Raw genomic sequence first — 72,089 nt, 5'->3', positions numbered from 1 at the left:
CTTAATTCATTTCACCTAAAAACTAGAGTTTTAAAAATATCGGATTTTCGGATCGGATCCAATCTAGAGTATGAAAATTCGGATTGGATTGGATTGGATTCAAACCCTAATTGGTTTGGATTCGGATTGAAAAATTGAAATCCAAATTTTATTTAGATCGGATTGGATTAGGCCCTAATCCAAACCGCACACCGAACTTTCACCCCTAGATGTGAGAACAACTTTCCTACATGTGGAGCTAGAAGAGGAAATTTATATAACTCAACCAGATGGGTTCCAAGTTCCTAGAAATAAAGATTGTTTGCATATTGAAGAAGACCTTGTATGGGCTAAAGTAGTCTCCTAGGCAGTGGTACAAAAGGATTGGTAGCTATATGGTTGAGTTAGGCTACAACAGGAGTATGTGTGATTGTTGTGTGTATCACAACAAGTTGGATTATGGATCAATGATTTATTTGTTCCTATATGTAGATGATATGCTCATAGCTGCAAAGTCTAAGTCTGATATTCAGAAATTGAAGGGTCTTCTCAGTTTTGAGTTTAAGATGAACTATTTGGGCGCTGCACAAAAGATTCCGGGGATGGAGATTTATAGGGAAAGACATCAGAGAAAGCTTTTCTTGTCACAAGAAGGTTACATTCAGAAGATATGTCAAGGTTTGTCATTTCATCAGCTAAACCTATAGATACTCCTAGTGCTATAAATATACATATATCTTATGCTTTTGAACCCCAGTCAGATGCTTAAAAGGATTATATGTCTCGAGTCCCATATGCTAGTGCAGCTGGAAGTGATGTATGTTATGGTCTGCACTATACCAGATCTTGCACATGCTGTTATTGTTGTTAGTAGGTTCATGGGGAAACCTAGGAAGGAACATAGCAAGTTGTGAAGAGGATTTTTTGTTACCTTAGAGGTACATCTGATGTTGCTCTCATTTATGGGAATGATACTCGGTTTTTAGTTATTGGTTATTCAGTTTCTAATTATGTTGGAGATGTTAATAGTAGGAGGTCTATGATTGGTTATGTATTTATTCTTGGTGGTTATGTTGTTAGTTGGAAGGCAACTTTGCAGGCTACAATTACTTTGTCTACTACTGAAGCAGAGTACATGGGCGTTGACAGAAGCTACTACAAAGAGAATATGGTTTAAAGGGCTAGTTAGTGATCTTGGTCTACATCACGACCAGGTATTGTGTATTGTGATAGTCTAAGTGCAATATGTCTAGGATCAAGTCCATCATGAGAAGACTAAGCACATTGATGTGAGTTATCATTTTCTTAGAAGTGAGAAGAGGATTATGGCGGTGAAAGTAGATACCAATGATAATCCTGCTAACATGTTTACCAAATCGGTTCCTCGTGATAAGTTCCAACATTGCTTGGACTTGCTAAATGTTGTAAGTTGTTAATATGACCCCTTAGGGGTATTCTGAGGCAGGGAGAGTTTGGGTACAACTGGCTACTTTTATGGCATCTGGTACAATCTGTATCTGTCATCTGTTTATTAGTTCTATAGGAGAGAATTCAAGTCAAGGTGGAGATTTGTTGAACTATGCCTTGAATTATTTATCTAGCACTAGGATTAATTTTCGATATATGTTGTTTATAATATCGAGTCTGTTTTAGTTTCGGATTTAGGCCCATCTGTTTAGGTTAATTAGTAGGGTACTATATAAACCCTATTATTGACTCATGCCTCTGTATTTTGTAATATGTACTCTCATCTAAACCTGATAAAATAGTTTATCCTCTGCCTATGGACGTAGCTAACACATTGTTAGTGAACCACATTAATTCTTGTGTCGATTGTTCATTATTATTTGTTTTATTAATTGCATCTGTCACATCATGTAAGATTGTAAAAGTAGAAAAATGAAGCCCAATGTTAGCCTTTGTGTAGCTTGGAGATTCCTATATAATTGTCTAGTTGAACATTCCTTATGAAATAAAAATCTCAATCCATCATATGTTAGAAAAAAATATATAAGGCCGAAAAGCATAACTTTTCACAAGATTGGAATGAAAGCCTTTACATGAGAGCAACACATATGAAAACTGATGAACAAATGAACGTAAGTTTAATATTGCATGGGTTCGTGTACATCCTAACGTTCCAACTATGTGGAGTATGTTCAAGGTACGCAATTCTTACATTAAAGTGACTCGAGCTACTTCCATTGTGCCTAACTATCCATCAAGGGTAGAAGCTCTTGTAGAGCCGCTCCTAATGAGGTAGCGGATGCAGGTTTTATTTTTTTTAAATAATATAAAATGTTATCTTATTCTTGACCTATCTCACTAAGGAAGATTATTGGTGCTGGGGCTAGAAAATCATGTAAGTACTTGTGTAGGAACCTATTTTATGCAGGGACATTCAAAATCAAATCCTTGCTTTACCCAATTTCTAACCTTAATTATGAGTTTGAGTATAGACAGCAGAGACATTCACTCGAAATCAGATCCCTAACCTCATAATAAAGACATTGTACTCCCACTAACTAAGTTCTTACTAAATTCTCATCCACTTTGTTGTTTGTCCAAATGAATAGTCATAAAATTTTATGCACGATGTCTATTATGATCTGGTTCTTTTATAAACATATAATAAGAGGTAGATTGACTTAAAATATTACTCATACAAGGGAATATGTGTGGCTAGTATAAAAGAATGTTGTGGGAGAAGTTAAAAGTGGAGAAAAAATTAATTAGATTTTTTTATTACAAATCTTATTCTAATCCTTATATATATGCTAAAATCATTAGTCGCTTAATTTCTTCAATGATAAAACAAAACACAAAAAACTAAATGGACTAAGTTTGAAGTCCTTTAAAAAACAAGGAAAAAGTAAAGCTGAACAAAACATCAAAGTACAGGTCTTTATAAGTTATTGACTCAATCTATTATCACTTGTTATACCATCAATTACTTAAGCTAACAATCTCAGTTCGTTAATTTATTTGAGTAATCTATCCTTATCTCCACCTAAATATATGTTTATCAAAAAAATATAAGAGAGATTTACCTTGATCAGTTGATGTGTTGAAGAAGAAAATGCAAGTCCTTAATATACAAAAGGCAGATGTATAGGGTCCGTTCGACATTCCTACTGGTGAACTGATCTCCGTAGAATTGTGTATATAAAATCAATAGCATAGGCCCATTCTGTATTATTGTAAATTTTCAGTTTTGAACAAATATATATACACAATTTATGTACATTATATGTACAATATATACACAATACATACACAGTTTATGTACAATATATGTACAATATATATACAACATATACGCAATTTATGTACATTATATGTACAATATATATACAATAATATATTGTATATAAAATAGGGATTGGATTGACTCAAGTGGTAAGTTTAATTTTACCTTGACATCTTGGCTTACTACTGAGCATTACTGATCCTTAGGAAAGATATCTCCAAAATCCAGCATTGGGGCTAAATATGCCAACGCTCCTATTGCTATGTGTGGGTACCGAATACGAAACTAAAACCGCCAACACTAGAAGATGCAAACCACACAAAAAATAAAAAAAAATAGCCATCAATTAAATTTCCCGTAACGAAACAAACAAAACCATACTTTTTTCTTTCTTTTTCTAGTGAAGTGATTCAATTGATATCTTCTGCTACTTATTACATACAATGAAATTATGGAAACATGTATTTTCATGAGTAATTAAAAATCATGATTGAAACTCTTCTATTTGGAAATTTTGATTGCATGGATTTTTTTTCAATTTCTTTCGACTTGTGAGATTTTAGGGGTTAATACTTGACGATGGATATGGGATAAAACCATTTATAGAGTTAATTCATTATATACTGGAGTGTATCATGTGCATGATACACCTAAAACTAATTTATACTCATTTGCTCATTTGGAACTCTCCTTTTCAATATATTTTGCTCATTTGAAATCTGAGCAAAAATACTAGTTCTGGGTGTACCATGAGAATGGTACACCTGGGTGTATGATAAAATTTGTACCAATTATACCATCTAAATTGGTAATCTATAAGTATTTGTACATAAAATAAAAGGCAAAATATCATAAGCTAATGTTCTAGGTCCAATCAGGTTAACCAAGGCTGATCAGGTTTGATCATGTGCCAAAACAACTAAAAATCAGGGTTGATCAGGTTTAATCAGTCCAATTCATATAAGTTCAGGTAAAGAGAAGACATCATAATTTGACTATTAATTTTTCAAAAAGTTGATAGAATTGTCTCCCAAAAAAGGAGTTGCTCTAACCTAATATTCACCAAAAATTAAGAAAGCAATACACGATCATCATGTTCATAAAAGTAAAAAATTCACATAATTATTATTACTCTATCAATTAATTTAACGTTCTCCATATGAGCCAACCATTACGATAATCGAAGAGTCATGCGATGAGATATTTTCTTTGACACTCAAGACGATCTCTGCAGAATTAGCTAAACTTTGTTCAATAGTGAAACACCCTCTAACTTCTTTGTCAGCCATGATCAAGTCAATAGACCCAAAGGCACCGACTTACCATAGCTAGCCACGATGCTATAAACAAAAAACAAATTATTATTGCTCCATATATTAGAAAATGGCCAAATAAATTTATCACAACGTAATCTAGATTACTGTACAACGTAATCTAAATTCCTCAGGTACCCCTGAGGTTTGGCGTAATTCCCAAATTACCCCCCACATTTGAGGAATTCCTCAGATGCCCCTGAGGTTTGTGTTTGGGCTCAAAATACCCTTACTATGGACGGAACCCTAACGCCGTTAGGTTTTCCATCTCTCTCTCCCCAATTTTCTCTCTCCTCCCATTTGCCCACCCATTGCCAACCCCTCTCCCCCAACCGGCGTCCTACAGCCGGCGACCACCACCCACTTCGGCGCCGGCGACCCTACCCTCTTCCCTTCGCCTGCCAGAACAACAACACCCCCCAAACCCACCCTCTTCCCTTCACCGGCCAGAACAGCAGCACCCGCCGGCGACCCCACCATCTCCCTTTCCCCCACCCTCGACACTCCACCCTAGCCCTCCCATTCGCCCTATTCCCTTCGCCTGACCACAGTTTCGGGCACCTAATTTAGGTGCCTAGACACTTTTTTTTAAGTCAATATAGTCCGATTTTTGTGTATTAAAAGAATTATAAAATTTCATTAATATTAATAATGCAATAATGTGGCCGGAAAATTAGTCGAAAAAGTTGTCGGAGTTATTGTCGCCGGATTTACTATTGCCGGAAAAATTGCCGGAGTTTTTGATGGGAGATCCTTGTTGATGAAAGAGATGTAGTGAGGGAGTGATGGAGGGTGAAAGAGAGTGGGATATTGAGTGTTAAAGTATAAATACATGTATTTATACAGGGCGTTAGCAGGAAAATTTAGGGCGGCATTTAGCAAATGAGTTGTGTAACGTATGATTCTTCCCCAAAGCAGACCAAAATTAGGCCTTTAGCTTTTTCGTCAGACTAGTTAGTGGTGTCCACACCCATAATATCTTTGAGAAATTTGCATTTAATGCAATGACCCAAAATTAAAGGGGTGCACCACTTGGGAGTACACATATGCACGAGCTGGACCAAGATCGAAAGCAGCAATATAATTACTCGGTAAGTATTATATCATGCAGCTTATAATTGTGACACTAGTTATTAGGCCTGGGCTATGCCCCGGGTAAGAAAAATTTCATTTATTAATATTGTACTTTGATATGATAGCACTAAATACAACTTGGTCTAGTGGTTAAAACTTTAGTACATGAACTTGAGGTCACGGGATCAAAACCTATACTATGCAATTTCTAATTTTTTTATTGTACATGGATTACATGAACTAAATTAAAACTCCTTAGGGAGAGCGTCACGTGGCACCATTCCTGATTTACGCACGCCTTTTAATATATTAGTATAGATTATAATAATTTTACATTTATAGTAACTTAAAATATTATTCTAAACCTAACCCTCGTAAAAGAAGATTGGTGTAATTAAAACTTCTTTATATAATTAATGAATAATTAATGATTATAAATGAAAGAGCAACACTCTTCTCTTCATATAAAAATCCCTTATTAACTATTCGTGTAAATTCAGTGGCGGAATCGGACCTACTTGAACCATGGCCCGCCCCATGATTTAAGAAAGGTATCAGTAATTTATGTGACAAGAAAGTCATACAAATCTGGCGTAGGTAAGTTGGTATTTCATGCCTTAGCTCAAAACCTCCATTGAGCTATGCTCGATTCTCTGCATTACCAAGTTATTTTTGCTTTCTGTATTTCTTACTTTTGATGTTTTTTTTCTTAAAAAAGTTTGCTTATTCTTCCTTTTTTGAAGGATTCTTCGCCCATACAATTATGAAAGATGAAGAATTGTGTTAAAAATATTACCATTTATTTTCATTATATGTTGTAATTCTATTTTAAATGCATATGATATTTGAAGAGATATGTAATGTGATTAGTTTTGTCCAACCTCATATATAAATCTTGGTTTCACCAATGCGTAAAGTGAAGTTGTAATGTTTCCAAGTTCATTTACATAATTGTAACCTTATTTCCTTTAATTTCTTTTGAGATAAAATCTTATTTTCATGCAAAGGATAGAAAGCAAGGACTTTCACTTAACAATTAAAACTGTTGGAAATTTTACCTAACATACCTTGATCCCGTGAAGCAGAGTAGAAGTGGAGTGTGCGGAAGAGCAAAAGCAGCACACGTGCCATTATAGCAAATCTGGTGTCCATATTGAAGTTTTACCTAGTTCAGAACTATGGAGTATACCCAAAGAACAAAGACCTTGATCAGTTGATGTATTGAAGAAGAAAACACAAGTCATTAGTATATAAAAAGTAGATGTGAACAAAGAAGTCATATTGAAAGTCAATAGTGTAGGGTCTGTTCGGCATTGTTACTGGCGAACTGATCTCGACTGAATTGTGTATATATAAAATAAATAGAGTAGGACCTATTCGACATTACTGCCAGTTTTCAGTTTTGGGCAAATATATATTTGTATGTATGTACATTATACGTACAATATTTATACAATACATATACAATACATTATACATATAATATATTGTACATATAATATATTGTACAATATATATACAATACATTGTACATATAATATATTGTACATTATATGTACAATATATATACAATATGTTGTATACACGTTTTTTTCACCAAATATCCCTGACAAATTTTTTTATTCATCAAACACCGCAACTTTTTTCAAAATTCACCATATACCCCTAACTTTCGAGAAAATACATCAAAATGCCCTTAATGACTAATAACGGTTAACTTCGTTAGTCATTAATCCTGATTTTTTTTATTTCAGATCCTAATTAACTCAAACTCTAACCCTAACCCTTAACCCTAACCCTAACCCTAACTCTAACTCCCACTAGTCAACCACCACCATCTCCCCACCTACCCCACCCCAGCCCACCACCTCCCTAACCCCTCCCCCCTCCTTAGCAACTCCCCCACCATACTCAACCACCCTTAGCCCGCACCCCCCACCTCAGCCCGCACCCCCTAACACCCTCATCCCGCAGCCCCTACACCCCCATCCAGCAACCCCCTCCTCCCCCACCCCTTCGAATCCCGTGCCCCCCACCCCTTCCCCACCCCTTCGAATTTCATGGTGGCGTGATACGATGAGTTCAAGCTAAGAGAGTGAGGGGGACTCCCCACCTCTCCCTCATCCTTTCGAATTTCGTAGGTCATGTTCGAATTCCCGACGTTATACGATGAGTGCAAGAGAGTGAGGGGGACTGCAGCACCGATGACATTAAGAAAGACGTGCGGTGCTTCAGCTAGATTGAGAGGGAGAAGTGTGCAGGCGAGAGAGAGGGAGGGAGATGCACGGTTGCGTGGGAGGGGGCCCTGGATAGGGGTTGTAAGGGAGATCGAGGGGGGGTAGCGTGGGAGGGGGATGCGTGGGGCTGGGGTTTGGGGGGCTGGGGGTGGGTTAGGGGGGAAGAGGGGTAGGTTTACTTAGGATATTTAGGGTTAATTGGGTTTACTTAGGGTATACTTAAGGATAATTAGGTTTACTTAGGGTTTTTAGGGTTAATGACTAACGAAATTAACCCTCATTAGTCATGAAGGTACTTGGATGTATTTTTTAGAAAATCAGTGGTATATGGTGAATTAGGAAAAAACTTGGGGTATCTGATGAATAAAAAATTTGTCAGGGGTATTTGGTGAAGAAATCGTTGTACATACAGTATATTGTACATGTAATAGGAATTGCGGTTGGATCAACGGGTAAATTTAATTTTACCTTGAAATCTTGGCTTACTACTAAGCAATACTGATCCTTAGGAGAGATGTCTCCAGAATCTAGTATTATTGTTGAAGATGCCAACGCTCTTATTGCTATGTGAGTACCGAATACGAAACCAAACCGCCAACACTAGAAGATGCAAACCCGCAGACAAAAAACAAAAAATAGCCATCACTTAAATTTCTACTAACGAACAAGCAAAACCTTCTAATACTTTTTTCTTTCTTTTATGATGAAATGGTCAAATTGATTTTTTTTCCATTTTTTCTGCTTTGAGATTTCAAGGTTTAATACATGATATATAGGATAAAAACAATTATAGAGTTAATATTATACATCGGAATGTACCATATGCATGGTATATCAAAACTAATTTATGCTCATTTAGAGCTCCCTTTTTTAATGGGGTGTTTGACAACCAGAGTTTTGGAGCAAAAAGAGAGTTTTGGACCACTTTTAATATTTTGACTAGTCAAAAACTCTAAAATGGGTATTTGGTAAAATAGAGCTTTAGATAGAGTTTTGGAATGAAAACTCTCAAAATGAATAAGCTCCTTATAGGAGCTTTTTCTTTAGAGGAGTATACAAATATGTACAATGACTTTTTTTTACCTCTAATAATACTATTACACATTGTATTAAAATGTCTATAAATGTCATTTTACTTAAAAAAAAATAGCAATAAAATTTTAGCAATCAGTTAATCGTTACCAAATACATTTATAAAAAAAGTTGTCAAATCGGTAGTCAATTCTGCTAAACAAAAAATTAAAACTCTAATAGTAAACTGTAAACTCTAACAACTAAACTCTATTTTGCCAAATAGGGGCCAATATATATGTTTTACTCATTTGGATGATTCCAAATGACAATGAGCAAAAAATTAACTTTGGGTGTTCCATTAAGAATGGTACACACAAGAGTATGATAAAATTTGTATTTAATTATACCATCTAAAGTGGTATTCAGTTATTATTTGTACATAAAATAAAAGGCAAAATATCATAAACTTTGCACATTGCATGAGCTAAAGTTCTAGGTCCATTTAAGTTTAATTAAGATTTATCAGGTCCAATTAGGTACAAAAACAACTAAAAATCAGGATTAATCAGGTTTAATCAGTTCAATTTACTCACTAGAACAAATTCCTTAGTTTCTCGACATTGTTGGCTCGACACTTTTAAGGTTCGCCGAGGCTGATTTATGTGCTCGGCCCACTAGGCCACTAGTACCGCCTCTAGACGTTATTTGTTATCGAGCATGGAAAAAAAACACAAGGTGAGTTTCCCCAATTTCACAGGCCACTAAAGAAAAACCTAACTCCTCATTCACATTCAACTCTTGATCAACACACGTTGCCCTTTCCGGCAGCCCCCTCCCTTCGCCTCGCTCGCTCGCGCCTTCCCTCCCCCTCCCTCACTCTCGTCGCGCCTCCCCTCCCCCCCTCCGTCACTCTCGTCGGCCCCGCCGTCTGCTGCTGTTGTTTCTAGTTCATTGGAGGAGAGAGAAAGGTCGGAAATTCGCGCGATTTCAGAGTTTGCTGCAATCAGTGGCGGTGCGACGGTGGTCCGTTGACGGGGAAGGGGAGGCGCGATGGAAGGAGGGGGAGGGGAGGCGCAAGCGAGCGAGGCGAAGGGAGGGGAGGGGGGCGGCGCGACTAGCGGGGAAGGGGAGGGGTGCTGGGTGGTGGGGCTGGGGTTGTTGGGGGGTGGTGGGTTAGGGGAGAGAGAGAGGGGGTTAGGTTTTTTAGGTTTTTTAGGGTTTTTTTAGGTTAATTAGAGTTTTTTAGGGTTAATTAACACTAATGACTAACAGACTTAACCGCCGTTAGTCATTAAGGACATTATTTGTCATTTTTTTAAAGATTGGGGTATCTGGTGAATTTTTTTAAAAGTTTGGGGTATCTGGTGAATTTTGAAAAAAGATGGGGTATTTGGTGAATAAATTTTTTTGTCAGAGGTATTTGGTGAAAAAATCCTAGATTATATTAGATTGGTATGAATTACTATACTAGACACTGACTACGTGATTATCATATGCATCCAAAAGGATACGTGCTACCTTATAAGAGAAGGGTTTGGGATTTTCTTTCATGTGTGATTATGAAGTTGTATTGATCATGTTTGCTAATTTGTGGATAATTGATAGTGTTAACTTATTGTATTAATTGAGAGCTAATAGATAATTGTATCAGTTGGTTGTATAAAGGGGTTTGGTAAGTAGTTGATAATTGATTGCTACTTTTTTATATTAATAAGGTAAGTTGAAGTCTTTTACAAGTAAGGGGCGGAATTTAGGAATCCCTATTACAAGGGATCATACTCGATCTCAAGATTTTTGGAATTAGAGATGATGCCAACATGGCAACATCATTAGGCTATCACTTGTTGCTCTAGTTGATTACCACTTGATAGCATAAAATGACCAATAAATACATGAGTATAATCCATTATTTACTCTATTTTTAATACAAAACTCGATTCGACTCATGACCATTATCGACCAAACTGAAAAATAGGTAAAGGGTAAAGAAAAAACATTAACCAAACATCAAGTAAGGAAGATACAAGTTTGAAATTCTTTCCCTTTCTTAACACCCCTCAACCAAAGACCTCCTTAAATAAAGCTAATAAAAATGCCCGGCTAAGGCCGACCCGAATTTAGGGGCAAATTTTTTTGGCCCACGATTGGCCCCGACTCGATTTTTTGGCTTTGGGAAAGCTAAAAATGACTTTTCTATTTTTTTTTTGCCATGCCCAATTTTGATTCGAAGTAGCGGGTTTTGGACACAAAAATTTGGCCCGACCTAACCAAATCAATGAAAATTTTCTAAATACTTAACCCGACCGAATCCGGCCCGATCCATGATCACCTCAACCCTTAAATTATCACCTTAGCTCAAAATAGACTAGTTTTGAAAACAAAAACTCGAACTCAGAATTATGATCACCTATAGTGATTAGATAGCTTGCACAGAGACGGACAAGGAAATGGGTACAGATTCGGGTACGAGGACGGAAAACGACAAGATTTTGAAATTTTAGAAATGGGTACGTGTAGGATATGTATCGTATCGGCACGGATATGGGTACGAGTACGTGACCTAAAAGAAGTACCGTGCTACATCAATTAGTAGATCCTAGACCAAGGTGTAGGATGAGCATCCTACACCAGCTCCAAAACGCAAGGCAAGAAGAATGAAACACACCATTCAACATGCAAAAAAGTAATTGATTTGACAGCTAATGTACATTCCCATTACATCCAGTGTACATGCCAAAAATACAAAAAGTAACTGATTTGACAGTTACTGTTCACCATTTAATAACTGATTTGATGTCAACCGCCATCATTTCCCCCCATATACTGTTCACCACTTCTCTATTTTCCACACTCAACCTCCTTGTACATTCTTGGCTTCATCTTTGTACACTGGGTGTGTTGATATTTGTTCACTAATGAAATTCAATATACAGTCTCATACCGAAATTCACCACTTCTCTCTTTTCCACACTCAACCTCCTTGTACATTCTTGGCTTCGTGGTTGTTCATTATTAAAATCAAAATGTACAATGACAACCCCCAGCTGAAAGTAACTCAATTCATGAAGCTGATGTCAATTGAGTAATTTGCAATCTTTGTACACTGGGTGTGTTGATGTTTGTTCACTAATGAAATTCAATATGTACAATTACAGTCGTCTCATACCGAAATTCACCACTTCTCTTTTTTCCACACTCAACCTCCTTGTACATTCTTCGCTTCGTGGTTGTTCATTAATAAAATCAAAATGTACAATGACAACCCCCAGCTGAAAATAACCCAATTCATGAAGCTGATGTTAAGTGAGTAATTTGCAATCTTTGTACACTGGGTGTGTTGATGTTTGTTCACCAATGAAATTCAATATGTACAATTACAGTCCCATGCTGAAATATGTCAAGTGAGTAATTTCCAATCTTTGTACACTGGTGTGTTTGATGTTTGTTCACTAATGGAATTCAATAAAATCACAATGTACACTGATGGTCATTGCTTTGATCACTGAAAATCCCCAAATGTACACTCGTATATTATTGTACACCAAACCATATGCATTTGTACATTAAAAAAATTATTTCACATGATAAAAGAGAAAGAGCACTGCTAAAAGTCAACCACATGGACAAGGTGTAGGATGCTCATCCTACGCCTAGGTGTAGGATCTAATTTGCGGTGCTACATAGGTGATTAGTGAAACATACCTCGAGAGTGGATACTACTATAGACTCTAGAGCCTACAGACTAACCAACTAGAGAGAGATGGAAGAAAATAGAGTGAAAGCAGGTTCAGGTTCAGGTTCAGGTTCCCCAGGAGTCTCGCCTGTCGAACTCAGCGACTGCCTCGAACACCTTCTCCACTTCGTCCTTCAGTCTTCCATCAATGGCACCCTTGACTTCAACCTTGGCTTATCCGCTGACTTCTGTTCCACACTTCTTAAACAAGATGATTTTGATCATCAAAATCTCCCTACTTCCACCAGTAAGTTTAATTGCATCTTTCTGGGTTACTAACTGTTTATATTATCACAACTGTTCTAACTTTTTTTCTTGCAGTTGGGTGTAAGAATTTAGAAGTAGGAATCATAGAAGCATGAACTTAGAATATCTAATTTTTCAAAGGGTCTTTTTTTTTTTTTGGGGTTGATTCATAGAAAGTATTTTACTCAATCTAATTTAAATCTATAGGTTGTTGTTTAATTGCAATGAAATTGGGTGATGCAGATTTTTCTGAAGGAGTGCCACCATATCCTTTATACAAACATTTGGCTTCTGCTTTGCACCAATGGATAATTTCTGGGTCAATCTCTTCATCAAGTGAGAATGTGCCATTATTATGTGAGGATGAGACTTTGAAAGAAATGAAAATTAAATGGAATGAGTTAGTTTCACAGAAAGGGTCTGAATTAGTAAATGTAAGTTGTTTCTTGTTTAACAGCTGATTTTGGCTTGATTATGGAAGTGGCCTGAATAAGGGTTTATAGTAAATGAAATTTGCTTGTTTTCTAGATGTTCAAGAAGATCAATTTTGAACTTCATGTCCAGGAGCCGTATTTTTGGCTGTTGAAAGGTATGGTGTGATTTTCTTATAGTATGCTATAGGCATAGCTTCCTTATATATGTGTATACATGGACACGGCGCAGCCTTTTTTAATAACTGTAGCTATTATGACTTTGATCTTAATATAGATGGGAAGAAAACAATTGAAGGGAGGTGTGCAGTTGGTAACTATAATCGGTATATATCCACGCCTTTGTTTTCTATAGTTGTGTGATTTCCTCCGAAAGTATTTCCTTTTCTAATGTTTCAAAACTGTTGGAAATAACATGATTTCTGTCAATACAAGCAGAAAACATTTCAAATGTAGCAAGCTGGAAACCGTGTAGATACTCCCCCGTCTTCAATTACTTTACCCGTTTGGAACTGAGTATATTGAAACAATGCAAAATGGAAATTGGCTGAAGTAATTGAAGACAAGGGAATAAGGAACTTCATTATTCATTTCTATACTGAAAATTTTATGCTCATGTATAAGGGTTGAATTCCATTAAGTAGTAAAATTTTGTTAGAGTTCCCGCTTCTTCTACTCTTTAATCAGGCGTGATCGAACTATGTCAACTAAGAAACCTGGGGAACATTAGTTTGCTATGAACTTTGTACAGAAACTAGCCATGCTATTATCTAATTTCACTTCAAATGGTCTTCAACTGAGCAAGACTTTCAGTCATGCATTTTTGATGTTTGATATGTTGTTTCGTTTTGCTTCTTCTCTATTTAGAATTCAATCAGGAGATCTGATTCTTTTCAACAAGTGCTTGATGGTTGAAGTTCAGGTATTGATGTTCTTCTATGTTGTGAGATCTTGAGTGAGTGGCCAAACTGTAAATCCAGTACTGACAGGTGATACTTCCAGGATGTCCACCATTATCATTCATTCATGGAGATGTTGGAAGCTGAACAGTTGGAGGATGTACTTCCAGGTGTACAGACTGTTGATGAAGGTAATACATTTTTGTATTGAGTTGAATATTACTCATCAACTGCTATTAGTATAAGGTAATGCCACGTATATAGGCTACTAGGCATGGCAAGACAAGGAATGCAAACCAATTCAAGAGTGAACCAATCCAAGGAAGAAACAAGCAGTAGTAGTGACAACTAAGAACTATAAGGATTGCTATGAAACATTCCATATTTTTAAGTGAAAACAAGCAATACAAATATCCAGCTGATTTTGTACTATGTTTTGGCAGCTAGAAAATGTTTCTGATTTTTTGCTTTTTATCTGATTAACAACTAAATCAAGGGGGGGGGGGGGGGGAGTGGTTAGTTACTAATTAGAATCTGTGTAAGAACAGACTTGCCTGGCTATTGCTGTCTATAGTTGCAAAGAATATCTGGGTTTCGGCGCAGACAGAGGAGAGTAAGCTGATTTACTATAATGCTTCTATTGCAGTGTTATGTGTATTTGATTAACAAAGAACGCAAGGTTCTTCTTTTATTGAACTGAGACTTCGATTATTATCCTAGGGAACCTTAGTTGTCGACAACCCTAAATGCCTTTAAGAGGTCCCGGGGGGGGGGATTACTAATTGGAATCTGCAAAGAATATCTGCGTTTCAGCGCAGAGAGAGGAGAGTAAGCTGATTTACTACAATGCTTCTATTGCAGTGTTATTGCGTCTTTGATTAAAAAACTACACAAGGTTCTTCTCTTATTGAAATGAGACTTTTAATAATTTTCTTTAAGGAATTCAAGTTGTCGATATTCGATAAACCTAATTGCCTCTAAGAGGTCTGATGTAATGTGATATTGGCGCATGGCAATTCTTGTAATGGAGATGCTTATGATCTTAGCGCATACAGTGCTTTGTTGTAGGAAAGATTTCTCGAATGATACTGCCTTTAACAGATAATTCTATATTATGCACACAGAACTGCAGAGGGAATATATATTTTGATTCGGAGGAGTGCTAAAGCTGTAGAGTTAAATCAGTCCTAAGCTAGTTTTAGAGCTATTTCTGGCAGGCTTGAGATTGTTGTGAGACTTTTTACAATGAAAATAAAACAGGTCCCCGTTTTGTAAGGATAGGTAGATATTGGTGAGATTAAGACTAATCTTTTAAAAGACATTCTAAACATGCCAAGGATATATATTAATTTCCAGCCATTCTCTTTCCAGGTGAACAAATCTATAGGAAGTTCTACACTGAGGAAAAGGAGCAGTTAAATGGCGTCCTTGCAATATATGTTGGCAGACTAGCTTCTCAGCCTTACATTGTCTTATCTGATACTATTTCAGTAAGATCTTTTCCTTACATGTTTCTGTGTTAGCCTCTTTTTCTTTTCTATTTTTATATTAGTTTCCTATTATCTCTTTGTACCTAAAGAAAATCTCTTCAAGGAGTGAAAACTGAAAAGTTCCCTTCTCCCAAGTAAAAAATTCCAATGGTACAAGGAACGAGATTCGATTCGAAACGTGGTAGGGAAACAGGTATGAGAAACGCTACCTTGGATGAATTGGGAACGTTGGGCCAATTTTTTTACTGATTTTTCAATAGTTTTAAAAGCTTAAATTAAAATCCAATAAGAAAAAAAAAATCCGAAATCTTGATTTCCAATTTATGATATTCTGATTATATCCTAAAAATTTCAGAATTAAGATACAAGATCAAAAGTTAAACTAAAGACTAAAAATAAAAGCATACATTAGTAACTCATGATAGGAACTAAAGAACTAAAAAAAAACTTAATCTGCATATTATTGCCTCTTAAGTGCAGTTGGCATTGTTGCGTTTTCTTCAACCTCTTCCTACTTAGGGTTGGCTATGGGTCGGAGATGAGTCGGGTGGATACATTAGAAACGGGTATGAGAAATATTACCTTGGATGAATTGGGAACGTTGGGCCAATTTTTTAATGATTTTTTCAATAATTTGAAAAGCTTAAATTAAAATGCAATAAGAAAAAAAGATCCGAAATCTTGATTTCCAATTTATGATGTTCTGATTATATCCTAAAAATTTCAGAATTAAGATACAAGATCAAAAGTTAAACTAAAGACTAAAAATAAAGGCATACATTAGTAACTCATGATAGGAACTAAAGAATTTTTTTTAAAAAAAAACTCAATCTGCATATTATTGCCTCTTAGGTGCAGTTGGCACTGTTGCGTTTTCTTCAACCTCTTCCCACCTAGGTTGGCAATGGGTCGGAGATGAGTCGGGTAGATATCAACCCACCCCGTCAACCGCTAACGAAATCCCATCCACACCATCCATCACCCCCAAAAATTCCATCCATATCCGCGGGTGGGGTTGGTGGGAAAATAATACTAGAAAAAGTTGTTTGTATACTTAACAACTGTAAAAAATTAATAAATGAAAATTTAGCAATCGATTAACAGCCAAACGACTAAATATCAATTGTCTATTCTTAATCCATGGCAAAATTAAATACTAATCATAATATATGTAGTAGTATATTTTATAAATTATTATATATATATATATATATATATATATATATATATATATATATATATATATAAGTGAGTTCATATGAGAATGCATACTTATATGAGAAATGAGAATAAATTTTATGCGCTATAACTCTTATGAACAAGTGATGTAACTCGAATGAAAAAGTGAGGTAACTAAAAAAAAAAATTCAAAAAATAAATTTTTTTTTGGGCTCAAAATTTATTATGAGGGCCGAGGGATATGACTCTAATGAAGAAGTGTTGTAATTCTATATATATATATGGGTAAGACCACATGAGAAATAAAAATGAATCTCAACCACACGATTAGATTAGAGTTACAATACTTATTCAATAGAGTTATACTTATACCCCCTAAAAATTTTTGATTTTCTAATATTTCTTTTTTGGAGTTACATCACTTTTTTCATTAGAGTTACATCACTTATTCATAAAAGTTATATCGCGTAACATTCATTTTCATTTCTCATGTAAGTATGCGTTCTCATATGAACTCACTTCTATATATATATATGACATGGGGGTGGATGGATAGAGTGGGTGATGTATCAAAAAAATATCACCCATCTCCGACCGGACGTGCCACCCACTCCATGCACCCCTCGTCCGTCACCCGCCTCATTGCGGGTTTTCACCTTTTATCTAGCGTGGGTGGGTGGATAATCCACTCACCCATGGATAATTGCCACCTATATCCCCTCATCATGTCCTCTAGTCTAACTAGTGAATCATCTACATATGAACTCTCTGGTTCAATGTCCCATTTTCTCCTTTGCTGACTGCTTTCCAGTTTGTTTTGTTGTTTGTCACGACTTGAAGGACATTTGAAGGACCAACTTCACGTGTTGAAGTTAGTATGAAATTTGCAATAGCAAACTGAGAAATCTTCGGGATATAAAAACATGGATCCACATATGTTAGATGCAACAACATTGATGAGTGGCTCATGTTTTACATTTGTCCATCTATCTGAAACTATGGACATCCCTTGTGTTGCCCAAGTATCTTTAATTGGAATCAATTTTTTCTCCACATCTCGCTTAATTTCATCTAGTAAGGATGTTCTTGCTCTATCAGCCGATGGTGGTTTGTAATCATTCGGAGCATGTTTCAAGTGAACTCCTTCCACATCAATATACTCTTGATTTCAAGGTTGATTTTGCTTGTGAAAATTGATTTCTATCTCTTTGCCTCCCTCCTTTTTTGCCAAACGTCACTTTTGTTCTCTTAATTTTTTAATACACTTAATTGGTAAAGATGGGTTTTATTTTCTGGAAAAAGCATTGGATTTATATAGGGAGTATGAGTTTAGTTGAATTTGGATTTTTGGAATTTGGGTGACCATTGAACTCCTTTGGATCACTTAACTACCTCTTCAACTCCCCTATTTGGACATTTTATTATGACATTATTATCTTATCTTTCTTATATATATTTAGGTGATCTAATTATATGGAGTAATTGGATGAACCAATCAATAACTATAATTGATTGGGATGATCTTATTATAATTAATTGGTTCATCCAAATTACTCTATATAATAAGATCACCTAAATAGCTAAAGAAAGATAAGATAATAATTTAATAATAAAAAGATCGAAAAAGGGGAGTCGGAAGAGGTATTTAGGTGATCTTGATTACTTTATTACAGCCTGCCACCCACTTCTCCCACTTCTCCCTGCCGCCCACTTCTCCCTAAATCTCCTCTGCAATTTCAATTCCAATTTCCTACTTCAAAGCATATACATTAGAGAGTTCAAAGGTCACCTGAATTCCAAAAATCCAAATTCTACTAAACTCATACTCGCTATATAAATCCAATGCCTTTTTTAAGAAAACAAAACCCATCTCCATCTTTACCAATTAATTGTATTAAAAAACTTAAGCGAACAAAAATGGCATTTGACAAAAAGGAGGGAGACAATTACATAGAATTTAATCTTCATAAGCAAAATCAACCTTAAACTGAAGAATATATAGATGTGGAAGAGAGTTCACCAAAGGGTAACTCCTTGAAACATGCTCCGAAAGATTACAAACCACCATCGGCTGATAGAGCATGAACATCTTTACTAGATCAAGTTAAGCGAGTTGTGGAGAAAGAATTGACTCCAATTAAAGATACTTCGGCAACACAAGGGATGTCCATAGTTTCAGATGGATGGACAAATGTAAAACATGAGCCACTCATCAATGTCGTTGCATCTAATAGTCGTGGATCCATTATATGCCGAACTAGAAAGGCTATTGCAGATTTCATTATAACTTCAATAGATGAAGTTGGTCCTTCAAATGTCCTTGAAGTCTTGATAGACAACGCAACAAAATATAAAGCAACCGGCAAAGAGAAAATGGGACATTGAACCAGAGAATTAACATTTAGATGATTTAGTAGTTAGACTAAAGGACATGAGACAAGAAGAGGAGGAAGGAAACACAACAATGCCAACTGCACCTAAGAGGCAACTATATGCAGATTGAGTGTTTTTTTTTTTTCTTAATTCTTTATTTCCTATCATGAGTTACTAATGTATGCTTTTATTATTAGTCTATAATTTAACTTTTGATCTCGTATTTAAATTCTGAAACTTTTAGGTGTAATAAGATTATCATAACTTGGAAATCAAGATTTTGGAATTTTTTTATTGCATTTTAATTTCAGTTTTTGAATTTATTGAAAAAAATCAGTAAAAGATGACCCAACGTTCCTGATTCACCCAAGGTATTGTTCCCAGTACCCGTTTCGAATCGAATCTCGTTCCTTGTATCATTGGCCTTGAAAGATGATCTCTGCCACTGTAGAACTCTTTGAATGTCATGTTGTGCTGACTTCAAGTTTGAAGGCGGTTGTTAACATGAAAATATCACAGCCTTTGGTTTCTATTTCTTGTGTCAGTATTTGTTACGTGGTGTGATTGTTGTCAGAAACTTATCAGCTGTTCTAATGCATATAGGCACAATGTCCTTCATATATGCAGCATAGAGATTCAGTGGAAATATGACCATGTTGGAGCTTAATTAAAGACTTTGAGCTATTTTCGTTCTCTCCTTTTAGTTTGCTTTTTTTTTTGATCAGGGCCTTGGCTATAGGGGCATCCAAAAGCTTCTAGGGCTTAAGCAAACAGTTGGAACAATTGCAGAGGCACTTCCACCTCCAAGATCAGCTCTCCTCTCATCATTTGCCCAGCCGCATAAATCAAATGTATGGAAAGAAAATAATGTGTTTCGTCTTGTTTTCACCCGTTTCTGTGTATTGTCTTATTTAGGTTTCACTTTGTGGTAACTTCCACACTATATTGCCAGTGACTTGTCTAGGTAGTAGATAGAGATTTGATTGTCAAATCAGGAGCTGAAGGTCCTTGGATTAGTATATACTTCTTATAGAGGTTCTTGTAAATATAATAAAAGGTTCACCTCTTTGAGTCTCCGAAAAATTATTTTCTTCCCTTCCTTCCTCAAGATAGTTGCGAGACTATTGCTCCCACCACTCGCAAAATTTTATTAAATTTTATAAAAATGTGGTCATCACTCCATCGTGAGGGGAGTGAGCATTGGTCTAGGACCATGCAATAATTACTCCCCTGCCCCCTCCCTCCCCAATCTGTCCAAAATAAAAGCAGCAGAGAGATTTATTCTTTACTTTCTTAGATCAAAAAATCCACAGTAAAACTAGCTTGATAATTCAACTTTTATTTTTACTTTAAGAATAATAATTAAAAGAAAAGAAAAGGAAACAATTAGCTCGATAAGCAAAATTCATGGACGTGCTAACAAGGAATAGCTTCCTGAATATTTGATTACACTTCTATAATAACTTTATGAATGTGGTTGTGCTTTAAAGTTTCAATAATTAAAATCTAAACTCTGCCTGCAAATTTTGATCATTATTATATATTTATTTACTTATTTCTTTTTGGCTTGAGATTAAAGGTTGTACCTTGACTGAAGGTGCCAGGGCATTGACTAAGCACGTCAGCAGATGCAGCAGCAACTATTGGGGTAAAGTTGGAGGAAACGGTCAGTACGTTTTGCATGTGCCTGTGTCTTCCTTTTGATACTGTTAAGGTTATGCTTATGAGATCTTTCACTTGATGTCACAAATTAGTACACATAGCATGCCAACATACAGGAAACTTTGCCTGGAAATATCTAAATCCCAATAATGGAGCTTTGTTGATTAAAAATGCCACTGATTATTAAGTGGTTTTCTGGTTATATTTGCTAACATAAAGACGATGAAGTTTGTTACTGTCAAGGTTTACAATGGTCTCTGAGTCTGCAATGAGAAAAAACTTTGTATTGGTGGAGGGTGATACTCCTGAAGACATTGACCAAGTGGATTAATGGAGTATACCAGTGCACTTTAGATAACCATGTTGAAGAAACTGTACAAAATGGTCCTATAACTTCAAAAGTAGGGGTGCTCTCCTAACTATAGGCGTAGAAATTGTATATTAGAATCACAAGACTTGATTTCAACATTAAATAATCAACATTTATTTCATTGGGTACACGAGCAGCTTGGAGAATCTATTTGTAAATTGTTGAATGCATTTGCTTTGTTCTCTTGAAGGAAAATTCTATGACCTGTCTGTGTCATATTCTATTTGCTGACCTTCTGGGTATGGGTACCTGCTCTTTGATTTCTGTTTGTGGTGGCTATGTCTGTGTCTGTCTCATTCAAAGTCTACAATGAAGAAACTGTTCAAAGAGAATTATAAGATGCAATTTTGAGTACAGATCCGTGGTGGTGCCACGTTTATACCATGTCTATCATACAGAATTTGCAAATAGAATTTAAATGTACTTCATGTTACTGTACCAGCTATGGTGCAAATAGATGTTCACATGGATAAATACTAAAGATAAAACGACAGCTGAATGGTTCATAATTTCTTCTGAAGAAGCCTGATTTAGGATTATGTTTTGGATGTGCAAACTTCCAGCTGGTTCTATGTAATTCTCTGATTCTTGGCATACTCGAGTCTTATTAGGACTTGCCAACATACTGAAATTTGAAGTACCAGGTTATATAATGCATCCTAGAGACTAGTTTACCTAGAAGTTCTCTTCCCAACAAGGCAACAAGTATCATATACTTTGTAAATTTTAGTTGCACCATTTGGGTTCACACGTATGCCAACACGCTTCTTTGAACTAATTGTATATAAGTAGAAAGTATAAAAAGTTGATATTTGAAATCCTCGTATTGAAATGAACTTAACAACTTAACAAGGCTCCACTTGACTATGTTTTTTCTTATGTAATGGTGAAAGAATATAGTCAAAGTCGGTTGATGAATAGTGACCAAAAGTGAAATGGTGCAACTAAAATAGTATGGAAGAAATATTATCCTGCTAAACTCTTGTCCCAAACAAACAGTCTATGATAGTGGTTTCTTCTCTTGTCAGATTTTAATAAAAACCATCTTGCCATGGAGGTCATAATCCGCATCATTGGTCATTGTCGATGGTTGAATGTGCATTTTGTCCAACCACATGGTCCTGTTTTTGAAATACGAATTTCTGAAGGATATGGTGCTCGGTGGTCCGAAGATGGTACCAAGGTAATTCTTTTAGTGTTTCATGCATTTGTTTCCATTAGGTGAACCAACTTGTAATTACTTAGTCCTGTACATGTACTTGAGAGCGTTAGAAACACATATGTGCTTATTATACTGTTAAACCTGACATTTTGGTTTAATTTCTGGCCAAAACTCAGTTTCTTGTCCCTGTTGAATTTACTTGTATTATAGTGTTAAAAGCTTTGCACATTGCACGGAATGCATTTGGCTGGACCATTGACATAGTATAGTGTTTGCTCTTGTTTGCTGTGATTGCTGCTCGAGTTCATTCAAGTACGTGAGAGCCATGTTCGAGATCTAGAACCAGACTTGTCATTTCTGTGTCAATAGACGGTCAAGCATTTTTTCATCCGTGGTTTGACTCTTAAGTAGTTTGTTTATGTACAGTTTATAGGGTTTCTGGAACCATACATGGAAGATGGTCATTTAAAGCAATGGAGGCACTAAATTCTCTTGTGAGAAACGCACCATATCTGCTTTTGTTTTTTGTTGGTTACACAGTGGGTGCTTATTCTGCGGGCCTGCAGCTGTTTCATGTGCCTACTGATGTACTTATGTTTCTTCTTGGTACGCCTAAAATACAGACGTGAAAATTATCCTTCTTGTTTGTAGAGTTTTCTCTTATGAACTTTGTTAATTTCAAACAAAATCTTGAGCTATGATGTTCATCTTACGTTTTGCGGAGATGGGGATATTGAGCGAAATGGAAAGAAGAGTACCATCGGTGGTTTATGAACAAACTGGAATTTTTTTGCACCCTATGGGTGCGAGTTATTTTAACGTTTTTTCTCAATTAGTTATTCATGACTATCACAACCTTTTTTTATTCTAACAGACATTTATGGTTATTTTAATTTTTTTAATATGTTTTTCTTAAATCACTGTTTCGTTAATTTTTTTTAGTTATTTGTTAATCATTATTCAAATATAGTATTGAGATAAGGAAATATAAAGCAAAAGAAAGCTTACGCTCAAATAAAGTAAAAAAAAAATTGTGTATCAGCTCAAGGAGAAGAAATCTCTATTATATAAATCAAAACATTAATAAAATGAAAGAGTTTGATTTATATAATATAGATTACTGAATGATAGACAACATTTAGGTTTTTAAATATCATCAATATAATATTAATATGAAATTTAGGTTTTTATTTTTTCTTCTGATTGTGTCCATCAAGTTATATTGTCAATTAATTTTTTTATTAGAGTTTGGCACATATATGTAAGAAGAGAAAAACATTCTCCTTAATTTAATATTTAGTTTAAATTCAATTTCATTGTTAACTTGTCTAATATATATGGCAAGTACGAAGAAGATTTTTCTTTAATATATATGGCAATTTGAATTCATTAAGGGTATATCAGACTTTTGTAAGGAACCATCTTCCTCACCCCTTTACTTATATAATAGAGATTTAGGTTGTCTGGGTGAGTGGCCCTGTGCGTGGGCAGCCCAGAGGTTATTTATCTTACCACGGGTTCCCCAAAAGGGGACCCAAAAAAAAAAAAAAAAATAAACACGTAATTTTCCACCAAAAGTAATCCCTCCAATTGGATTACATTTTTTTATCATGTCAAGCAACAAATCATTAAATCTCAAAGGGAATACAGGACTAGTATGGTAGCTAGGCAACATGAATCCCATCAAATCTAACAAGTTGGGTGAATTGATGTCTCGTTTCATATATATATATATATAGGTTTAAGTTCATATGAGAACCATTAGGGATGGGCATGGGTCCAGGACTCTATCCGAACCCTGTTGGACCCGACCCTAATTTAAGGATTTGGGTCCAACTTTTTCAGACCCTAAGGGTCCGGGTCCAGTTCTGGGTCCAAGTGAATTTTTAGGGTCCAGGTCTTAAAATTTTGGACCCAGACCCGACCCTTAGATCCTAAACTTATTTAGTATATACATTTTAACTTTTTTAAAAAAAACAAACTGATTTTCTAAAAGACTAAAACCTAAACTAAAATACCAAAACACCCATTCTGAATTCTTATGTAAGTTAAGTTTGTTTCATTTTTTCAGTTTGTATGTTTGTGTTTTTGTTTCATTTTTTTTTCAGTTTATATGTTTGTGAATTGTGTTTGTTTCCTTTTTTTTTTCCAGTTTATAAGTTTGTGTTTGTTTCGTTTTTTACAATTTATATGTTTGTGTTTGTTTTATGCGAATTCTTATGTTTGTTTCATGTGATTTTTTGTGTTTATTTCATCCGAATTTCAAATGATTATTGATATTAATAATGCTGAAAATTTCAAAATAAAGATTTTAGGCCTGGACCCTCCAGACCCTAAGGGTATGGGTTAGGGTCCAATTTTTTCAGACCCTTAGGGTCCGGGTCCGGATCTGCAAAAAAAATTAGGGTCCGGGTCCGGATCTGCAAAAAAATTAGGGTCCAGGTCTAGGGTCCCTTGCCCATCCCTAAGAACCACCCTTATGGTGAGAACCGTGAGAACCACTTATTTTTTCTCATTTTACGAAGACTTTGATCATTTCATAATATTTTTGCTCATTTTTTGTTTCATTTATTTTATGGTTTTGCTCATTTAACAATTTAATACTCATTTATCAATGTTTTTGCTCATTTTACGTTTTGCTCATTTTACTTTTTTTCTCATTGAACTTTTTTATGCTCATTTTACGTTTTTCTTATTTTTCATTTTACGTTTTTGCTCATTTTAAGTGGTTCTCACCATAAGATCGAGGGTTCTCATTAGAACCCAACCCTATATATATATATATATATATATATATATATAGAAGTGAGTTCATATGAGAATGCATACTTAGGCCTGTTCTCCCCACCTTATTTTCAGTTCAGTCCAGCTCGGTTCAGTTCAGTTCAGCTCAGCTCCATTCTTTTATAACCATTTTGTTAAATATTATTATTATGTTGGTATAATTTATTTTACTAATTACTCTTATTATTATTATTTATTTTTATATCATTACTATTAATTATTATTATTGTTTCTATATATTATTTTATTTATCATAGCTTTACTCATTATCATTACTATTATTATTAGGAGGAACATGGTTTAGGTCAAAACACAAATAAACCCACGTTTTTTACCATAAACCAATCAAATCGCGTCAAAACGGTTTATGATGCAATTTTCGCAGTCCGATCCAATCATTTTTTTATTACTAAATATTATTATATTATTAAATCTAATTATTAAAATATTTACTTCTTAGATATTATTGTTATTATATAATCGTCATCAAGTATTTATATATTAATACAAATAATATAAAATAATTATTATTAATGATCATTATTATCATTATTATTAATTTATGATTATTAATATTATTTATTTATAACTATCATTTGAAAATATCCAAAATACTATTATTATTATTATTATTACTTATCATAATAATTATTATTTAATATTCATATTATTATTGTTTAAATATTATTTATATATTTATTACATTCAATATAATTCAATTCAATTCAGTTCAGTTCTGTTCAGCTCAGCTCCAATCAGTGATGTAACTCTAATGAAAAAGTGGTAAATTCAAAAAAAAAAAAAAATCTATGGGCTCAGAATTTTTTAGGAGGGTTATAATTCTAATGAACAAATATTGTAACTCTAAGTCAATCATGCAGTTAAGATTCATTCTCATGTAAGAAGCATTCTCATGTGATCTTGCCTCCTCTCTCTCTCTCTCTCTCTCTCTCTCTCTCTCTATATATATATATATATATATATATATATATTAGCTTTTCGTAATTTTCTAGTCTAGTGCGAAAATGGACGTTATGACATGATAAGTTGGTATAATTTTTTTTTCAAGAATCGAGGATAAAAATAACAATTTCAGTGAAATTGGGGTCAGCGTATGTTATTACCTTAATAAAAGTGTTAGAGATCAAATACTTGCCTATGTCTTTGTAGTTACATATAATTATAAGATTTTATTATATTTTATTTTGAAATATTAAACATTAAAATTATAGTAGATTGGTGGTTAAACTCTGACATTTCATTTCAATGGTGATGTGTTCAATTCTTAGTAGCTCACAATGTTAATATTTGTAAAGGATATTATAAATTGTTTATAAGAAGCTTGAGAATAGTGTCACGTGGCACATACATATATTTGTATAGATAGTTTTTTTTTGTGTGTTTGCACCTGGTTCACCCTTCGGGCTACATCCAGATCGAGGCCAAGTTCGGGGTGGTTAGGTTGCATTCCTCTCCCAAGGGTGTCGCGGCCTTGCGGGGATTCGAACACGGGTCCGTCCTACCAAAGTCAGTCCCCATCACCACTGGACCAACACTTACTTGGTTTGTATAAATAGTTTGTAGATACTCATTATTAGTGTAAATTCTCACAATGCACACACTGCAACAAAAATGACATATACTACACAAATAATGACATGAATCTAATGTCATTTGAGTTTGTTTTGTCATTTTGTCATATATTTCATATCTCTTATTGATTTGTTTCATACTCCCTCCGCTTCCTAAATATCTTCCTTGTTACTATTACTACATTTAGGGGTCGTTTGGTTCGAATTAGGGAATGGAAACGGAGTGGAATGGAGATAAGGGGTGGAATGACAATGTAATATGTTATTTTTAACATTTGTTTGTTTTAACTCAGGAATGAAATCATTTTTCTACTACTCCCTTTCTCACTGTTTGGTTCACATTTCTAATGGATTCATATTTTTTAATATTATCATAATACCCAAAAAATTATAACTTTCTAGAACACGATAATTTTCTACCCACATTAAAATAATTCAATCCCATTTCATGAGTCAAACAAAATCGATATACCGAAAATCAATTATACCATTTACATCCACAAATATAAATTTTCAGAAAAAAGCAAAAAAAAAAAAAAAAAAAAAAACAGACAAAAAATTACAATATGAAAATAAAGAATTATAGAATCAAGACCTACAAAATATTAATAAAAATACAGCCAAAATCAATCAACCGTCCAAAAATCACAAATCAATACCAAGATTCACGAATCTATTTCTCCAAAATGACAAAATGAAAACCAAAATCAAGACAAAAAGAGTAACCAAGCAGTTCTTCAGGTTCGATTATACCATAGTTATTTTCGAATTTGAATTATACTTCCTTTCCTAAAATTATGGTAAGAGATCTTTGCTTATTCTTGTTATTCCTTGTTTCGAAGCTTGGTTTTTACTTTCTTTTTCAAGCATGTAACATCAAACTTGAATTTTCGCCAATTTCTTCGATTATACCGCCGATTCGAACATCTGCCATTGTTGATTTGAGTGAAAGTGTTGGAATTTTGACAGAGAAATTCGACAAATTTTTGTAAAGTGGGAAATCCTATTTTTTTTGGATTTGTTTTGAAGACATGGAGGAGAGAGAGGGGTGCGAACAGAGGAGAGAGAAAGAGGTGCGAACAGAGGAGAGAGAGGTGTGGACAGAGGAGAGAGAGAGGTGAAGTGTTTGAGGAAGGTAACAGATTGTTTCCTCTGGTGAGAGGAGGGTTTCAAATTAATGGATTCAGAATTGGGCTAGTAAGGGAGTGAAATAAGTTAGCAACCCAACCAAACATATTAAAAGGGAGTCCATTACCTCAATCCATTTCCAAGCCCAAAAAACCTCCAACCAAACAGGCCCTTACTCATTACTAAATTTTGTTATATATTTTTAACATCCATATGCCTTTGAGTGGTTACAAACTAAATTCATACTGACTACCTAACTGGATATCCACCATTCACTAAATTTACTCACCATTGATTTGTCGCTCACATCAAATTTATCCATTAGGGTTCCGTTTAGTTGGATAGAAGATAATTTTAGTGAAAAATGATTTTTCTTAAAGTGGTATTTTCAAGGGAAACATAATCATAGTGTAGCTTAGGGGTGCTTATCGAGCGAGCCGAGCCCGAATAGCACTGGGCTCAGCTCGAGCTCGTTTAAAATTTTCCAAGCTCGGCTCGGCTCGTGAGCTCCCCGAGCTTGGGAGAGTCGAGCTCGAGCTTGGGAGAGCCGAGCTCGAGCTCGGCTCGTGATGGAATTTTGCGGCTCGAGCTCGGCTCGCGAGCTCGTTTAGACTCGGCTCGGCTCGCCTCGCGAGCTCGCTTAGGCTCGGCTCGTGAGCTCGCTTAGGCTCGACTAATGAGCTCGGCTTGGCTCGAAGTAGGTGAGCTTGTTCACTCACCCATCATATGCTTTTATAACTTGATTTCCCTCTTAGCATTGCTAAGTTTCAATGTGGGACTTCATGGTTTGTTAAAGAAAAACCAAACTCACTGTCCCCATTTCAATGTGGAACTTTATGTTTTGTTTAAGATAAACAAACTCATTCTATATATGCTTAGCTTATATAACTTGGAATCCCTCTTAGCATTGCTAAAATTTCAATGTGGGACTCCATGTTTTGTTAAGAAAAAAACTCATTATACCCTTGTTTTGTTTGCATATGTTTTTATAACTTGGAATCCCTCCTAGCATTGTTAAAATTTCAATGTGGGACTCTATGTTTTGCTAAAGAAAAAATTATGAAATATTTTAAGTATTAAATAATCAACTATTTAAAATTATACTTCATTCCCTCTATGAAGAAAATAAATTATAGTTTTTGTTTTCCAACCAAAGATACAAAAGAAAGATGTTTTCCGTCATTAAAAAACTATTTTCCACCAATTGAAAAATTAATTTTCACCCTTTTACAAATTAAATAAAATAAGATAGAAATACCATATTTAAAAAATATATATTTTTTCCGACTAAAATGAGTGAGAGAGAAAACCCCACATTAAATACCACCAACTCAACTACCGCCCTCACGGCAGAAATTCCCCCTCCTCTATCTGTGCATGCCGCCGGTCACTCTTTGGTTCCCAATGATACCAGGTCCTCAAGCCCTGTGGTCCCTGACCCCCCGCGTCCCCCTGACCCGTCACCCCCCCCCCCCTTTAGTAGCCCCTCATAAAGAACTCATTAATGGCACTTCATTTATGAAGATGCTGACTGGTTCAATACAAGAAATGCATTTATTGGCAGAGGTAATCCCAGTGGCCCCCACTGATTTACCGTTTGCATCTGAGGCCCCAAAGTCCTTAAGGGAAGATGAAATATTTATTCCCATTTCTCAAGAAGAGTATGCAGAGTTGGCAAAGCCTTGGGAGTCAGCCATTATTATTAAGACTCTGGGTCGGTCGTTTTCCCATGATTTTCTTAAAAAAGAATTAATGAAGTTGTGGAAATGGGAAAAGATGACTGAGTTAATCTCTCTTGGTAGGGGTTTCTACAGCTTGAAGTGCCCATCTCAAATACAGAAATCGTCCGTTCTTGTTGGAGGCCCCTGGTTCATTATGGGGTGCATGGTTTGGGTGCAAAACTGGACTCCTGGTTTCAACTCGTCTTCCGCGAAGATTAATCAATTTCCTATTTGGGTGCATTTGCCAGACCTTCCGATGGAGCTTTATAGAAGAGATGTGTTAGAGAGGATAGGTAACAGCTTGGGAAGAATTGTAAAAATTGATTCTCACTCTTTGGATGGAGGAAGAAGACGTTTTGCAGCTTTATGTACACTCGTCGCGGATCGGAAAAGATTACCAAAAAAAGCATGTATTGGTCAAGTCTCACAAGAGCTGGTATATGTTGAAGGTCCCTGGTGGTGTTCCTACTGCCATACTGTTGGCCATAGTCCAAAAAATTGTTCACTCCGACCGGTGAATAAGTTGTCTGGTGAAAGTGAAACACGAGCTCTAGTGCATGGGGAAAGTCAACCCCAAAAACAATATGAGGAAAAATGGACCCATGTGGGGGTCCAAGGGAAAAAAGACCATCACCTGTACCGTAGTAGAGAGAGAAACGATAAAGAAGGAAAGTTGGGGTTTACTCATCTTACTAGGTGGACCCCAAAAAGAGATCAAAAAATCCAAGAAAAAGGGACGACGCTTGCAGGAAAAGAAAAAGCAGGTGATTTACAGGTGCAGTCAAGTCATAAGTCATCTCAAAATTCTTTTGCTATATTACAAAATCTCGAGGAGTCAGAAACTAAAGCTTCCATTCCTGCTAAAATTTCAAGCCCCTCCCAGATGTTGAAACGTGGCTCTGACATGGTTAAAGTTAGTTTGCTTGCTTCCCATGCTGAAATATCAGTAAGCCCCCCTATCTCTCCTACCCTTCCAGCTAGTTTCAAAAAACCCTCTCATACCCAGGGGATCATTGAAAACCCCCTACATAATCCTACCCATCCCATTAAAATTTCCAAGTGCTCTTCTACCCCTTTGAACTCTGCTCCTCTTAATGATGTATGCCCTTCCAGAATCGAGGTCTCCTTCCCCAACTGCATCCCCACCCAGGACACCTCCATCCCCCCCTCTCCTCCAAAAGTCCAATATGTCAAGGATTGTCCATCCTTGAGGTTTGCTCGACCAGTGAGACCAATCTTACCGGAACTCAATCCCGGTTATGTGGACTTTCTTCTGCCGATCGAGGGCTCGACAACGGTTTTTGCAGACATCACCCTAGAAGAGGTCAAAGCCATGATCCTCAATCCTCTAGTGGATCAAGAGGTGGCAAACAACATGATAATGTATGCCAACTCAGAAATTATGGCACCTCATGTTCCCCAACTCCAAATGATGGCCCACCTGCCTCACTTATTCAAGGTATTCATGCAATGGTTTCTAACGAAAGAGGTCGAAGCCGAGTACGACGACCGAAATCTAATGCAAAACTTGGGGCCTTGGCTAGACCCGGCTCCCCTTCTCCCAAGGGTGAGAACTATTGTGATGATCAACACAATGTCGACCCGTCTGCTGGCTTTGAGCAATACGGATGCCCTCATGATTGCAAAACTTCACAAACCAATGAAACAATTAGGGATCTCGATCTCATGGGAAGAGGCAAGAGGGCGAAAAAACCCGCGCGAAGCCGAGATGGCTATATGGCCTCATCGCAACCACTGGACATGCCCCAAAACCGGGGTAGAAGTCAATCCTTGGGAAGCCGGAAACGAGGGGGTCCTAAAGAGGATCATGGACACTCCCAACCTCTTTAAGGGGATGAATATATTGTTTTGGAATGTTAGAGGGATTGCTAGACCCTCGTTCCGTCCGAATTTCCGTCTTCTTGTCGAACAACACACTCCATCTATGGTGGTTTTGGTTGAAACTTGGGTGTCGAGAGAGAAAACAGCGGGTATTGTTAGTGAATTGGGAATGGACTCTTGGTATCTTGTGGAACCATTGGGCTTTACCGGGGGTATCCTTCTCCTTTGGAACTCATTTGTTATAGATTTCCAAGTTGTGGGGGAGGGTGCTCAAGGCTTGCATGGAGTATTGGAGGTACGTTCTCAACATACTTCTTTTCTTTTATCAGCAATTTATGCTAGTCCTAAGATTGAATTACGGAAGGTTCTATGGGAAGAGTTAAAAATTTTTGCTCATAATATTGATAAGCCGTGGGTCCTGTTAGGCGACTTCAATGAAGTCGTGTGTCAAGATGAAAAATTTGGGGGAAAGAAAATTTCACATGCTCGTTCTAATTTATATGCTAACGTGATGAATGATTGTCATTTAGTAGATATTGGTTATTGTGGGCCGAAATATACTTGGACTAATAAACGTAAAATAAATCCTATCTATGAAAGGCTTGATAGAGGGTGGGCTAATGTTGATTGGTTTAATTTGTTTCCAAACTATAGTCTCCGTCATCTCCCCCGAGTCACGTCAGACCATTGCCCTTTGTTGCTAAATTTGCTCCCAAAAAACCTAGTGGTAGGAGAGAAACCCTTTAGATTCGAACCTATGTGGACCCTTGATAATAATTTTCTGGATGTGGTAGACCGAGCTTGGCCGAGGGATAATGGGTTGTTGGAGAGGAAGTTGGAATGTACTAAGGATGATCTCATTAAGTGGAATAAAATGACCTTTGGGAATGTTTATGTCAGGAAGAGGACTTTAGTAGCTCGCTTGAAAGGTGTCCAGTCTTACCTCCAATGGAACCCGGTGTCTAAATTCCACCAAGACTTAGAAATAGAAATTCAAAATGACCTGTTGGCCGTCCTAGATCAAGAAGAAATGTTGTGGAGGACGAAAAGTCGGATGGATAGAATAGGTGAAGGGGATAGAAATACAAGGTTTTTCCATCGGAGTGTCACAATTAGGAGGTCTTACAATCGCATTCTTTGCCTTAGGGATGATGTTGGGGGTCTTGTTGAGGACCCTATTGAAATTAGAAGTCACATCCTAAAGTTTTATAGGAATCTGTATACCTCTGATCATGTTGTATGTAATGCTCTCCCGAACCCTGAGGAGGATATGTTAAAGGTGGATGTTGCCTTCCCCCCCTCCCCTGAGGAGATTCGCAGAGCGCTCTTCAATATGAAACCTCTTAAGGCCCCGGGTCCGGATGGGTTCCACCCTGTGTTTTTCCAAAAATCCTGGGACATAATAGGTCACGACACTTGCGAGGCTATAAGAGAGTGGTTTAGGAAGGGATGCGTCCCTGAAGATGTGTGTCATGCTATGATTTGTTTAATTCCTAAGCAACCCTCCCCTGAGACCGTTAAACAATTTCGACCAATTAGCTTGTGTAATGCCATTTACAAACTCACAACAAAAATTCTTGTTAATCGTTTGAAACCTCTAATCCCTTCTTGGATATCCCAGAATCAAAACAGCTTCATTAAGGGTAGAGGGGCTGACATCAATTTAGTCGTAGCCTCAGAGATCCTTCATTCTATGCAGAAAAAGAAAGGGAGGTGGGGTTGGTTTGCTTTGAAAATTGACCTAGAGAAAGCCTATGACATAGTTGAGTGGAGTTTTGTGCGTAGATGTCTTCAGTCATGTAATATAAATGATCACTCTGTTAAGTTAATCATGGACTGTGTTTCTAAGGCTTCATCTTCTGTGTTGGTGAATGGAAGGAAATCTGATTCATTCAAGCATACCAGGGGCCTCCGGCAGGGGGACCCTATGTCGCCATATCTATTTAATATTTGTCTTGAAGCTCTTACTCAGTCCATCCAAAATGCTTCAGATTCTAAGGCTTGGACTCCTTTTTGGGTTGGTAAGAAGAAAGTCCCTATATCCCATTTGCTATTTGCTGATGACTTGCTTTTATTTGGGAGAGTGGATGAGGATACTGCATTTGTTGTTAGAAGTACCCTAGAGGCCTTCTGCGATAGTTCGGGTCAAAAAAATTAATGAACTTAAAAGCAAATTGATCTTTTCTCCTAATACGAACAATGAAATGAAGTTATTATTTGAGGAGACAATTTCTGTGTCTGAAACCCCGAACCTAGGTACCTATTTGGGCCTTCCTGTATCTCATAAAAGGCCTAATCGAGTCCAACTCCAGTTTGTTGTTGACAAGGTTCGAAGTAAGCTGGCAATGTGGAAAACCAAATTTCTGTCGAAAGCGGGTCGTCTATGCTTAATTAAGTCTACCCTCTCCACAATCCCTGCATACTACATGCAAGCAGCGGTTTTTCCTGCTTCTTGCCTTAAAGACCTTGACTCTCTGTGTAATAACTTCTTCTGGGGGGATTCGGGGGAGAGTAAGAAAATCCACCTAGTAGGAAAAGAAATGACCTTTACACCTAAAAATTGTGGGGGGCTAGGTATTAGGGGCCAAAAGACCATGAACACGGCCTACATGGCTAAGCTTGCCTGGAAAATGTCTCAGGGCCCTCCAAACTTGGCCCAAGCTTGTATCTCGTCGAAATATGTTCATGAAAACCACGTCACGGCTTTCAAAAACGGGTCAGTTCTGTGGAAAAATCTAGGGAAGGGGTGGGATCTTCTTAAAGCCCATAGTAGATGGAGCATAGGGAATGGAGAGTCTATTAATGTGTGGACGGATAATTGGGTGGGGGTGGGACCTTTGAGGAGTTTGATTCAGGGCCCTCTTATGGAAAGGGAAAACAATATGTGTTTAAAAGACATAGTGGTTAACGGTGAATGGGAGTTGAGTAGGCTTTCCTTTATTCTACCGATTGATGTCCAAAATAGAATCTTGTCCACCCTAATCCCTTCCCAGGAGGATTGTAAAGATCTGCTCATCCCAGACTTTGTGACCCCTAAGGGGTTCTCACTTGCTCACGCTTATTCTTCTCAAATTTCGGTTCCTAGGGTGGAATTGGATTGGCTATGGAAGAGCAGTATGGAACCCAAGTTGAAAATATTTTTCTGGTTGCTTTGGTGGAATAGAATTCCCCATAAATCGTTCCTCCATGTACGTCACATATCCCCTGATAATCTATGTCCTAGGTGTAAGAACATTCCAGAAGAGTCATCCCATGTCATTCGTGACTGTCGTTTCTCTATGGAAGTATGGCAACAACTTCCCTCAATGACCCCTTTCAATCTTCCTTTTCTTGTATGGCTCAAAATGAATCTCCAATCTCACAAAATGTTCCGGGGAATTGTATGGTGTGACCTATTTCCTTACCTTTGTCATGAGATTTGGAAAAGTAGGAACGAATGTTGTTTTAGGAATTCCAACCCTTCCCAAAGCGAGCATATCATAACCGCCGCAGTTAATCTCGCTGCCGAACGTATCCATGCTCTTAATCAGCTTCAGAAACCGAATCACCTTTCTTGTGACCCCCGACCTTGCTTTCCTCCCATTTTACAGAACGTACTAGCTATGCACGTTGATGCATCCTTTTCAAGCCAGTCTGACGGGATAGGTATTGGGGGGGTGATTAGAGACTATAATGGAAACTGGATTCTCGGGTTTGAAAAACATTGCTTTGCCAAAGACCCCTTAGAAGCCGAATTATTTGCGATTTTTACTGGTCTAAGTATAGCCACAAGTAACCAATTTACTAATATGATTATTTTTTCGGATTGTATGGGGGCGATAAATTGTATTTGCGCGGATGTGAATGTTACTGACAAATACTTGAGTATAATTCGTGCATGCAGAAATTTGAAGACCAAGCTCCCGGGAATCGCGATTAAACATTGTGGTCGAAGTTTCAACAAGGTGGCGGATGTATTGGCCAAGACTAGTAGACTTTCGGATATTAGTAGCATTGTAACTAGGACTTTTCCCCATCCCCCTAGTTATTGTATGGAAGTATATCTTGAGGATTGTAAGACATTATTTAATACTCTAAATTAATCTAGTTGCTTTGTTCACCAAAAAAAAAAAAAAAAAAAAAAAAAAAATATATATATATATATATTTTACGCTCAACTAAATGACACTCATAATTCTGATAATCCCCTTCGGGTAGAAGGAAACAAGTTGGCGAAAAAAGTGAAAGGCAAAAGGATTGGAGCAAGAACTTTGGGGGACGTGTAGGTTACAGTGATACTTCTTGCTACTTTTTTCTTTTTTCCTTTTTTTTTTTTGAGAGTTGAGAGATTTTCCTTTATTTGGTAGTTCTTGTCTGCGCTTGAGATTAAAACCTCATTTACTAAATGCTGTCTAGCTCGGCTCGAACCGTGAAATTGGTGGATGGATTGTGGGCAAGATTTTTTTGAGCCCAACCCACTAAAGCCCGCTACAAATACCGCCCAGCCAGGACCACAAAATCGATTCCGTCCAGACCATGAACCGGAACAGCTCAGTCCAAGTAAATATTGAACCAAATTGTGTATATTTTAATCAAATTATATATATTTTAATCGAATTGCACATATTATAATTTAATCAAATTTTTAAATAATGAAATTATTCATTAATATTAATAATTATATATATTTAATTTCATTTTATGTAACAATTATGAATAATTTCAATGATTAAATAATGTTTAAAAAATTATTCATGCCGGCCCGCCAGCCCGGCCCAGCCCACTAGACCCACGAACCGCCAGAACCGTGAAAATCGGTAACAGATCGCGGTGTGGGCCAAGATTTTTCAGCCCGTGGACCAGCCCCAACCCATGAATTTCACGGTCCGGTCCTGGGTTGTGAAATCTCAGCCCAGCCCGCTACGGCCTACGGTCCGGCCCGCCCAGCCCGCATCAGTGGCCATCACTAGTTAAATATGAATCTGATCATTTACTGTTAAGCAATATAAAAATAGATAATTAAGTCAAAACACTAAAAAATTCCATCAATGGAGGGGATGAATGGAAATGATCAATTATTGAATAATTTGGTATTGTGGCACTATTAATCAACCAACTTTGTTAAACTATCTCGCATTATTATATAAGAAAAACATAGTCAAGTAGGGTCTTGTTAGATTCATCACAATACGAGGATTCCAAATATCAATTTTTAATATAAACCTTCAAAGAATCATTTCGACGAATATGAAAAAGCAAATGTTGCAATAATAAAAATACAACAATGGTATTATAAGATTGAATGTATACCATTATTCCGAACCAAGAAGAGAAAGATCTTGACTTTGTTTCCTTTTTTGAAATGTGGAGGGGATGATAAAGATATGAGTGGCAAATAAATTGTCATTTTCTTGTGATAGATGATCATAGGAATTACCAGAAGTACACTTTATTTGATAAATGACTAGAGTGAAAATTTATGTTAGTGGTAATGGAGACATGTTATATCATGCCACACAAAAATTTGTGCTTTTCTGCTTAACTTATATTGGGGACAAGGCATGTGATTATTTAGAAAGTATAATGTTTTTATATATTTTGTAATCATATTAATAGGAATTATGCTCTGATGAAGCACGATATAATTGCCTCTTTCTTTTGAACTTTTGGTTATTAATCATATATTTAGCTAGACGAATTGCCTATGAAAATTGTAACTGATTCTATCCTTTTTTCTAGAAATAAATAAATGAAATGATAGGCTGGTCCAATTCGGTCGGTACTCCTGGATTGCCTAGTTGCCTACAGTTGTTTGAAGCTTAAGATATCTGTAAGTAATTGCACTTTACATGTGTGGTTGCCACAAATTTCCATATGCAATCTCAGAGTTTTATGATTGTCGTAAAAAAATAGGGTAATATTATATGTAGTCCTTAGGGTTATATATAAGCATTAAATGCATGTCTTAAAATGGAAATAGTTTATGAATTTATGACAATATTTCACATCATTTGAGGTAATAGATACTTGATTCAAATTTTTATTTCTATTTTAAACTTCTTATACATAGTCCTAAGGGCTATGTATATCATTTTCCAAAAGAATATAGTTGGAAAAAAAACTTAATCTACCTAGTGGGTTAACAATCAACTACTAATAATAGAAATAAATAAATAGTGGGATCCAACTCATCAGTTCTAATAGTTTTTTAATGCTCTATTTCTAGTGGGTTAACTATCCACCGGGTAGACGATGTAGCATTGCCCGAATATACTACCTCATGTGTTTATTATTACTATCTCCGATTTCTATTAGTTTACCCGTATTTCTTTTTGAGATGTTCTTTATTAGTTTTTTTATTTCTTTTGTTTCTATTTTTGGAATGGAACCACTAACTTTCCATCAGACATACATTCACTTTAACATACACTAATAGTTTATCTTTCCTTCTACGTCTCATAACATTGTTTCTCTTAAAATTTTGTGCAAAAAAAACAGGCAAACTAATAAAGATCGGAGAAAGTATATTGTAAAATAAATAAAACGCTTCTTTTAAAAAACTTTTACATAAAAAAGAAGCGATTCATCTATTTCAAAAGGGGAAGAAGTACATGTAGTTTATTAAACTAAACTTAACTGATTAATTAAAAGTGACACATATGACATCGCCCAACATTTATAATAGAAGTCAATATCTAACAAATATACACATCAAACTCAATATCAAATCATTTTTATTTGCCTTAATCGTTGTTTTATCATACAATATAGAATCATTTTATTATATTTTTGAAGTTAATTTGATTTAATTGAATTTTTTTAATAAGGTAAGGAAAAATCTTGACAAGTTGGGGGGAATAAAGGAAATCACAACTTGCCTAGGGTGAGAATCGATCCCAAGACTTCTTATTAGAATCGGAAGAAAATTGAATATCTAACCACTAGACTATTTCTCACTCTCGATCTAATTGAATAGATGGTAGATGAAGAATATTTATACATATCTCTATTATATAAGGAAACGGGGGGAGTTATGGTGACCCCGAATGAAGAGACTATTTTACCCCTCTTTCCTTTCTAAATTACAAATTCACTTCCAAAGTAAAGAGGGACATCAAACAAAAATACTAGAAATAAAATTATAACAACAACTCACAAGTCAACTAAAATCATAGAATTGCATAATTTATTTTATACAAATCACTCAAATGAATAAACTTTACAAAAACTAAAAAATTCACTTACAAACTACAACCATTACACTACAACGTCAATACATACTCACAAAAATATTCATAAAAATTTGACTTGAAATCAAAGTGTCCACTTTCTTCACAATCTATGAAGTACTGTACTCAATTCAAAAATCAACTAAAAAATTATAATATTAGAAATCAAAAATAAATTCAATAAAATTTCTATTCTGTTCATAGAATTTAACGTTGAAAAGTATATAAAAAGAAAAATATTGGTGAGAGATTTAAGTGACAGAGACTAAACCAATCAAATTTTACAACTAATACGTATGTATAAAGTTCAAATTTTGCCTCTTACATATGTTGAAGAAACCAAACTTCTGTCTCGAAGAAAATCCAAGCACGCATCACGTACAAAACTGCTAGTAGTTAATATAAGAATACAATTTTTATTAGCATCTGAAAAGATATAGACTTTTATTTGAAGAGATGGTTATTTGTTTAAGCAATCAAACGGATGACATAGACTTATATATTACACTAAATCCAATCATATAATAGCTAGTTAGCTAGGCTCGACTTTGTGGATAATGAAACTAAATTGATCAAATAATGATAGGTAGGATTAGTGGGGTGCTAATCTAAGCCGATGACCTTAAATTTTAGGTATTTGATTATTATATTTTCTTTTCTTTACAATATAATTATTATTCCTTTTAAATTAGATCACTTTATTTTTAACGAGTGTTAATTTATTTCTTTATTTCAAGGGAGATTAATTGAAATAATTGAGTTGTGTGCAAGGTTATTGAGTTTCAGCTCAATCGAACGAGTTCGAGCTAACTCGACTCAAGTTTTGACCAATTCAGCTTTAGCCAAGTCAAGTTTGAGGCCGGCTTTGAACTGCTCGTAAATTGCTCAACTCGATTAACACCCCTATATAGGAAGGTACCCATGCATATTTGTGACCGAAAGTCGTTTGATGCATCATGAATGGTAGTTTAGTTATCTAATGCATATGTGGTCATAACGAGTAATCTTGGCCGATTTCCTACCATCTATGTAAATGACCAAGACCTTACCTTTCTAACTTTGTAAATTGTATAATGTGGGATCTCTCTACAGTCTACTCCCTAGATTGAGGTAGAAATCTCACACTTAAAACCTATTAGAAAAAACACGAATATTTTTTTTTTTAATAAATCTCAAATGACACAAAATAAATTATAAAATAACCTCAAATTTATGTCATTATTTATATGATCTATGTCATTTTTTTTGTTAGAGTTTATGTCATTGTGTACCTATGAGGTTTTGTTACATACTAAGTCATGGTGTAACATGTTACATCCAAAACACACTCACCAAAAAATAGCTTAACTATAGTTCAGTTCCTTGTTAGTACGTAATAATTTATTGAAAGTTTTATGACTCTATTTAATCCGACGCACGGGTGTCTGTGCTTTTATGAAAACTAAATTGAATAATGTCTAATTCATCTTATTAAGATCCTTCTAGGATTATCATATTTTCTTAAAACAAAACCCAAGCTGTACTTGATTTTAAATACAACTTTTAGATCTATTTCATTTTCTTCTAAATAAAAAATAAGTCTATAATTTTATTTATAATTGGTTTAAAACTTGCAATTCTGGTAGTCGATTGAGCTCATTTAAATTCTTTATTATTAATAAGAGAAGATAACAACGATAGAATACGAGCTTATTTGTTAACCCAGAACTTTTAACCAAGTTGTTCGAGGCCGGTTTTGAACTGCTCGTGAATTGCTCAACTCGATTAACACTCCTAGATAGGATGGTACCATGCATACTTGTGACCGAAAGTCGTTTGATGCATCATGAATGGTAGTTTAGTTATCTAATGCATATGTGGTCATAACGAGTAATCTTGGCCGATTTCCTACCATCTATGTAAATGACCAAGACCTTACCTTTCTAACTTTGTAAATTGTATAATGTGGGATCTCTCTACAGTCTACTCCCTAGATTGAGGTAGAAATCTCACACTTAAAACCTATTAGAAAAAACACGAATATTTTTTTTTTTAATAAATCTCAAATGATACAAAATAAATTATAAAATAACCTCAAATTTATGTCATTATTTATATGATCTATGTTATTTTTTGTTAGAGTTTATGTCATTATGTACCTAGCTATGAGGTTTTATTACATACTAAGTCATGGTGTAACATGTTACATCCAAGATACACTCATCAAAAAATAGCTTAAATATAATTCAGTTCCTTGTTAATACGTAATACTCTATTTAATTCGACGCACGGATGTTTGTGCTTTTTATCAAAACTAAATTGAATGATGTCTAATTCATCTTATTAAGATCCTTCTAGATGATCATTTTTTCTTAAAACAAAACCCAAGTTGTACTTGATTTTAAATACAACTTTTAGATCTATTTTATTTTCTTCTAAATAAAATATAAGTCTATAATTTTATTTATAACTGATTTAAAACTTGTAATTCTGGTAGTTGATTGAGCTCGTTTAAATTTCTTATTATTAATAAGAAAAGATAACAACAAAATACGAGCTTATTTGTTAACCAGAACTTTTTGAATAAGTAGAAATTGATATGAGTATAAAAACATCAAAATTCACGATATACCAAGTGAAATATTAGTAATAGAACAAAAATTTCCTTCTTTCAAATTTGGGCGTTTTACTGTTCTCATCTTAAAAGTAGACAATAGTAGAGTTAATATATTCACCTTCATTTAGTAAGCGATGTCACCTCTATATAATTCACAACGTGACATTATCTTCCATATCTTAGGATGGAATTATTTTGCTAAAACTACCAAACGAGGCTATTTGAATATATTTTTTAACTCAAAAAAGGCAAAACTGCAAAATATATCAATATATTTTCTTCCTTGAAAAGGTAAAAATAATTTTGTTAATGAACAAAACGTATACACTATTAGCCTATTACTCCTATAAAAAACAGACATTATTCATGTGAAAACATATAATAAAAATAATCAGGATCGTAGCCGCGCCCGCGGGTGTGCAAAGAGCCCATTTGCACAGGGCCTCACCTGTGGTGTGCTGTTATTTGAGAGGATCCAATTTGGAAATGGTTGATACTTTGTAAACCAGAAACAACAAACGCTCCACATGGCCATTCTTCGTACTCTATAATTCACGTTATCACTTATATCATCTTCCTCAATCTCTTCCACCAAATATTCAACCTTTTATATCTTCAACTTTCTAACTTCTTCCATCAAATATTGTCATCGCTTTTGATAATTATTCAAAATAAAACAAATCAATCATTCAATTAGTATATATTAATATTTTATCTACTGTTGGAAAATTATGGTGTTTTTATCTCACTGACAGGAAAGAAAGGACCCAATTTCTATTTTAAAATAAGGCTCCATAAAACGGCCTGAATAAATTTCATGAAGATTATTATTATATGCTTTGTCAGCAAGAACTTACGCGTAATCCTCCACAACTTTTTTTTACCCTTTTTTCTTTCAATTACTCTGGATAATATCTACTGATGTCATAAAAAAAACTACAGACTACCTTCATTCTTAAACAATGGTTACACTTTAACTTTTGATACTATTCACAAATTTCAATTTAACTATCAGTTGTGATTTATAGGTAGGTATAGTCATGTGGGGTCATGTTTGATTCGTAACAATACGTATTTTTATAATATTAATTTTTTACAATTTTTATAAATGAAAAATTAGAAATATTAGTGCTTAGAGTTTTGCATCGACATGCATAAAAAGTGTAAGTATAACCATTATTTAAGAACGGAGGTAATATATAATATTGATAATAATATGGTACTAACTAGTAAGACCTTCGGTAATTAATTCAAAATGTATTCTGATTCATATATTAACATTAAACAACGTTCAATACTGAATTATAAGTGTTTTTACTTCAAGCCAATACACATGCATAATAATAGTTATTACCTTAGCGTACTAGTCGTATACCAATAATACCATGCATGCAGTCACCATCTATATATTTTTTTTTCTTTGAAAAAAGAATGACAAAGAAAAAGAACTCCATGCAACTAGGATAATGCAATTCGACCGTACCATATATACATTAATAGAAAAACGTTCTCATATATATAGCTAGGTCTTTCAAAAGCAAATATTCTTCCTTAGAAACATTTCTTCACATTTTTCTTAATACACCCTCAAATTAAAGGCCATATATATGAGGTTTTGCCAAGATGCCTCATAGCATAGAGAACTCTTTCTCCCTAACAAGTGATCATTCTCTTGTACCCAAAAGAAATACATCATTTCCACTACAACTTCCTGGAAAATGGTTGATAAACCAAACCATAAAAAAGCCCTTAAAAAACCATAGAGAGTCTAATAATAATAATACTCGCTCACCAAATTCAACCAAGCCATGTGTGGGATGGATCTCAACACTTCTCCATGAGTGTGGCAAAGCAATCTTTCAGAAAAACCCTACTAAGAGCCAACAACTTCTTTGGGTGTTAAACGAGCTCGCTTCTCCTTATGGAGATTGTGATCAAAGACTTGCATATTACTTCTTACAAGCCTTTTTTGTCAAAGCCAACAACTCAGGACTTCAATATTATGATACCTTAAAATTTGTTGAGGAGAAAAATTATTGTTTCGATACGTATGTGAAGCTTATGTTGAAATTTCAAGAGGTTAGTCCATGGACAACCTTTGGTCATGTAGCTTCAAATGGTGCAATATTAGAAGCCTTAGAAGGTGAGAGTAATTTGCATATAATTGACTTAAGTAACACCCTTTGCACCCAATGGCCTATGTTGCTTGAGGCTTTAGCTACAAGGAATGATGAAACTCCACATCTAAGGCTCACATCAGTTGTATCTACAAGCTTAGAAACAATAATCACCAAGGAGATAAGCAAAAAAATGGAGAAATTTGCTAGGTTAATGGGTGTTCCATTCAAATTTCATGTGATTGGTGGATTGGATTGCCTAAAAGAGATGAAAAAGGAGGATCTAGGTCTAAAAGATGGTGAGGTTGTTGTTGTGAATTGTATCCAAGCTTTACAAAGAGTTCAAGTAGAGAATAGAGGAGCCGTAATCGACATGATTCAATCTATTAGGCCAAGTATTGTGACAATTGTGGAGGAAGAAGTTGATCTTACCACCACAAGAAGTGACTTTGGCAAATGCTTTGAAGAGTGTTTAAGATTCTATAGGCTATACTTTGATATGTTAGAGGAAAGTTTTCTTCCAATTAGTAATGAAAGGCTTAAGTTAGAAAGAAATCAATCAAGAAAAATAGTTAAGGCCTTAGCTTGTGAAATTGGTGAAATTGGAGAAGAATATTGGAGACCAGAAAAGGCAAGCCAATGGAGTAAGAAGCTTAAGCAAGCATTCATCCCCTATCATTTTAACGACGAAATAGTTGGTGATGTTCAAGCATTGTTAAGAAGATATAAGGCTAGTTGGGATTTAGATTTGCCACAAAAAGATTATGGAGAAGTGGGAATACACTTAAAATGGAGAGATGAACCAGTTGTTTGGGCTTCAGCATGGAAACCTAACATCTCTTCATCACCTCAAAATCCATCCTAGGGTTGGCAATTTGGCAATTACATCTATTTATTATGCCTCTTGTGTTTCAAGGTGCTGGAATGAGTACCTTTGTTATATAACTAGTTAAATTATTGCCTTTATTTCTTTGGACTGGTTTACTTTCTTCTTTTCTCCATTGTATTATATTGATATAATATATATTCAAGCTTATATTATTATGGAACATGAATCATATAAAACCATCCATGTATAGGTATACATATGTTCCCAAATTCTGTCAAATTGTATATATATTTGATCTTCAATTGTTCCTTTATTATTATTTGTGAAGGAATTACGTACATTCTTGGTCATACTCAAAATAAAATGATCGAGCTAAAAGTTGATGATCTTATTTATATAACCTTGGGCCATAACGTAAATTTGTGTGTTTTGTGTACCGTCTATTTGATTTGGCAACTTTATGCTTTAACTGTTATTGTTTGAAGGTATTTGCACCTTTGCATATTAACTCAATTCATGAGATGGAATATTGTTATGCATACAAATATAACTTTTCAACTTTAATATACATCAAAGGTTACATGTCGGCAAAAGAAGAACTTCACATCGATCGAGGAAAGCTTAGTGATCAAACCGTTTGATCTCTCTTTACGTTGCATTTACAATGCACAATTTCTCTATTCAATAGTAAAGTAGGTAGAGCAAAATTTGTGTGACCCTTAGGCTTTATCTATGTGATACTTGCAAATTATGTATGCGATCTGTGTTTGATTTTATTTTTTAAAAAATATAAATTTTAGCCTTTTGAACATAAAGGCCAAGAGTAAATATTTGGATTAGATTTTTTTTGTTAAATTTCGTAGGTTAAACCTTTAGTATTTAACCCTTCTTTTACCAACTGTTTTTTTACTTATTTTTTCTTTTAGGTTTTTAAAATTAAACTTAATGAATGTTAAATAAGTTTTTTTATGATTTATTCTGTAGTATTAACATAATATTTGTGTTAAATAAATCATTTCACTTTGTTAATTGATTGAATTTTCTATTCTGTAACACTTGATTGTGTTTATGAATTGATTAATAAGATATTTGATTGATGTAATATTCCTTTTTATTTTTTTTTTAGCATAAATGTACTAAATTTTATAGTCAATGTTTCTTTTTTGTTGGTTTAACTACTCCCCTTGCTTTTATTTAGTTGCTAGTTGCTACATTGTTTTTTTTTATAGAAATTGAACCACTAACTTTGACCAATTATTTTGATTCTTTTGTAAGTAAAAATATAGTCATTTGTGGTCTTGTTAGATTCATCTCGATATGTAGATTTATAATATCAAATTTTTATATTTTTTACTTAAACGAAATAAAAGATATTAAGGGTTGTATAATGTCTTGAAAATTACGCACCAACAATGTAACAACTAAATAAAAGCTGAGGGAATAACATTTAAGTTAATGCTATATTTGAGTTATCTTTGTTTTTTCCCTTTTTTTGGTAGTAGTTGATTTATTAATGGGTAATTAATAAGTAAATTTATAGAGGAACGCCATAGCTCTCCCATTTCCTTATCTCTATTATATAAGCCAAGGGGGACTACGGTGTCCCCGGCCTAATAAAAAGTCTTTTTTGTCCTTTGCTAAATATATAATTGCATATTCAGATTCTCTAAGATTATATCCTTTCTTGATTTAAAGATGAAAATGGGATCATGGTATGTATTGATGTCTCCTTCAAATTCCAATAATAAACTAAATAAGCATTAACAAAGTAACTTGACATAGTGAGAAAAATGGTTACTCAATAAATAAATAAAAACTTCTACAAATTTAATTTTTTTTTTTGAAAGGTTTACAAATTTAATTGACTATAAGACTTTACATCTAAATGTTCATCACAATTTCTAAACACCATATAAATTATATTAGTTTGAACTATAATGATTATCAATTACACTTTCAAAATTATATTTAGATGAAATATAAGAACAGACTAAGCAATCAACGTACGCATCGCGTGCATAGAAGGCTAGTATAATGGAGATTAAAAACTACCTCTTAATATATATTCTTAACGGTTTTTTCACCAAATGTCCCCGAGTTTTCACGAAATTCATCAGGTACCCTCGCACTTTTGAAAATACACGGGGGTACCCCTCAGTTTTACGATAATACATCCAAATACCCTCAATGACTAACGGCGTTAACTGTCGTTAGTCATTAACCCTAATTTTCAGTTTTGAAATCCTAATTAACCCCTAAATAAATCATTTCACTATGTTAATTGATTAATATTCTGTTTTGATGTAATACTTGAAATTTTTTTAAAAGGTAAGGCGTGAGACTCGATCCCTTGACCTCTGGGATCAGAAGTGAAGCCAATACCACTATGCTATCACCTACTGCTCTGATGTAATACTTGATTGTGTTTGTGAATTGATTGATAAAATATATAATTGATAGTATTCCTTTTTACTTTTTTTTTTCACCATAAATGTACTAAATCTTATATTCAATGTTTCTTTTTTGGTTGCTCGATTATAACTTGATTGCCTTCAACGTTTCGGTTGATTTATTAATGCTATTTTTGAGTTTGACTTTGGTTTTCCCCTTTTTTGGATAGTAGTTGATTTATTAATGGGCATTTAAGTAATTTTATAATTTGATGCATATACCATTTAAAACTTGTTTAGAATGTCAAGTTTAAATGAGAAAGGATTCTTAAATTATTTTCTTTTGTAATTTTTTCATTCCATTAATAAGATCATTATGGGTAATTTTTAGTATTTTCAGAGGGGGATGCCATTCTCCTCCTCCCATCCCTTATAATATACTAGCCTTCATATGCACGCGATGCGTGCGTTAATTTGAAAATTTGTTATTTTATTAGATACTCCATTCGTACTTTATTTATGATTAAACTTAAATGTGAAAAATTCAACCGTTAGATGAATTTAGATATATTAATTCACTAATGTAAAAAAATAAAAAGGTTGTGAGTGATTGTTAACATTAATTTTTTGTGAATGAATATTGAACAGAAAGAACAAAAATTATGAGTTGGTTTAACTGAATTAAAGAGTATCAAAGGTCGTGAATGTTCACACTTTTCATGTGCACGTTATGTATGCCATCTTTTTTTATAAGGTATAAATATTTTGTCCATTTAATTTTTGATTGAAGTATTTGATGCATATACCATTTTAAACTTGTTTTAAATGGCAAGTTGGAATGAGAATTTTTAAATGATTTGCTTTTGTAATTTTTTTCATTCCATTAATTAGATCATTAAGGGTATTTTAGTCACTTCAAAAGAGGACACCCTACCTCCTCCCTTGGCTTATATAATAGAGATATATATATAAATATAAATATATATATATATATATATATATATATATATATATATATATATATATATATATATATATATATATATATATATATATATATATATATATATATATATATATATATATATATATAAGGGAAGGGGAGCAATGGTGTCCTCTTTTGAAATGCTATTTTGCCCCCTTCCCTTTCTAAATTACAAAAAGGAATGTCAAAATCAAAATCGCACTCAAAGAAAACTACCGAAAATTAATTTACAACACTCACTCACAAATCACTTAAAAGAAGAAACTTTACAAATCACTCATACAATTGAAAAAATCACGTTATAAAAATCACGCAAATCACTCAAATAATCAGGAAACTTTATTAAAACTTAAAATTAACATATAAACTAAAATATAACCTAGAACGTCAATACATACAAAAATATTTAAAAAAATTTACTTACAAATCACTATTCTCAAGAACCATTCACAATTAATGGTAGGTCATGATAAAAAATAGAGGTATATTTGTAGTGAAATCAGAATTTAGAAGTTAGACAAGGAAAAAAATTATTTACTTTTTGTAGTGTTTCCTATATATAAAAACTTTTACATATATTTGGACCTATTTTTCTATTATATTATAGCGATTAATTATCAAGGTAAAAAAGTTTATGTAAAATATCATTCAAGAATTAAAGTACAACATATCTCTATTATATAAGGGAAGGGGGAGCTATTGTATCCCCGAGTGAAGAGACTATGTTACCCCTTCCATTCTAAATTACAAATTCACTTACAAATCAAAGGGGGCTTCAAACAAAATACAAAAATATAATTATAAAATCACTCACAAGTCAACTAAAATCATAAAATTGCATAATTTACGTTATGCAAATCACTAAAATGAGAAAACTTTACAAAAACTTAAAAATTCACTTACAAACTACAACCTATGAAAAAATTGACTTGAAATCAAAGTGTCTACTTTCTTTACAATTTATGAAGTATTGTACTTAATTCAAAAATCAACTAAAAAATTATAATATTAGAATCATAAAGAAATTCAATAAAATTTCTATTTTGTTCATAGAAAATTTAACTTTAAAAGTAAAAAAAAAAAAAAAAATGGTAAGAGACTTAAGTGACAGAAACTAAACCAATCAAATTTTGCAACTAAAAACAATTATACTTCGTATGTCTAATGTTCAAATTTTGACTCTTATGTCGAAGAAAATTGAAAGTCTGTTTTGAAAAAATTCAAGCACGCATCGCGTGCAAAAAAATCTAGTATTGTATAAGGGAAGGGGGAGGAAAATGGTGTCCTCATTTGGAAGTACTAAATTGTCCTTAATGATCTAATGGAATGAAAAAAAAATTACAAAAGAAAACAATTTGAGAATCATTTCTCATTTGAACTTGTCATTCAAAACAAGTTAAAAATAGTAATGTCAAATATTTCAATCAGAATATTAAATGGATAAAATAACTTGACCTTTTTTTATAAGAGAATACAGTATACATGACGTCCACCTGAAAAGTCTGAAACACTCACTACTTTTGATACTCTTTAATCCAGTCACAATAAATTAATATTAAAAATCACTCACAACCTTTATTAGGAGGCGCTTGGTTCATATAATGGTATGGGTTTGGAATCTTAAGTGTAATAATTATACTTATAGTACAAATGGAGTATATATAATAATTTTGTCAAATGCATCCCTTTAAAGTGGTCACTTTGTTAATTGCAGTCTTTTCATTTCATTATCGTTAATTGCAGTCTCAAATAAAGAAAACACTTTTAAGTTACAACCCAAAAGTTGTGAAGATACATTGGGTTTAGGCTGCAACTTAAAAGTTCGGCACGCATTTGGCAAAAAAATCTATAATAAAATAACAAGTTTTGAAATTAACGCATGCATCGCATGCATATAAGACTAGTATATATAAGTGAAGGGGGGAGGAATGTTGTCCCCTTATTATAAATGATTATAATACTTTTAATTTTTAATTACATCAATTTTGTTTAAATTTTTAAAATAATAATGGTTAATCAATCAATCAATCAAAATATTTTTCATTTTCAAAAACTAGAATTAGAATAACTTAAAATTTAGGTTTTAAAAAAATAAGGATTAAAAATTTTACAAAATACAAAGATAATAAATTTATTTAAGAATATCAAAATCTTCCATCAAAACGAAAAATTGTCAAAAAATAAATAAATCAGCAACATACTTCCACAACATTATAGTCATGTAAAAAATAATTATTTCAATGGATTTATATAATTTCAATTTATGTAAGTCAATTACATGGTGGATAATAAGGTCAAAACAAGACAACATACTACATTTGCAGTTTTAGCTAAACTATCGATGATAGATAATAAAAGTTAGAATTGAAAACAGCTCACAAGTATATCAAAATTAAATAGAAGAAAAAAATAAAAGCACAAAGATATGAAGGTAATCTTTGCAATTATGGAGAACATGAATTTGAATCATATTTGGACTAAAAAAAGCAGAAAATAGAAAAGAAAGATTCTTTTTTTATTATTTACACGGATAAATAAAGATAAATATATTTGTAATCATGAACTAAGTTGCTAATCAAATTAGATAAACTTGATAAAGATGATTATGCAATATTCTTAGTGATATTTTTTTAGTACTATGTTTTAATTAGAATTGCATGATTTCTTTAACTATTTTGGTTCCATTCTATGCAACTCATTTTTGCTTATCGGAATTTATCTGATTTGATCAAAACTTATTTTTGTTGAATATAACTTCTAATAAGTTGAAGAAAACAAAGCATTTATTTGAAAAAAAATTGTCAACTTAAACTACTATAATGAATTGTCGTTGCATGTATTACGTCCATGTAAAACTAGCTACTCGATATTACAAAATATCACATTGAAAAATTTATCGTCACATGCATCACGTGCTTAGAAAGCTAGTATATATATATATATATATATATATTATTACGTGTGGACAAGCATTATAGTTTGCTACGTGTCATATAAATGTATAAATTGACATGGTGTCATGTAAGATCTGACATGACATCTGTTTTAATTTTAATGAACCCAAAACGTTGTATATGAGGTTTCCATCCCCTGACCATCTAAGTACAATATCATCTTTTTTTTACCTTCAAGCTATATCACCTTCTTTGTAAACAAGTCCAAATCCAAATACTACCTCCGTTTCAAATTAATTGTTACACTTACACTTTTCACGCATGCCGATGCACTACTTTGAGCCTTTATATCTCTAATTTTGTATTTGTAAAAAAATATAAAACTACATATTAATAAAATACATACTAATACGAATCTAACAAGATCCCACATGACTATGTTTTTATTCACGTATAAATCACAAACGAGGGTCAAAGTGCAATTTGTGAATAGTGTAAAATGTCAAAGTGTAACAATTAATTTGAAACGGAGATAGTAATAAATAATTCTGCCTCATTAAAAGTTTGTAAAACTTAAAATAAAAGTAAAACAACACCACCCTTTAATTTACAGCGTTAACGAAACTCAAAATTACTAATATTTATAACTTAGAGCATACATAAAGCCTTAAAATTTGTACAATCTTCTCAAAAATCTCTTATTATTTTTCCCTTGAGTTTTCCTAAATACCCCCTTATAACTTATAATAGACACCTCTAATTAAGTACCTATAAAGTCACTTAATACCTTTTCCTTCCCCGTGCTCTAAATTCCTTTTTTCGAACCCCAAAGCATCCATGACATCTTCCTCCAAATCTCCTCCTTCAATGAATCTTTTGTTTTCATCTCTTGAACATCCGCGATTGACTAATGACGGGGACAAATAAAGATTAAGTTTTGCTATCCGAGGATGGGAAAGATTTTGCTTTTTCTTGAAGAACAACTTAATGAAATCCAATTTTTTTTAATTAAAATCGAGGTAATGCATGTAATACCCATCATGATTGTTTTAAAAGGAATTTAGTAGCCTACTCATATTAACAAGATGCATTAGTTTTTTAGGAAGCTCATGTCCTTAGTTACTCCAATCTAAGCATGTTTGCTGGCCAGTAATCTTGGGATGGGTAACCTACAACGAAGTTTCTAAGGATGCACGTGGATGAGTACAAAATGCTTTGAAAGAACTTGTGTTAGTTGATGAGGACAACTGTTGACCTTGAGGACAATTATTTGGCCTTGGTGACAATAGCCTTGACTCCATCAGGTGTGCGGGAGTTACAATGTAACCCCTAAACTACTCCCACATTACCCCCTGAATATTGAAATAAAATTAATATTTTAGATTTGTAACTGAAAATTTAGGTATTTTTGATTCCCTAATTCACACCCTTTCATTACCCCTAATTATTGATTACAAAGTGAACACCAGTAGATATCTTGAATTATTTAAAGGTAGCCCGCAAAAAAATACCCGAATTGTCGTCATGGTCAATAAATGAGTTCTGAACACCAAAAAGTAAGAGTAGAAGATCTAGATTAGAATTTATGATGAGAAAATTAGATAGAGTTTACCTCCCTGGTTGATTAAAAATCAGATAATCATATTATATAATTATATTATATAATTGAGTATGACTTTATAATTAATTATGCATCTGAAAAGATTAAAGGTTATATTATTGGAAATAAAACAAGTTTTCAAGGCTAAAGAAAGATGAACAAGTATGAAGGGATTTGTGTGTTGTGGCAAATAAGAACCACTGACTTGAAACGGTAATTTCGCGCAAACGAGGTGCACAATTGTATTCGTCGATTCGTTCCCTAAGGTTAACACGCCTATCTCACACAAAGACACATTTTTGGGTGAGAGATTGGAGTCACATGAATATGCCCAAGAAAAGAGAAAAGAAGATGGAAGATGATTATCATCAAGAAATCTATAAGAATATATAACAAAGGGAATTCAAAAGAAAGAATGTCAAGAGACAACACTTAAAGGGGACACTTAACCAACAATAACATAACTTCAGCTGGTGTTGCACACGAAGTTCGAGAGATAATGATCACTGACCACAGGTTCGAATCACTTCCACACACATTCATTATTACTTTAGAAATCACCAGCCTAACACTAAAGGGCAAACCTCTTTCCTCTTATAGCACTGATCAACCCTTGACCATATCAATGTGGGACGATCTCACAGGTACGGAAGCCAACCTCCTGAAATCATAGGTTGGACCAGCTTTCGTTATTGGTTTCACATCCCTAAAACCATCTAGCCACAAAGGTGATACCTTCCCTACAATGAACCTGAATGAAAAGTTATGCTAGCCACTGCCTCATGGCTTTAATACATGCGCTGTTTTAATTTTACTCATTTGTCAAATATGATGGGCTTCACTCATGCTAACCCTTTGTTTATTCCTATAGACCCGAGAAATACCAAATTGCAAATTCTTGACTCAAGTATGCATATGTGCTCGTACCCTAACTACGAACAACTTTCTTTCAAGCTTTTCTCTGTCAACTAGCATGGCAACCGTGTTTCACCGAAATCCAGTTGGAGATAGGGTAGATGCGCTCCACAAATGGTTTGTCCCTTCAATGCACACTGCCTTCCATCCACCACTTCAACTAGCTTACATCTTATGTGTTCCCAAACATGGTTGCAGGTCTGAAGAGAAGCGTGCATTGGTACTTGAAAGGATGGCACGCATTCTTGAAGTTCAAAATCCCGCTGAACAAAATGAAGTCCTTTCCATTGAGACGATCAAGCAGATGCAGGTAATACATACAACTATTAGTGTTGTAATGTTCTCCATATTTAAAACACATCTGCAAGAAACATAATTAAGTTTATTACGTTGCTTCATGGGGCGTGTTACTCACTCGAGCAAGACACCTGATTAATATGCATAATTCTTCTATGATCGCAGGTTGGAAATACACTGCAGGAAGAAAAGCATTGGATCAAGGTCACCATTCCGGAGCCCGAATGATCTAATATTGTCCCATATGTTGGTTGTAAGAGAACTGACAGTACTGGAGAAACGACCTTCACAACTTTTACACAAGAGTGTGAAGCCCTATTCAAGATGACAACAACTGAGATATACGCCATATTACTACTATAAGTATACATGCCTTACATTATAGTTAGTCGCGTTACTTCGTGTTAGCTTACACCAACGATCCCTAATTTCCTTTCCCTTAAACTATTCCTCTTCACTTCATTGTTGCCCCATGTTCACTGTCCTACGTACCATCGTGTTTGACATCCTGGCTAAAGCACAAGAATATTATTCAAAACTAATTTATTGGCCTCCTAAGGCCTTTTAGCACCCACCTGACCTTGGAAGGTAAGAAGATCTAATGTATGAATACAAACTGAATTGCAGTTGTAGAAACGTTATTTGATATTGACATATTCGGTCATTATAATTACCACATCATAACACAAAATGTCATCCCTCTATAGTGCCTATATTCAAGTCATGCATTACAAAATGGTCCACGTGTTTAATCAGTTTCCTTTTAAAACTAACCAAAACACACCTAAAACGTGTTGATTGTTCTAATGCAGTAAATGTTCAAGTTCGAACCCATTGCACACCGCTTGAGCACAAAACCATTCCTCCTATAAATCGGTCCAGGAACCGCACTTGCACGAAACAAAATCCTGACCTGGGTTCCAAAGGCTATTCGTTGGAATTAGCGCAAACCATGCGAGTAATCTTCCTTTTTTGCATAACGCGGGCTTCTGATAGGAACATGAAGCTTCTGTGTTGTTTACTTCAAACCAAGTTCTTTGTTCCTATACGACGAGTGTTCGTTCTAGGTTTGACAAGGCAAGTCGTACGTATTAAGTTTATTAATCAGTTAGCTTTTGTTTAGGATCCTTTTTTGCGTGCAAACACTCTTCATAAGCACCCGCATTAACTCACTAGATATGTAATATGAACTTTACTACTATAACTTATCAAGTTTACATACTTGCTTTTGCTGAAATGCCCCTTTATTTAGCGTCGTTTCAGTGTGCATGTTGTGCCTCAATGCCACCAAAACAATTAAATGTGTAACCCTACATGAGGCCTTAAACATTATGCTCACATCCATGTTCCTATATATAACTACCAACTGTTAGCGTGAGATTCCAAAGAAGAAGGTCCTGCGATGGAGCATACCCTTTATCTTGCGGGAATAGATTGGACCTTTGCTTTTAAAACAATCCGAAGGCACGCGCAAAAGCTCCATGTTCCCAACAAGTTATATATAAAAGTTGTTCGCTTACCTATTACAATTGCATTTAAAACCAACATATCTTTGTTCCGTCCGTTGTGAATGAAAGTTATTAAAAAAATAAGTTTGCACATCGTTATTCGTTGATTTGCCTTATGCACCTAATACACTGTTTACTCAAAGATAATAAACATAACCGTACCATTATCCCATTACTTGTATCGGATTGTTACTCGTACTGTCAAAACCTTCTCCACGTGTGCAATCAACGCCTTTTGTTTTTTAATGAACACCCATTACTATATGCATAGGAGTATATGTTGCACAATCTACTTAACTTTTGTTATTAACTACCAAGTTCGAACGCCTCCGATTTCTCTCTTCCAATAATGTTTTACATTTGGTTGCCCGTACTTATTGTTGCTACCTTTAATAACCCACTTCCTAATATAAATTACTCTATTCTACTACTAGCCGGGATTTAGTGCCCGTACTAGATGTGCGATATTAGAGAAGGTGACAACAGTTGGTGATTGTACACCAAAAAGGGTGCACACTAACGAAACATATATGTAGTAAAAAAAAATTATCCTTATTATCTTACTTACTCATTTGAATACTTTGAGGTATCTTTAATTTATTATACTGATATTCACATAGAACTATTTAGAATAATTTTTGCTTTTTTGGAGAGCCGCGCGCGTTGAGCAAGTCCCTATTTATAATTTTCTCTTAATACTTTTTCAAAAAAAAATTTGTTACTATGAGTAAATCCTTATTCCTATAGAAAGAGTGGTGTTTCCAAACCACATAGGACCCTTTGTTTTAGCAAAAGTGAATATATGGACTTTCCTCTTAATAATGACATCATAATCATAACTTACAAGAAATAATTATACTCATTCTTACAAACAATAAACAAATTTTACATTCCATTGCCTACATTTTAATGCAATTCAAGTAAAGTTACTAACATTTTGGAACTCTGCAAAACCCATTCGACACCAAAGATCTTCCCACGAACGATAATTTTGCTATAGTTGGTATGATTTAGCCAAAGTCTGTATATGTTGACCTCATTTAAATGTTATTTTGCTATAATGGTTGATAACTGAAAATATTAATAAGTTTGTTTGGAAGACATAGACAGTTGTCTATTAAAAGTACCATCTACGATCTTTCAAATTTGTTTAATGGTTATGCTTTAACATACTGTTCAAGTTGTTAAAATACTATCTGTGAGCTTCATAATATTAGATTGCACTGTTTGGATGAATCGATTTATGGGCGTACGTCTAAATGATCAATTTTTTTTGTAAGACTATAATTTAGTAATTACAAATATACCCTTACTTAACCTTATTAGCAATATGAGATATTCATGTTTGTTACCTTCCTTAATGATATTTAATCCCTGAACATCTAACCACCAACAATTCATCCGTCCCCATTTTTTTAGTTTTGACTTTTATTATAGATATCGTGTGACTTTGAATCAATGAATTAATGTTAATTTCAAAAAACTTCTATATATTAATACATTTTTTCTAGAAAGAATTGTACCGTCATAATGGTACAAATATAACCACAAAATGGTACTAAATGAAGTCTTTGAAAAGATAGATGCCAACGGTTACTCATTAGATACATATAGAAAAAATCCGGTCATTAATATAGCAATTTTAAAAGTTAAGAGTGAATATGATAAGAAAACACAAGTATTCAAGTATACAACAAATCAAGCACTTTACCTATTGTGCAGACATTCAAATCAAAACAGATTGTGCTGAAATAATTAGATCTCTGCGTGACCTTCAACACTGCAACAAAGATATCTACCACATGATTAAGGAAGTGAAGAACCTAGCTAGTACATTCCAATACTTCAGATGTACGAAAGTCAAAAGGGCAGTAGTCTTAAGAGCCCACAATTTGGCAAACAAGGCCAGAAAGGGGTTCTAACTTATTTATTTTCCTCTTTACCTGCTGTCAAAAAAAACAAAAAAACAAATCAAGCTCACAAATCTAGTGCTGAAGTTGTGGTGGAGTAAATTTGACAATGTCCAGATAAAGGTTACTCTTTACTTGGACACAAAAGATTGATATCATACGATTCTATACCTAATACCCATGTCAAGTTGTTGTCAACTAACTTTGGTCAGATTAGTTAGTACCCGTGTCAAAGGACCAACTCAACCAAAAGCTTAAGCTGATGGTTGAGGCCCCAGGAATAGATTTATACTCTATCACGCCCCTCACACAAGAGCCCTTTGGGCTTGAAGTGTAGATGCAGCACAGGTCTCCCTCATACCTGACGCTAAATATTCCACTGAGAAAGGAGGGGTGGATGAGATTCGAACCCGTGACCTTTTTGTCACACTAGCTCTGGTACCATGTCAAGTGACCAACTCAACTAAAAGCTTATAAATCTATTCCTGGGGCCTCAACCACCAGCTTAAGCTTTTGGTTGAGTTGGTCCTTTGACATGGTATCAAGAGCCAGCGTGACAAAAAGGTCACGGGTTCGAATCTCATCCACCTCTCATTTCTCAGTGGAATATTTAGCGCCAGGTATGAGGGAGACCTGTGCTGCATCCACACTTCAAGCCCAAAGGGCTCTTGCGTGAGGGGGCGTGATAGAGTATAAATCTATTCCTTGGGCCTCAACCATTAGCTTAAGCTTTTGGTTGAGTTGGTCATTTGACATGGTATCAAGAGCCAGCGTGACAAAAAGGTCACGGGTTCGAATCTCCTCCACCCCTTGTTTCTCAGTGGAATATCTAGCGCCAGGTATGAGGGAGACCTGTGATGCATCCACACTTAAAGCCCAAAGGGCTATTGCGTGAGGGGGCGTGATAGAGTACAAATCTATTCTTGGGGCCTCAACCATCAGCTTAAGCTTTTAGTTGAGTTGGTCCCTTGACAACCTGTTTGGCGACTGCCAAGTATCAAGAGTTCGTTCAATGCTCTGCGAAACATAAAGAAAGTAGTAGGAGTCAGAGTTTTGAAATTGTCTAAAACAAGCTACTTGGATTTGTGATGGCAATTCCTGTAATTTCAAGGGCTTATGAGGGTAACTTTAACCATTGAATAAGGGGTCCGGCCTAAACTATGTAATCCAAGGCCCAAGGGTATCTTCGTGAAATTGTTGGAACACAAGGTGACACTCAAGAAGGGGGGTTGAATTGAGTGACGAAATCTAATCGATTTTCGCAAAATCTTGGTTATGGCACGTGCCAGGCACTGTGCGAATCGCTCGTAAATCTCTGATTTGAGTTTTTGCGAAAACTAAAACTATATAAAATCAACACTCAAACACAAGATATAACGTGGTTCAATCGTCTCACCTCTGAGATCTACGTCTACACGAACCAAACTCTTTTATTTCTTTGAATCCTAAAATATCAACCTCTTGATATAAAAAGATTCCCCCACTACTAACCCTAGTTATGCTCCCCAACACTTAATTATAAGTGTTGCTACTCTCTATAATAATGAAATTACAGAAAGAAAAGATCCCCAAAAGCGTGCTTCTTATTCAAGCAAATTAGAGGACAATTACAAACATTATTTAGTTTCCTGACTTGACTAGAACTGTGCTATACTTTGTGCCTTAGGAAACTGTTTTCAGCTCTTAGAATCTCTAAATTTTTTTCTCTAAGAATGTGACTTATGAAACTAATCTTCAATCCCTTTTTATAGCATATATTCTGATTGAAAATCCTTCTCTAAGTTATGATTATATTTTACTTCTAAGATTAAGGTATAAAACCTTTTCTTTTAAGAAAACAAACTTTATCCTATTCAGCTTTATCCTTATTTCAAAAAAGATAAGTTTTCTTTAAATCAATGTTTATCCATAACCTTGATAATCAATTTGATTTCCTTTTTATCTCATACTCCTTTATTATTTCGAAATCCTTTTTCCCAAACTGTTTTGGAAAACCTTATTTTTACAAAACTATTTTATCTCCATTTTTATAAAATCCGTTTTTTTCGAAATTCTTTTATAATTTTTTTTCTTAAAATCGATTTTACGAAATATTTTTAAACTTGGTTTTTCTAAAATCCTTTTTAAAAACATTTTCTTTAATATATCTTAATTTCGAAACTAAGATTTCCTTTTTATATAGATATATGAAATTAATATGCTTACCTATTTTCTTAACTCTAAGAAAATAAATAACCATTCTAATTTCACATTTCTAATTTTAGCACAAAGTTTAGCACAAGGTTCCAATATTTTACAGCAATACATAATTAAGAGTATAACAAAATCTAAGCTTCCATATCTTCAAGTTCTTTAATCTTTCACCAACATCCAGTCTTCATGGCTTTCTTAGATCACTGTTACACTCATACAAGTTATGGCACAAATCGTTTATCATCATCAAAATAAAATGTGTTTATCATCATCAATATAACATTGGCTTAGAGTCACAACAGAAATCAACTTTGAACTTGGATTGCCTATGTTTCTAGCTTAAAAAATTAGAGGGTGTTTGGTTTAGGATTCTCAAAAAGGGTAAGAAAAATAAATAAGTCGATTTCTTACTTGTTGTTTGTTAGCACATTTTAATCATTCTCTTTATCCTCCCCTTTCCCCCAAACTCCTCTACTTCTATTATATACCCCTCAAGATTTCACTTGCCATTTCCCTCCTCTACTCCATGATCACTTTGACCAATGATTGACCACCACCAAAACCACTAAACCACCACACCAACCACCGTCCCACTACCCCCAGCCACCGACACCACCTCTCCACGCCACCCTCACCACCACCCGGCCCAATGAAACCACCACCCATGCGCCACCCCCATGAACGAAAATACCACAGCGTCACCTTAGTAACATAAACCATCAGATAAGCGAACACCACCCACCTAAAGATCCACCAACACTTTTTCAAAACCCATAACCTTACGAACTCAAAAAAAAATCATGACCAAAGATGGATGAATATCTTTTCTTATGATTTTAGATGGTCAAATTTGACTATAAAAACTCTAGATCTAGAGTTTTGTGGTCAAATTTGGCTTTTTAAAACCTCAAATTTCACCTTTACTGGTGGTGGATAAGAAAAAGAAAAAAGGGGTGGTAAGGGTGGTGAGGGGCGACAGTGAGGAGAGGGTAGGCGACCGACGGTGAGGAAGGCAGTGGCTAGCTGCACTTGAGAGAGGTAGGGGGAAGAGTATGGTGGAGAAGAGGAAGAAGAATTTTTCAAGCCCAACAACATTTTAAACAAAGGGTTTTTCTTCCCTTTCTTCTTGGTTCTTTTTCTTAAACCCTTTCCCCTTCATAAACCAAATCCTCGACCCGTATTTTTTTGTCACACTTACGTGTACTATTGCCTATGCCATGTGAGATTTTACCCCCAAACTTTTAAATATTTGGGTCCATTTTGAGGCCCATGGAATATGGGGCAAATGTAGGTCTAGATTTTAGTACTAATGTTCTGACATCCACACCTGGCCCACATTCTTATGGACACAATGATTTTCTTTACAGATTTACATATAGATTCATTCTCATCACCAACATTTATAATTAATTACCAAACGAACTGTTAGGATGAATTAACATTTTCATGAGACTGAACAATGATTTAATTCACAAATTAACATACAAATTAATTCTCATTACCGACATTTATAACCAATTACCAAATAAACTGTCAGGATGAATTAGAATTACCATGGGAATGAGCAATGCTTTACTTCACAAATTTACATACACAATCAATCCTACTACCACCATTTATAATCAATTACCAAATGGACCGTTATGATAAATTAGCATTACGATAGGAATAAATAATTATTTACTTACCACCATATATAACCAATTACCAAATAGGTTGTCAAGGTATAGTCTATCTAATGGTACTAGCTTTCCTTCATTATACAAATATGCAACACATAAAAGACTTTGGACATCATTCAAGCCACTCAATAAGGGTGGCAATCAGGTCAGGTTGGATCAATTTCAAGTTGACCTGACTTCTATTTCGGGTCACTTATCCCAAACCTAAACCTAACTTATTTTTAGTTTCAGGTCAAAAACCATAGCTTGAACCCAACCTTTCCGGGTTTCGATTGATCCCAAACCAATCCAAGATGACCTGTAATTAAATCTAGTTTTTGTAATAATTAAAGATGATGAGTAATCAAATGACAATTTAGTCAAAGGTTCAGCATTGAAATCCATAATTTTGCCACCAACTTCAAATTAATAAATTTTAATTTAAAGTTTAAGTATTGAAATCCAACCAAAAGTTTCTTGTAAAAATTAGAATAAAATAGTTCAAAGTCACTGAAAATTGAAATCTTTAGTAGGTGGACTTTGAGCAGCACTTTCAGGTGTGACTTAGAGTTGGAGTGTCTTCAACTTTGAGAGCCATGACTTTCCCACATATATCTTACAAGATTAAACACCAAAGCATGTTAATTCAGCAATTCTTACTCACTAAATAAACACATAAATCAGATAAAAATTAATTCAATACATAAAGTTCATTCATTTTAGGTAAACTCAAATGAATAAAATCAACATTGATTGGTAAACCTTTTATCAAAATAATGAAGTTCTAATTTTGTTTTTATACTCATTAGTCAAGTCAAAGATTAAATCAATAAAAAATAGACCGAATAAAAAAGCTGAAATATTATAGCAAAAAAATAACAAAAGAAGAAATTTGACAAAAAATAAATAAATAGAGAGAAGAACTTACAAGTTACAAATGCAGCAAAGTTGATTTTGGAGAATAAATTAAGAGTTGAAGAATGATCTCTCACAAGACATAAATATTAGTGTAGTGTTAATTTTGGATTAATCCTAAAGGTGAGAAGAAATTAAGAGCATATAAAAGACTTGAAGAACCTCTAGTAAACTTTAGGGTTTTGAGAAGGTGAGAATTGAGAGGACAACTACAATGTTAAGAAAAAGTTGACTAGGGGAGTGAAGGTGAAAATATTGAACCGATATGAATCTAACCCAATTTCTAAATCAAGTTGTTTGGGTTATTAAATAGGATTAAAATGACAACTTGAAACTAACCCATTATATTTTCAGGTTGGATTTGGTCGATCCATTTTTTTATTTCAGGTCAAAATTTTCAATCCAAATCCGACATTTTCAGGTTAGGTTCATGTCGTATATTAGCTTGTATCAGCTAAAAAAGCCTTAAAAGGCAAACACTAAATAGAAAAAAAAAACCAAATGCAAGTTATTTTACACTCTCTCTTTTCTCTCTAAAACTCTAGCCTCCCCTACTCCTTCTTCGTCAGTTAGGGGCTGCCATGGATTGATTTCATCCATCGTAAGCCTCTTTTTCCCTTTTATTGTCAGTTTTTAGTTCATTTTCTTGTTTTGTTGAATAAATTAGTATCTTTTTGTGGGATTTCTTGAAACCCTGTTCTGGGATTTTTAGTCTCTGTTGTGGAGATATCCTTCTCCCCTATGGGAGTTGTGAGTGTGTTTTTTTTTGTTTTTAGGTATGAGAAATAGCTCTTATTGGTTGAAGTTCGAGACTCAATATGAAGGTATTGGAATCTCGGAGGCGGTTAACATGGCTCGATCAAGAATGCTCTTTCCAAACTAGGTCAGAATCATAGACTTGCTCATCAATAGTTATTTGATTCAGCAAATACAAGGAGGCTGCACTGTATTGCTCGATCTGGTTCATTATAGTTTCTTCCAAGACGAATTTGATTTAACCTTGTTTAATGTATCTTGTTTTTTTTTTAAAATCTATTGTGGATACCATTTGGCCTTCAATTAATGAAACTTCTCTTTAAAAAACAATAGAAAAAAAAAGGTTCACCAAAAGTAATTTGCCTACAACAATTTAGATCCAGTAGAGTTAGTAAATAACTCTACCACGTAGAGTTTAACAAATCATAGCCATTGATTTTAAAATCAATGGTTTATATATTCTTTCGCTAAACTTCCCCCCTCTATTTTCCCCAAAAATCCTCCCCCTTCTTATCTCTTTCCATAAAATCTGAGTCGTTGATTTTAAAATATAAGGATAGGATTCAACTCCATTATGTAGAGTTTTCATCAAACTCCACCGAATCCGAACCCGGCAACAAGCTAACAAAACAACAAACATCTGGAGGTTAGATGATACGTAGCCCAAACGTTTTTCATTCTTCTTCTAAGCCCAATGAAGCCCAAATATGAACCAATCACTGTGCTATACAACCATCTAAAAGCCAAAATGTTAAATGTCCAAACTTTATTAACCCTTCACTCTTCTAATTAGGGTTTTTATAAACATCACTGCTGAACTTCGCCATTTCCCCTCATTTTCCAAATCTCTGCCTCGCTTCCATCATGGTACTCTTTCTCTCTCTCTCTCTCTCTCTCTCTCTCTGAAATTTCGAAAAAATCGAAGGTTTTGTTTCTAGATTTAATGGCGTTTCTGCGATTTGATTTCTTTTTCGTTTTATACTTTTGTGCGATTTGTTTGCTGCGATTTTCACCTTCAGCTTACCTTTCATTTATGATTTTTTTTTATGTAAATGATTAAATCTTAGAATTAATTATAGTATTGCTGTTCGATCAAGTTGAATGTATAACTCTTTAAACAAATTGCTTTATTGTATGGTTGATGTTGTTGATTATGAATTTAGAGCCATTAATTGTAGACTAATTTTTCAAGGAATTTCTAATTTGGAATTTTGGAAGGTTATATGAATAGGTTTATTATTTTTCTCTGATTTTTAGCGTCAGTTAAAAGTGTAGTTGAAGATGTAATTTGTTGCGTAGGATTTTTAATATTGTAAGGTTTTGTGTGTGCAAGGTTTTGAATTTATAGATGATATTGTTATCTTGAGATTATTTATTGTGGCGTGTTGAGTTTTGGATGTATCATGTATTTGTGGTGTTATTGCAGCCGCGAAAGCAGATTCATGAGATAAAGGATTTCCTTCTGACTGCCAGAAGGAAAGATGCGCGTTTCCGTGAAGATCAAGAGAAGCAAGGATGTTGTGAAGTTCAAGGTTCGCTGCTCCAAGTATCTCTACACCTCTTTGTGTCTTCGATTCCGAGAAGGCTGACAAGTTGAAGCAGTCTCTTCCACCAGGTTAGTGCTGTGTCGATCTTTTCCATTGCCGAATTCACTTGTTTCGTGTTCTTGCTTGTATCTAATGTTTTGCTAGTTACTCGATTAATTGATTGTATGAAGATAAAGAACTTCTAAAAGTTGAATCATTCTTTAGTTGTCCCTATCATTGCAGTAAAGAAATGCCACCATTTTTTTTAATGCTTCCATTCATCGAATTGTGGTTTTATTGTTGGCTGATTACTTCATTCATCTGATTTATTGTTTTGCATAGAATAATATAGAAGGTATCGTATTACTAATGCCTACGCTATGACCTGTGGTTAAGAGTTAGACTGTTGGAGTGTTGGTTCGATGCTTCTTTTTGACTTGAAAATGTAGATTAGACTAAGAAGGGGGATGGCGATGTGCTGAAAATGTATAGAGGAGCTAAGACTACTTTGTCAAGATGTGTAGTACAGGAAAAATGATAAATGGTGAGATCAAAAGCTCCGTTGGAGTGTTGGTTCGATGCTTCTTTTTGACTTGAAAATGTAGATTAGACTAAGAAGGGGGTATGGCGATGTGCTGAAAATGTATAGAGGAGCTAAGACTACTTTGTCAAGATGTGTAGTATAGGAAAAATGATAAATGGTGAGATCAAAAGCTGTACAAAAATGGAAATTTGTGAAGTTAATTAAAAAATAAACGCATACTTAATGCTATTGTATTCCCAAATTATGGATAAATGGTGAATTACTTCATTTTTAGGAACATTAGTTGAGACTTTGAAAAGTTGGAAGTAAGAACACTTGTATAGGAAGAGGCAGTATTATGATGGGATAGAGCATTAGTCAATCGACATTCTAATGTTCAAGCTAGAATTTGTGTTTAGGGACAAGTTGGCTGTCTTTTTGTTTCTCTAGCAATTAATTGTGATTGTAGTTATCCGAGTTTTATTCCTTTGTGATTGTAGTTATCGGAGTTTGATTCCTATTTTATTGTCATCCCGTTGTGCAGGTTTGAGCGTGCAAGATCTTTGAGCTAGTGGAGTTGCTGTTTCATTTAGTAGCTGTTAGGCAATTGGAATCCGCTGTTTTTGGTTTATCAAGTTTGCAACTAGTGGAATGCTTTGTACTCTGTTTGAACGTCATGCTTGAAAGATACGATTTTGCCCCTAAACTCTTATTGTATTTGATCGTTTAATATTATGACACATTTATCATGTTTATTGATGATTCCTTGCTTTCGTTTGTTAATTAGTGTGTTGATTAGTAATTGTTGAAGGAACTTATTTTCTAAACCAGTGGCAGATCACATTGTAGTTTCCTTCCCAATTTTATGAGCTTTTATATTTCTCTTTGTTATAGTCTAAAAAGTGAACCTTTCAGATAGATTGGTACTTGCATGAGTTTCAATTGGTCAAACTGAGACTGAGTCTGGGCAGAGGCTTGGATTGGTTCGAGATCGAAACAAGTGAGCCTCATCTCAGCTCGAGAAATGTACGCAAACTTCAATGAAGCTTATGTATTACTGCTTGGATTCCAGCTTGACAATTATCAACAGTTATTTGCTTACCTGGTGGCCAGTGCCTTGCTAATTATACAAATTCACCACATTCACATCAATCATAAACAACATAGAAAATTTGCTGAATGTAATTGACGAAGTATGAACTGCTAACCCAATTAGTCTTTTGGCTCAACTGTCACCTCCACTGTCCTTCATGGAACCGCTGCTCACTGCCACGCAGCGCAAGGTCTCATTCCTTGGTGGCGTGTGCGAGATGTGAATTGTGAATTAGGGATCTTGGCTTGAGCTTGAGCACTAGAACAACCTTAATGTTAATTTAGTTATCTGATATATGTCTTTTGTATATTTTTTTAGTGGGCTGGAATTGGAAGTTCGGCCCAGTTTGTTTATTTAAGGTCCAAGCTGGATTAAAAATCTATATCTAAAATAGATTGAATCAGTTTGTGAGCTTTCGTGGCGAATTCTATAAGGCTCAAGCTCGACTTGTTAAGGTCGCGAGTCGAGTTTTGACCGAAATCCGATTAGTTTGCGAGCCACCTTGACTTGTTAACACCCCTAGCCATAAATATGGATATGGTGTCTACGTGAAATCTATTCATGAACTGATTTGAGCTATTGCACTATTACAAGATTTGATAGCTGCTGGAATTGAGTTGGATACAAGGCTCTATATATCAGCTTTGAATGCTTTAAGATATTCTGATGATTTACAAATGCAAGCTAGATGGTTGTAAAAGTAGAAAGAGATCAGTTTTCTTTTAAGCATAAAGAATACAAGAGCAAGAAATATAACGTAAGAATGCTATGTAGTACATAAAATGGTGTTGCACATTGATTATGTGATGTATAACCTATTCTACCATGAAACATGTCGAGAACCCACTGATGAGGTTTTGTTTGGCTTCGTTCCCTAGTTTGTTAAATGACTACAAGATCAGAATTTCACAAGTCGTCTAATATCAATTAAAGAGCGTATACATGTGTATATAATATTTTTATTTTTTTAAAGTAAGGAGAAGGTGTCCTAACCGGATTGGAACCTCGTTTAGGTCAATTCAACCCAAGTTTGCAGGTAAAGGCTCCTTGGAAGTAGAGGGGAATGGTAAGGGGAAATTTCCACCCCCAAAGTGCCTCTAGTAGAGTTTGATCCTACAACCTCAAGGTTGTGAGAATTGAAATACAAACACTACACCAAGTACTACTTGGTACATGTGTATACAATATACACTATACGAGTTGCCTAATGCTCTCATGTCGGCATCAAGAAGGAAAGATGGTGCAAAATAGTCAGTCTACTTGAAATTTCTCTCGTTAGTGTTTTTTTTTTTTTTTTTTTTTTTTTTTTTTTTTTTTTTTGACAAAGGGCAAAAACATAAAAAAAAAAAGGGGCTTAGCTTTTCTTTGCTTGAATAGCAAGATTGTGAGCTAACTTCACCTCTTCCCTACTAGCTTTAATACAAGTAACATACATGAAATTTTTAGCTATCCTCCGAATGTCTCTTATAATACTGTCTATGTTTTTATTTGTACCATGCTTGCATTTTAACGCCATAATGACCTCTCTGCTGTCTGTTTTTATTATGACCCTCGCTGTTCTCCAAGCCATATCTGATATCGCTTTCAAGATTGCGTAGGCTTCTGCTTGTTCTGCTGAATTCGCAAAGATTTTCGTTGCTGATTCCTCTTTCGGGTCTCTGTTAAGGTTCTTCCAAGCTATTGCTGCCTGCCACTTGTTTGAACGAATACTCTTCTTCCATGCACCATCTACCACTATTGTTTGAATGTTTGGAGTATGCTTGTCCCCTATTGTCCACTCTAGCACCCGGGGCCCAGCGTCAGCCATAGTCATGCTCCGCGAACCTGTTATAACTTTGGTATCTCTTTTCTCTCTTCTAGCTCTACAGGCGTGATCTCTGATGATGGCCAAGATTCTCTCTGGGTTAGTGGACGCTCCCTTGAAAATAATTTCATTTCTGTGAACCTGAAATGCGGCAAAGAGTTGAGATAAAATCGATCTCCATTTCTTTGCCCTCTTCTTTCTTTCTTTTCTTGAAAAGATTCAAAAAATTCTTTATCCATTCCTGAATAGTCAGGTGCTTTCCGTTAGTTGCAACAATTCCTAAAGAACAGCTCCAGATTCTTTGCGCAATCTGGCAATCTTTAAACAGATGTTCGAGAGTTTCGTTCTTCATGTTGCAAAGGGAGCAGGTCCTGTTGATGCTAGAAATATGCCTCTTTACAAGGTTGTCGGTTGTTGGCATGGCCTTGTGGAAGATTTTCCATAGGAACTGTTTTCATTTCGGAAAAATGTCTGATTTCCAAAGATTGATCCACAAATTTGGGCTGGAGTCAAAGGTTTTAGCTCCTCCATTTAAGAACCAGTAACCAGATTTAGCCGTATAATTCCCTGTCTTGGTATGTCCCCACCCAATTTCGTCCTCGGTCTCATGCTGGGGGATGTGGGTAGCAAAAATTTCTCTCGCTTCTTCTAAAGAGTAAAGGTTCCATATGATAGAAGGTTTCCACCTTTTGTTTTGATCAATCAGATCAGACACCCAAATACAATGCGCTCGTGAATCATGATTTTCTTGAAACTTGGGCTTTGGGTCTAAGATAGGGTGCCACCTATCCTGATCTATTCTTATTGACTTTCCGTTACCAAGCTTCTTGTAGAGGCCTTCTTTAAAGGCCTTACAAGCTCCGAAAAGACTGCGGAAGGCATAGGAACTATTCTTTGGGGTTCATTGTCCATAGCCATCTTAACTGGATCTTTCTTGTATTTTGCTACATACAATTCATGCACCAGCGAGTCTTTATTTTTGTGGATTCTCCAAGCTTGATTAAATAGTAAAGACTTGTTAACATGGGCTAGATTTCAGAAGCTTAGACCTCCTTGAAACTTATGCTTTTCTAATAGCTCTTTCTTCCTCCAGTATATGGGTGTTTTGTCCATAGAAGACGACCACCAGAATTTGAGCAGCAAGGAAGTGATTTTCCTAGTGATATTCTTAGGAAGCAAGTATATGTAGATGATGTTTGAGGCTAAGGCAGTTAAAATGGTATTGATGAGATGGTCATGGGAGACATTGTGGATAAGTACCAAAACGCATTCGTTCCGGGAAGGCAAATGTCGGATAATTGTTTTGTCTCGCATGAAATCATCAGCTGGGTTAAGAAGAGGAAGAAAGGAAACAATTTTGCTGGGATTCTCAAAGTCGATCTTAGCAAAGCTTACGATAGGACCAAGTGGGATTTTGTGGAAGCTATCTGAAAAGGATGAACTTCCCAGAAATATGGGTGGTTTGGATCATGCAATGCATATCTACGGTTTCATACTCAGTTCTGGTTAATGGCGAGCCTTCAAAAGTATTTTATCCCTCTGTTGGTCTCAGGCAAGGAGACCCCCTATCTTCCTATATCTTCATTCTCTATATGGAAGTTCTTTCGAAAAATCTTTCGAAACTGCAGGATTCGAAAGAACTAGTTGGTCTTAGGATTGCTAGAAAGGCCCCTAAGATTTCGCACCTTTTCTTCGCGGATGATGCTTTGTTCTTCTTCAAAGCCAATCCTAAAAACTGTTGGGCAATTAAATCTATCCTTGCTACTTTCTGTGATAAGTCGGGGGAAATGATTAATTTCGAGAAGCCCCACGTTGTTTTTAGCCCCAACACCCCCCTAAAGTTCAGGAAGATCATGAGGAAGCTTCTGGGGGTGGCGAATAAGAATAAGATTGGTACTTACCTAGGCTGCCCCATGGAGGTGGATGGCAGATCTACGTCTGTTTTCAAAGACATAATCACAAAAACAGCCAACAAAATTCTAACGTGGAAATTCAGTTCTCTCGTTAGTGGTTAATCTCGCTAATTTTCCAAATTATATGCGCAGCTTAGTGCGTGTTTTATGTGTGCGCACTTTGCACAGTACGAATTTCTTGTAATCTGAAAGAGGAGGTTCAATTGCCTGAGGTTTTTTTTTCAATATCGTTAATAGAGTGAGTAGGGAATTTAGATTAGAAAAAAGGAAAATAAAGGTGTTAGGTGTTTTTGAGGTATAGTATTAGGCCTTGTATGGTTGGATTTTTTTAAAGCTTGGAAATGAATTCGGTTTACTCGGTTCATTACTTTTTGTTTGGTTTGGTTGTGGGTTAACCAGTACTCTTACTTGAGGATAAATCAGAATTCCCAAAATATCACTCTCCATATTACACAAGTAACAAAAATCTTTAACCTCCAGATTCATTTTTCTATCAATCACGCTATCTCTCGTCGCTGCTTTTTCACACTCTTCACACTTTTCTCTCGCCGTTGCTTTTTAGCTGGTAATGATGTGGAGAAATCCGTGTTTCCAACGATCTAACGAAGTCAAATTTCATTTCCAGCTTTCCTTTTTTTCTTAGGTAACTGTTCGAATTCTCTCTCTTCAATTTTTTTTGAACCATGGATCTCAACTGAAATTTATTGATTTTTCTATTTCGAATTGGTTATTATTTGCAATTATATGTGAAAATTTGTGAGAGTTTCTTTGTGTGTGCAATTTTCAGTATAATTGATTATAGTTTTATGTTTTAAATTCACTAACAACCTGCAAATTGCAATTCATTTGTTTAGGGTTTTTTCTTCTAGTCTACCAGTTGTTTAATTTTTGTTTCAAAATGTTATGTGTGTTGATTTTCTTTGATGTTATGGGTAAACCAAATCCTTTTCCAAACCTTAAAAAAGCCCAACTAAACAAGGCCTTAGGGCCTGTTCTCCCCGGCTTATTTTCTTTTCAGTTCAGTTCAATTCAATTCAGTTCAGTTCAGTTCAGTTCAGTTCAATTCAATTCAATTCAGTTCAGTTCAGTTCAGATCAGTTCAGTTCAGTTCAGACCAGTTCAGTTCAGTTCAGCTCTTGACAATACTTTTACTCTTACATATCACTATTCATTTCATTTCAGTTCAACTCAGTTCAGTTCAGTTCAGATCAGTTCAGTTGAGTTCAGCTGTTTTATGCCGAAGAGAACAGGCCCTTAATTAGATTCTACATTATTGACAATTTATTTAAAGTCGTTTTATATCTTGTTTCTATGATATAGAGATTTGCATAAAATGAGTTAATTCATATTTGAACATGTAAGTCTTGCTTTCAGTTTAAAAGCAGAGGAATAAGATTTACGATTTGTAAAATCGATCACCCCTCTCCTTCTTCTATCCTACCGTACACCTCGACCCACCTTGTCCTTCCCTTTCCACCACCCATTTCTCTCTTCTTGCGCAGCGGCCACCACCACCCTTCCACAACCCCCTTTTCTCCCTCCTCCCGTTTCACCGCTGCTCCTCCTTCCTCCCATTTCACACCATACGCAATCAATACCCACCCTCTAAATGTGTAGCTAAAATGTCTTAAATTTAAAATTTCCTACTTCTAATGCTAATGCTAGATTTGGGAAAACTCCTCAATTGGAGGATTACCATTGATCAATATTTATAGTGTTACATCCTTGGATAGTCCTATTAGGATTATGAAATCTATATACAAAGTATATCTCTAGGAACAAAATATATCCTATATTTATATTCTACCACACCCCCACATGCGTAGCGGGAGGAGGGCGAACGCTGAGACTGGACTTGAAATCCAAAAATAATTGCCTCGGAAGACTTTTTGTGAAAATGTCTACAAACTGATATCTAGTAGGAACATGCAACACACGTACATGACCCAACGCAACCTTTTCCCGAACAAAGTTGTATCCATCTCAACATGTTTGGTGCGTTGGTGTTGTACTGGGTTGCGAGATAAATAAATAGCACTGACATTATCACAATAAACGATAGTAACCTGTCGGAGAGGACAATGTAACTCCAAAACAAGATCAAGTAACCAACAAGCTTCTGCGAATACATTTGCGACGCCTCGATATTCAACCTCAGCCCTTGATCTAGAAAGCGTAGGCTGACGCTTAGACTGCCAAGAAATCAGGTTATCACCAAGAAAACAACAATAACCAGAAGTAGAACGACGAGTGTCAGGACACCCGCCCCAATCAGCATCAGTATAAGTGATCAAGCGCAACTGAGTAGTAGGATATAAATGTAATCCATGATCAATGGTTTCCTGAATATAACACAGGATGTGCTTTAATGCATTATAATGAGTCTCCCGGAGATCATGCATAAAAAGGCATACCTGCTGAACTGCATAAGCAATATCAGGACGAGTGAAAGTGAGGTACTGCAAAGCACCTGCTAAACTACGATAAGGAATCGGATCTGCCACATGGGGACCCAAAGCGGCACTAAGCTTAGAGTTAGTGTCAACAGGAGTCGCTGCAGGTTTACAGGTGCCCATACGTTGCACGCTCCAAGATGTCCTGTGCATATTTTTTTTTGAGAAAGAAGCATGTAGGATGGTGTACGAGAAACTGAAATACCCAAAAAGTAACTGAGCGGCCCCAAATCAGACATAGGAAATTCAGATTTCATGTGAGTAATGATACGGTCCCGCAAGGCAACAAAAGAGGTGGATAAAATAATATCATCAACATAAAGAAGAAGATAAGCCATATCGTTACCCTAACGAAAAGTGAATAAAGAGTTGTCACTCTGAGCAACAACAAATCCCATATGAATAAGAAAATGCGCAAAACGCTGATACCAAGCCTGGGGAGGTTGTTTGAGTCCATAGAGAGCCTTGCGAAGGCGACAAACATAGTGAGGAAATCTCTTATCAACAAAACTAGGTGGTTGATG

At 34.9% G+C, this 72,089-nt stretch overlaps 3 protein-coding genes across 6 annotated transcripts; all 3 read left to right on the top strand.

Moving 5' to 3' along the window:
* The first annotated feature begins 12,566 nt into the window (after window positions 1-12,566).
* LOC104888857 (uncharacterized) lies at window positions 12,567-23,314 on the top strand. 4 transcript variants are annotated; one of them, XM_010673962.4, is made up of 11 exons: window positions 12,567-12,847; window positions 13,090-13,280; window positions 13,375-13,435; window positions 13,555-13,603; window positions 14,145-14,199; window positions 14,280-14,367; window positions 15,548-15,666; window positions 19,944-20,069; window positions 20,791-20,884; window positions 22,279-22,433; window positions 22,839-23,314. In XM_010673962.4, the coding sequence occupies exons 1-11, from the start codon at window positions 12,628-12,630 to the stop codon at window positions 22,896-22,898; spliced, it is 1,218 nt and encodes a 405-aa protein (XP_010672264.1). In that variant the 5' UTR covers window positions 12,567-12,627; the 3' UTR covers window positions 22,899-23,314. The 4 variants fall into 4 exon arrangements, 1 of the variants encoding a protein (XP_010672264.1); XR_007272532.2 differs by lacking the exon at window positions 22,839-23,314 and adding an exon at window positions 22,623-22,832 and having other exon boundaries at window positions 12,568-12,847; window positions 20,816-20,884; XR_002039529.3 differs by lacking the exon at window positions 22,839-23,314 and having other exon boundaries at window positions 12,568-12,847; window positions 20,816-20,884; window positions 22,279-22,606.
* Window positions 23,315-42,726: 19,412 nt separating this feature from the next.
* LOC104888856 (protein SHORT-ROOT) lies at window positions 42,727-44,444 on the top strand. Its single transcript, XM_010673960.4, has one exon. It carries the CDS (start codon window positions 42,907-42,909, stop codon window positions 44,263-44,265), a length of 1,359 nt encoding a protein of 452 aa, XP_010672262.1. The 5' UTR covers window positions 42,727-42,906; the 3' UTR covers window positions 44,266-44,444.
* An 8,627-nt stretch (window positions 44,445-53,071) lies between these two features.
* LOC125495984 (60S ribosomal protein L38) lies at window positions 53,072-65,064 on the top strand. Its single transcript, XM_057393307.1, is given in 6 exon segments — window positions 53,072-53,130; window positions 53,212-53,323; window positions 63,680-63,742; window positions 63,744-63,812; window positions 63,814-63,868; window positions 64,847-65,064. Coding segments are annotated over 6 exon segments (381 nt in total). The 3' UTR covers window positions 64,870-65,064.
* Window positions 65,065-72,089: the final 7,025 nt, after the last annotated feature.

This window comes from Beta vulgaris, chromosome 3, assembly GCF_026745355.1.
Source record: "Beta vulgaris subsp. vulgaris cultivar EL10 chromosome 3, EL10.2, whole genome shotgun sequence".
Lineage (NCBI taxonomy): Eukaryota > Viridiplantae > Streptophyta > Magnoliopsida > Caryophyllales > Amaranthaceae > Beta > Beta vulgaris.
This window is presented reverse-complemented; position numbering and strand designations above follow the sequence as displayed.

Coding starts and splice junctions, on each gene's coding strand:
- LOC104888857 (XM_010673962.4), top strand. CDS start 12,628: ATGGAAGAAAATAGAGTGAAAGCAGGTTCAGGTTCAGGTTCAGGTTCC. Junction 13,436..13,554: donor GTATTTTTGGCTGTTGAAAG/GTATGGTGTGAT, acceptor ATCTTAATATAG/ATGGGAAGAAAACAATTGAA. Junction 20,885..22,278: donor GGGTAAAGTTGGAGGAAACG/GTCAGTACGTTT, acceptor TTCTCTTGTCAG/ATTTTAATAAAAACCATCTT.
- LOC104888856 (XM_010673960.4), top strand. CDS start 42,907: ATGCCTCATAGCATAGAGAACTCTTTCTCCCTAACAAGTGATCATTCT.